Source organism: Salmo trutta, chromosome 26 (assembly GCF_901001165.1).
Source record: "Salmo trutta chromosome 26, fSalTru1.1, whole genome shotgun sequence".
Classification (NCBI taxonomy): Eukaryota; Metazoa; Chordata; class Actinopteri; order Salmoniformes; family Salmonidae; genus Salmo; species Salmo trutta.
The window spans coordinates 24,321,696-24,391,652 of NC_042982.1; the positions used below are offsets into that span (position 1 = coordinate 24,321,696).

General features: G+C 43.1%; 7 protein-coding genes and 1 long non-coding RNA gene across 8 annotated transcripts; 1 reads left to right on the top strand and 7 right to left on the bottom strand.

Moving 5' to 3' along the window:
• Positions 1–3,650: 3,650 nt before the first annotated feature.
• On the bottom strand, positions 3,651–6,803 carry LOC115163481 (diacylglycerol O-acyltransferase 2). The gene is made up of 8 exons (XM_029715398.1): positions 6,508–6,803; positions 6,179–6,304; positions 5,729–5,836; positions 5,553–5,623; positions 5,220–5,424; positions 4,863–5,037; positions 4,514–4,716; positions 3,651–3,980 (listed from the first exon to the last, which is right to left on the bottom strand). Exons 1-8 carry the CDS (start codon positions 6,563–6,565, stop codon positions 3,826–3,828), a joined length of 1,101 nt encoding a protein of 366 aa, XP_029571258.1. The 5' UTR covers positions 6,566–6,803; the 3' UTR covers positions 3,651–3,825.
• A 2,117-nt stretch (positions 6,804–8,920) lies between these two features.
• LOC115163482 (microtubule-associated protein 6 homolog) lies at positions 8,921–14,984 on the top strand. Its single transcript, XM_029715399.1, has 3 exons — positions 8,921–10,349; positions 11,473–11,698; positions 13,072–14,984. The coding sequence occupies exons 1-3, from the start codon at positions 9,598–9,600 to the stop codon at positions 13,276–13,278; spliced, it is 1,185 nt and encodes a 394-aa protein (XP_029571259.1). The 5' UTR covers positions 8,921–9,597; the 3' UTR covers positions 13,279–14,984.
• Positions 14,985–23,161: 8,177 nt separating this feature from the next.
• On the bottom strand, positions 23,162–24,567 carry LOC115163484 (uncharacterized). The gene is made up of 3 exons (XR_003869751.1): positions 24,416–24,567; positions 24,163–24,275; positions 23,162–24,034 (listed from the first exon to the last, which is right to left on the bottom strand). It is a non-coding gene; the product is annotated as an uncharacterized LOC115163484 (long non-coding RNA).
• A 2,977-nt stretch (positions 24,568–27,544) lies between these two features.
• LOC115163483 (serine-rich adhesin for platelets-like) lies at positions 27,545–36,339 on the bottom strand (the record flags this gene model as incomplete). The annotated part of the gene is made up of 1 exon (XM_029715400.1): positions 27,545–36,339. A coding segment is annotated over exon 1 (8,727 nt), but the record flags the coding sequence as incomplete, so codon positions are not given.
• A 941-nt stretch (positions 36,340–37,280) lies between these two features.
• Positions 37,281–38,984, bottom strand: LOC115162836 (uncharacterized protein DDB_G0271670-like). The gene is made up of 2 exons (XM_029714252.1): positions 37,448–38,984; positions 37,281–37,304 (listed from the first exon to the last, which is right to left on the bottom strand). The coding sequence occupies exons 1-2, from the start codon at positions 38,873–38,875 to the stop codon at positions 37,281–37,283; spliced, it is 1,452 nt and encodes a 483-aa protein (XP_029570112.1). The 5' UTR covers positions 38,876–38,984.
• Positions 38,985–40,886: 1,902 nt separating this feature from the next.
• Positions 40,887–44,192, bottom strand: LOC115162837 (serine-rich adhesin for platelets-like). The gene is made up of 2 exons (XM_029714253.1): positions 41,552–44,192; positions 40,887–40,976 (listed from the first exon to the last, which is right to left on the bottom strand). Exons 1-2 carry the CDS (start codon positions 44,081–44,083, stop codon positions 40,887–40,889), a joined length of 2,622 nt encoding a protein of 873 aa, XP_029570113.1. The 5' UTR covers positions 44,084–44,192.
• A 900-nt stretch (positions 44,193–45,092) lies between these two features.
• Positions 45,093–49,528, bottom strand: LOC115162838 (serine-rich adhesin for platelets-like). The gene is made up of 2 exons (XM_029714254.1): positions 45,311–49,528; positions 45,093–45,116 (listed from the first exon to the last, which is right to left on the bottom strand). The coding sequence occupies exons 1-2, from the start codon at positions 48,755–48,757 to the stop codon at positions 45,093–45,095; spliced, it is 3,471 nt and encodes a 1,156-aa protein (XP_029570114.1). The 5' UTR covers positions 48,758–49,528.
• A 2,473-nt stretch (positions 49,529–52,001) lies between these two features.
• On the bottom strand, positions 52,002–63,052 carry LOC115162839 (serine-rich adhesin for platelets-like). Its single transcript, XM_029714255.1, has 4 exons — positions 63,040–63,052; positions 58,456–62,592; positions 52,169–52,758; positions 52,002–52,025 (listed from the first exon to the last, which is right to left on the bottom strand). Exons 1-4 carry the CDS (start codon positions 63,050–63,052, stop codon positions 52,002–52,004), a joined length of 4,764 nt encoding a protein of 1,587 aa, XP_029570115.1.
• Positions 63,053–69,957: the final 6,905 nt, after the last annotated feature.

Sequence of the window (69,957 nt, forward strand, 5' to 3'; positions counted from 1 at the left end):
CATATAATCGATGTGGTGGCTGTTAATTTCTCATCGAATCACAGCCTACTTCGCCAAACGGGTGATGATTTAACAAGCGCATTCGCGAAAAAAGCACTGTCGTTGCACCAATGGGTACCTAACCATAAACATCAATGCCTTTCTTTAAAATCAATACACAAGTATATATTTTTAAACCTGCACATTTAGTTAATATTGCCTGCTAACATGAATTTCTTATAACTAGGGAAACTGTGTCACTTCTCTTGCGTTCCGTGCAAGCAGTCAGGGTATATGCAGTAGTTTGGGCCGCCTGGCTCGTTGCGAACTGTGTGAAGTCCATTTATTCCTAACAAAGACCGTAATTAATTTGCCAGAATTGTACATAATTATGACATAACATTGAAGGTTGTACAATGTAACAGCAATATTTAGACTTAGGGATGCCATCCGTTAGATAAAATACAGAACGGTTCCGTATTTCACTGAAAGAATAAACGTTTTGTTTTCGAAATGATAGTTTCCGGATTCAACCATATTAATGACCAAAGGCTCATATTTCTGTGTGTTATTATGTTATAATTAAGTCTATGATTTGATATTTGATAGAGCAGTCTGACTGAGCGATGGTAGGCAGCAGCAGGCTCGTAAGCATTCATTCAAACAGCACTTTCGTGCGTTTGCCAGCAGCTCTTCGCTGTGCATCATGCATTGAGCTGTTTATGACTTCAAGCCTATCAACTCCCGAGATTAGGCTGGTGTAACCGATGTGAAATGGCTAGCTAGTTAGCGGGGTGCGCGCTAATAGCGTTTCAAACGTCACTCGCTCTGAGACTTGGAGTAGTTGTTCCCCTTGCTCTGCAAGGGCCGCGGCTTTTGTGGAGTGATGGGTAATAATGCTTCGAGGGTGGCTGTTGTCGATGTGTTCCTGGTTCGAGCCCAGGTAGGGGCGAGGAGAGGGACGGAAGCTATACTGTTACACTGGCAATACTAAAGTGCCTATAAGAACATCCAATAGTCAAAGGTATATGAAATACAAATGGCATAGAGAGAAATAGTCCTATAATTCCTATAATAACTACAACCTAAAACTTCTTACCTGGGAATATTGAAGACTCATGTTAAAAGGAACCACCAGCTTTCATATGTTCTCATGTTCTGAGCAAGGAACTTAAACGTTAGCTTTTTTACATGGCACATATTGCACTTTTACTTTCTTCTCCAACACTTTGTTTGGAAAACAACACCTGCTTGACAACTACCACTGTTACACAGACAAAGATATATTTATGTTAAACTTGTCGATTGGACCCATGTCATAATAGAAAAAACATATTTGAGTGCAAATAAATCTCCTGCAATGACCAAATAAAACACCTTAATTTTGGTGAGACGTAAAGGCAAGCGACATAAACATATTTTTTTGAAAACGTACAGTATGTGCTTCTTTTGAAATAACCATACCAATATACATGACATGTTAATGATGTATTCTACAGCTGTTTGTCTAATAAAAATACATTTTGGAATACTCTTTCATTTGTTGGTTCACTTTTAATATTTGGTGTCAAACCAACTTTATGATGCTACTAAAAAGTATTTTGTTTATCCACATTTTCATTGTTTAGCCGTAAAATCCATAACATTAAAACAACAACAATTACAGGGTGAATGGCTCAAAGGCATCAGTCCTTTACAATGAACAAACAAAGATATCAAATGTTTTAAAAGCATACGTTTGAGAAGCAACTGAAAGTCAATACGGTGACCTACTGTATCTTGTTAAGCTGTGGTAACAAACACATTACACCATCAACAGATGCACATGAGGGATGAAGGGCTGGGGACCAGGGCACTGACTGACAGGCGGATTCAGGGCTTCAGTGAGGGCTTAGTGGCTTGACATTTAAAGGCAATGAAAGTGAATATTGCATTTTGAAAAGCAGATACATAGATTGAATGCTATGATATGCTATGATGAATAACATAAAAGGGCACCTCTGACAAATTATGGAATTCATACTTTATTACCATATTTAAGAAGGAATAAGACGTAGTTTGAAGACAGTTTCATGTTTTTCTTGTTCAATGCCCTTCTAAAATAAAGGGGGAATGTTATAGCGTGTTTATGAAGACCTACATTCTTATCATTGTTATGTGAACAGATAGTCTCAGATTATGTTCATGTGGCAGCTACATCTTGAGTGTCTATTGAACTTCACTTGTTATTATGTGGAAAAATTAAGATACATTTGTGAATTTAGATAAATAGTCTCTCTCTGAACAATATTTTCTTGAAATATACACACTGAACCACTGAATAGTAATATTAAAACATACAAGCAACTAATAATACATGATAATGTATGCCTGCTTGATATACAATACTTTACAAAAGGTTTGAATAGCTGGCATACGTTCGTTCGTTCACTGTAGTGAAGAGTCAAGACACACCTATGTGGCCATGAAAGGGACTTGTTAAGACAAATAAAGCAAAGATTTGACATCACAATGTTTTCTTTGCAAATATCTTTGGAAAATGCCTAAAAACAACCCAGTTCTGATTCTAAAACAAAAATATTATGGATTTAAAATACACATTCTGTTTTATTTACTTCAGCAGAACCATGAATTGAGAGATATGCTGCCCCCTGGTGGTTATATTGAAGTGAACGTGATGAGAGCAATAATGCATAAAATGTGTTGCAGCAGGCTTTGCTTCCAGACAGCAAACGAATAACAACCCAGGACACTTCACCTAGGGACTATCTTAGAAAATAACCGGCAGCATTAATGTCTATTGTGTTTCTGTCTGTCTTGACAGACAGAAGCATCCTTCACTCATGCTGCCAAACATACCATCGTAAAACTGACTGTCCTACCGATCCTTGACTTTGGCGATGTAATTTACAAAATATCCTCCAACACTCTACTCAGCAAATTGGATGCAGTCTATCACAGTGCCATCCGTTTTGTCACCAAAGCCCCATATACTACCCACCACTGCGACTTGTATGCTCTCTTTGGCTGGCCCTCGCTTCATATTCGTCGCCAAACCCACTGTCTCCAGGTCATCTATAAGTCTTTGCTAGGTAAAGCCACGCCTTATCTCAGCTCACTGGTCACCATAGCAGCACCCACCCATAGCACGCACTCCAGCAGGTATATTTCACTGGTCACCGCCAAAACCAATTCCCCTTTGGCCACCTTTCATCCAGTTCTCTGCTGCCAATGACTGGAACGAATTGCAAAAATCACTGAAGCTGGAGACTCATATCTCCCTCACTAACTTTAAGCATCAGCTGTCAGAGCAGCTCACAGATCATTGCAGCTGTAAATAGCCCATCTGTAAACATCCCATCCAACTACCTCATCCCCATATAGTTTGTTTTTTTGTTGCTCCATTGCACCCCAGTATCTCGACTTGCACATTCATCTTATGCACACCTATCACTCCAGTGTTAATTGCTAAATTGTAATTACTTCGCCACTACGGCCTATTTATTGCCTTACCTCCCTAATCTTACCTCATTTGCACACACTGCATATAGATTTATTCTATTGTGTTATTGACTGTAAGTTTGTTTATTCCATGTGTAACTCTGTGTTGTTGTTTGTATCGCACTGCTTAGCTTTATCTTGGCCAGGTCGCAGTTGTAAATGAGAACTTGTTCTCAACTGGCCTACCTGGTTAAATAAAGGTTAAGTATATATATATATTTTTTAATAGCCTTTGAACTGTGAGATTTTTCTGTTAGTCACAGCTCAGGTCATTATGTACAAGTGATATCTGGAGCAGCCAAAGAGCAGTACTTTTGTCTGACCCAGCCAGAGTATGACCACACCTCAGTGAATCACCAGTACATCCCCCTCCCTCAGCCCAAAGTGGGTCTTGTGCTTGTCAAATAGCTGTGTAAGGGAGCTTACGTACATGGTGTGGTAATGATTCACTTCTTCTTGGCTGGGTGAACTGATCTTGGGCATCTCCATGGGTTTACCAACTGAAAGACAAAATCATTTTCTAACCAGATGACAGTCTCAGTGTTACTCAACCTAAAATAGATCAAAATGCATTTGAATTCTATACTGAACAAAAATATAAATGCAGCATGCAACAACTTTTTTACTGAGTTACAGTTCATAGAAAGAAATCAGTCAATTGAAATAAATTCATTAGGCCATAATCAATGTATTTCACATGACTGGGCAGGAGTTTTTCCCAACAAAATGGCTTTATTACAGGCATGAATAAATAAGAGAAATAAGCTTTTTGTGTGAATGGAACATTTCTGGGATCTTTTATTTCAGCTCATGAAACATGGGACCAACACTTTACATGTTGCATTATATTTTTGTTAGTATAGATTAGATCCAGTATAAATTAGATCCAAGGCCATTCTCCACATACATAACTTAGTGGCACTTTGTTTTAGGGGAACAGAAATGACTGAGAAATGACATCGTCAAATGGTAATTACATAGCAATAACTTTACAGAAGACCCCTTGTATTTCTAGGGAATATGGTAAGCTTACCAACTGAGTTGATGGGTTTGGAGAAGGGAACCAGGCCCCAGGTGTCAGAGGAGAAGAGGCCCCGGCCCTGAAACACACAGGGGGCAAAGCCAAGGATCTTCTGTAGCCTCCTCTGGATCAGCCTCCACCACGATCCCTCATTCAGTATCAGCTGCTTATACACATCATTCTCCCCAAACGAGTACACAGGCACCAGGTCAGCCCTGGTAGACAATAACACAATAAGACACAACACAACATAGTCAGTCTCACCTCCAGTTGATTAGTTTGACAGTCTGTTTAAAGTGTATCTGCTTGAATCAATGTAGCTTTCTGGTATGGATCATTTGTGTATACCATGGGGACTTACCCTTGTTGCAGAGCCAGTTTCACAAAGCCCTTGCGGTTCTTTAAGGTGACACAATGAACTCCTGGAGTACTGTCCAAAGATTCAGCTGCCCCTCCAACAGTAATAACGACTGCATTCCCTGTCCCATTACACGACAGAATGAACTCCAGTGTGGCGCGATTCACAGGACAAACCCCTGAATAATAACAATGAATCACACTTTTTAGGAGCAATATTTACGGAACTACTCAATCATATCTATAAATGACACCGTTACTGTCCTTGAAGGGAAATTAATCTGCAATGTATGTTCACGTTACAAACAATCACTCATTGTTTTAGTATGGTTTGAGACTAACCAGAGACCAGTGTCCTCACCTGCAGACATCAGGTACTCTCTGGCTAATGGCATGTGGAAGTTCCCAGCCAGGGTAGCCACAAATGGTGTTATTCCAGGGAACTTGGCTGAAAAACCATTGGCTTCTGTCGCAAAGTTACAAAATGCTCCAAAACAAAAGATTCCATGTGGGTGGTAGCCTAGGATATAGTTTCGATTGGGCAACAAGTTGTGAGTCTTGATGAGCTGAAGTCAGAAGATTGTTAAATATGAGACTCGACATTGAAATTATACTAAATATCAAATATTGGCCTTAACCACAGTTAATTTCCCTTTGGAATGTGACAAAGCAGTGTGCAGTTACTGTCACTCACTCGGACAGGGAAGTAGTCTCGGTAGTAGGTCCAAACTGTCCAGTTCCTCACCCACGAGAACCTTCGGCCAGCTAGGAGTCAACACATCATATCATCAACAAAAAGCTACAGTAAGTCTGAAGAACAACCAGTGCCCTACTCCAGCTGTATTCTCTATAATGTAGCTTTTAGCTTGCCTTGTTTGTGTGTGTTCCAGTCATAGACGAGCCAGGTGGTGTATGAGGCTGTGACCCACCAGTAGTCAGTCCAGAGGAGGTACAGCATCACCACAGAGCATATAGGGCCTGGTCCAACACAGAGAGAGGCAAGAGGATGAAACACAGATTAACTTTGAATTGTCAAACATCCTATTGTCTTTTAAAATCTGTGAAAATATTTTTTTTTATACAAAACAGCACACAAGTTTGAGAATCATAATTTACTATTTGTGGTGTGTCATAGCCAGTAAGAGGTTGTTCAACCTATTAACACTGTGGTGCAGTGTTTATGCCCTCTAGTGCGCAACAGTTTTCCAAGAATCCCAATAAAAGGCTGGCCATTTATATACTGTTCATAAATGAAAAACAAAATTCCAGTGCTTTAGCCATTTGACAGTGAATTATATAGAGCTCAGCAGATAATCTCACCTATGATAAGGAAGGAGACAATGAACTGCATGACAGAGAAGATCTGGACCTGGTTCTCCAGCCTGGGACACCAGGCCCAGCGCACAGAGAGCAGGGACTGCAGGGCCGACAGGATGCAGCCAGTGCCTGGAACACATCACATTAGGATTGATAAACTTAAATGTCAACACTTTTCTACTTAAAATGCAATCAGATTATATTTACGGGAACTTGAAAGTACACAAAATATGTAACAATATTCAACACGGTTTGTGAAAGAAATAAACCAAACTTAATTAAGAGTGAAGATACTGGAATGGATTTATTGCACTCCGGAAAAATGATCTTACCTCGCAAGACACAGGTGTATGCCAGAAGAATTGTCTTCTTAACTACAATATTGAACATAGAAAGCCAGAAATGTTAGCTGTCCAAGGCAATAAAACGAGTTATCTCTATTACAACCCACATCAGTGCTCTCTCACACTTGGTTGAACAAGTTTCTACCCCTCAAAGGAGAGGCGACAGTGTGAAGGGTGCTGTGACTGTCACAGAGCACATTGTGTACGCTCTTTATTATTGCAGGGAACATCTGAACATTGTCCTTGAATATTATCTGTTTCATTATGTCAAAATGTTGCCTCACTTTAGTCATATTACATGCCATTTATAAGCTACATAAGCAAGCAATCTGGTCTCATAGACTAGGCGTCAAATAGCATACAAAATAAGATATGTTATGTTTGGTATGGTTACATAAGACAGATGGTTACTTAAGGCATTAAGGCAAAAACAAAAGTAGGGTGGTTGGTCAGGGTGGATGGGTAGGTGTATAATGTGAACATCTAGCAACTCAAAGGTTGCGAGTTTGAATCTCATCATGGACAACTTTAGCATTTTAGCTAATTAGCAACTTTTGAACTACTTACTACTTTTTAACTACTTTGCAACTACTTAGCATGTTAGTTAACCCTAACCTTAACCCTTTTAGCTAACCCTTCCCCTTTCCCTAACCCTAACCTTAACCCTTTAACCTAACTCAGAAATGTAACCCTAACCTTAACCCTAACCCCTAACCTTAACCCCTAGCCTAGCTAACGTTAGCCACCTAGCTAGAATTCGTAATATATTGCACTTTTGCAAATTGCCAACATACTGTACGTTTTGCAAATTCGTAACATATCATACTAAATGGAGAGTCTCGGATTTACATACAGAATAATATGAAATGCTCTGAGACCAGGTTGAAGCAAGGGATGAATTGTGTGTCAATGATGATTGTCAACTAATAAAGGAAATGTTAGCAAAATCAAATAGAAAAGTAAATATAATTTTTCTTTGATTGGACAAATGTGTTTGCTTAAACAATCAATCCATGGACCATGAGGTCAAAATTGAAATGAACAGATACACAAGCAGGGAAAATCCAATGGTAGTCATAGGGTGAGAGATTCCGTTACAGCGCTTTGAGACAATGTGTCTCAGAGACTGTCCTTGGTTCATAACAGCTATTGTAGCTTCACAAAGCATATCTTTGTTTCGCAATGATCCTGTAATCTTAACATTTTTGCATGATAAAAGAAACCTTGACCCCACATTGAAACCAATGAATGAATCATGGTGAAAATAAACTTGAAAATGTATCTTGCATACTGTACATATTTATAAGGAGTCTTCTGTGAATCAAGTATAATAGAATAAATATTGCCACATTTTCCTTATTTAATGAACAGATTTAAACATTCTGACATTGCTCATCCTAATATTTATATTTATATATTTCTTAATTCCATTCTTTTACTTTTAGATGTGTGTGTATTGTTGTGAATTGTTAGATACTACTGCACTGTTGGAGCTAGGAACACAAGCATTTCGCTATACCCGCAATAATATCTGTTAAATATATGTATGTGACCAATAAAATGTGATTTGATTTGATGAGCAATGACACATAGGCCACTTCTAGTCTCATTGATGGAAACAAAATGCCTAAGCGCATTAGAAGCCTCATATTGGCTCATCAGATAACTTTCCCACATGATATGAAACCCAAACAATTGTGCAATTTACCCTTTCCCAAAGCCTATCTAATATGTCCCTCCATTATAATTGGTGTTACTCTCAGCCATGTGTAGATGTTTTGAATAATGTACTGGTTGTTCCAACTATTTGTAGCTTTTTCTATCCCTCTGTGTTTCTGTTTGTTCCCAACAGTGTTTCTGTGACTGATATTTGTGACCTTCACATACTCAATAAAGTAGGACAACACATTGAATCACACCCCACTACCCTCAAGCACCATAGGTCTACTTATAATTATTCAGTATTGATGCTATAACTAAAGTCTACTTACAGAGCTTTAGGCTATACATATACAGGTAACTGCCAAAATAAAGGACAGCCTCAATTCACCTTGGCATAGATTCAACAAGTGTCTGGAACTATATTGGAGGGATGTGACACCATTCGTCCAAGCGAAATTCCATAATTTGGTGTTTTGTTGATGGTGGTGGAAAACGCTGCCTTATAGGCGCAGCTCCAGAATCTCACATTGGTGTTCAATTGGGTTGAGATCTGGTGACTGAGACGACCATGGCATATGGTTTACATAATTGTCATACTCATCAAACCATTCAGTGACCACTCATGCCCTGTGGATGGGGGCAATGTCATCCTATGGGGGCATAGCCATAGTAGCCAAAATAATGGCCATTTTTATACATGACCCTAAGCATGATGGTTTTAATTGCTTAATTAAGTCAGAAACCACACCTGAGTTCGTGATACTTTATATCTCTAACTTATACTCAAGTTTTTCCATTATTTTGGCAGTTAACTGTACATCTCCCGCCATACATTGTAATTTATAGTATGTGAGTGCTGAGGTAGGCTACACTGTACACTAGACCGACGTCTGCCGTGTCTGTACATCATCCACGGGAAAGGGAGGGTTAACGTGGCAGCATCTCCTCCCTCTTTGCGGCCTAGACGGTGACGGACCCAGGTGACAGTTCACCGTGCAGACCCCGGGCATCTTCTGAGGTTTCTGGAACGTAGCGGGGTGGGGCCCCTCTGATGCGCAACCAGAAAGCCGATCCAGACCGCGAATGCAATGGGCTCCTCACTGCAAATTCAGTCTATTTCAGTTTAAATTATATTAGCTGTGTAGAACTAGTAGCCTACAAAGGACTTTGCTCATTTGTATTATAAGGCTCTTCAATTTCTTACCATCCAGCAAGCATCGTAGGATTTCTGAAAAATAGAGACATAGGTAGACACGTACATTTTTCTGACTGGACAGAATTTGAGTGGGCGCAGAGAGCATCATTTTCCCGTCTCTGGTCCGTGAGTAGGACGTTCATTCAGGCCTCTCTCATCAGTAGCCTAACACTTTGATTCAGATTGTAAGTGCATAGGTTATTATATATCCATCGTTGATTATGGCCTGGCCGTGCATCACACGGGCTTGCTGCATTAACCGCTTCTGGAGTGAGTTAGACAAAGCGGACATCGCCGTGCCTTTGGTTTTCACGAAATATTCGGATGTGGCCGAGGTGCAACATCTCCATCCTCAGCCTCCATCTAGACAGACGAGGACCGGCACCATCACCATAGAAACCCAGCCTTCTCACAGTGAACAGGAGGCGGCGGCGGCGGTAAAGGCACCGCCCGCGACTGGTGCCGCATCAGGAAAACATGGCTGTAGTGCGTCTGTGATGCGCCAGGATTTCAGGGAATGGAAAGATATACGCCCGGAGCCCAGCTGCAAACCCAAGAATGAATATCACCCTTCCGCGACACCTTTCCACAACGTAACACAGTATCAGAAGGATTATAAGCCATGGCCTGTCCCGAAAAAGGGAGACCACCCCTGGATCCCCAAACCCAGCCCCACCGCCTCCTCCGATGCCCAAGAACGGGGCGTGGGAACCACATCGAAGCATGCAACTACAGAGCCCGAGAGCGGTGTGGAGAAGAGTGAAATTGAAGAAAAGGTGCAAGAGAAAGAATCCAAAGAGAGGAAAAAGAAACCAGTGAAGAAGGAGAAAACTGTAGAGAAGAAAGTGAGTGCCAAAATGGAGGGACAGCCACCGGCAGATGTCACTGTGGAGGGGAAAGGAAGGGCAGCAGCAGACGCGCTGAACAGACAGATAAAACAGGTCGTCTCAACTGGCACTGGCAGCTCTTATAGGTGAGGATCTGACTACAGTGGGACTATCTATTTCATTGAATGTTTATTATTGAATTACATTATGCACACATGTTCTGCCTCTGAAATATACATTTTTTTCACAGATTAAATATATCAACCCTAAATTAAACATGGAATGTAGGCCACAAATAACTTTATTGTGGAGCCCAAAAGTATTTTAATAAAAAGGCCTAACACAATATTTTGTGTTGCCTAGACAATACACAATGTACAATTTATTACACAACATCTTAATATATCATTACAGTAACTACCTACATGCATCAATTGTTAATCAATTTATTTAAATGTTGTGCACATGTTGGTAAGCTAAGAACATATTGTGCACAACATCTAAATACAATTGATTAACAATTGATGCATGCATTTTTGGTAGTTACTGTACTAGCAGTAGCAAAGCCAAGATGCATGTAGCCTTCTGTCTATTGACAATAAAACACACATCATCCTTACTGGGCTATATAATCTACTCAAGAAAGCCCACTCTACCTCTCCATCATGAACTGTACATTCTATTTTTTTCTAGATTCATCCTAAATTGGGTTTTTTTGTGAGATATTTGATTTAACATACAGTATGTTCTCTAATTTCAGTGTCCTGTGATCTAATATTGTCATAGATAGCTGCTGCAGCATTGATTTCTCCCCGTTTTATCCTCCTCTATGATATTACCAGATCAATACAGTAGCACATCATGTCAGGGCCAAGGCAGTAAAGGAGCTCTGTATATCCCTAAGGCCTCTCTGGAGGGCCTCTCCTTCTCATTTGTTTCCCTCATTTTTGACTGCATGGTCAATTTGTTTTTGTGTAAAATGTGTAGATTGTTTTGCAGTTGTCATCTGTGGGTGAAAGGAACCAGAAGCCCTGTGTTGTAGTTATTGTAATGGGGAGTAAAGTGACTAACGAGTCATGCTACCCTCCCTGTGTAGACTTTGGCTGTAAATCTGATTAATCTGATTAAATCTGAGTCATTTCAGTCCATTTCCTTCCACAGATTTTGGGCAACAACATTGTTTGTCTGGGATTCATAATAAAACTAAGTGATGTGTTTGATGATGAACAGTGGAACTAATGCTGAGTTTGCTGATTCATTGTTTTTCAGAAATGAATTCAAGGCGTACAAAGACGTGAAGCCAGTGAAGTCAACCAAGCCCCAGTCTCAGTACAAACCGCCTGCGGATGACAAGGACAAGTCCAGCCTGGAGACCAGCTACAGCGCCACCTACAAGGGGGAGCAGGCTAAGGTGCAGCCCACTGACAACAAGCTGCTGGAGCGCAGGAGGATACGCAGCCTGTACAATGAGCCGGGCAGCAAGGAGACCACCAAGGTGAGCCCACATCAACATGCATGTGACAATGAACAGTGACTATTTTATGTTAAAATGTGTATCTAATTGCACAAAATACATGAACAATTTCGAGTTTTCAAACCCGTTGCTGTGACGGGCCGATTCATGTTTATATCTCAGTGAAAATTAGGATAAATCCAAATAATTCTAATTAAACTTCAAACTGCATTAGTTACATTGGACATGGTTGTTTTCATGTATATATTCTCCTTCAAGCAATATACTGTTTTGATTTAGGTGCTACAGTAATAACAATTTAGATCATGAAATTTCATTAGGAAATTCTACATATTACAAACATCCCTGTAGCCTGTTTCATGGTCCTAATAACTTTGTAATGTTGTACAGTGTAAAGTCCCAGAATAACTTTCTAAACTACAAAATTAAGATAAGCATTAGCACATCACAAAACTTATGTAATCAATCAGAGTTAATTAAATCTCCACATGCATGTTTGTGAGCGGTAGGAACGTCTCATGTGTCTGCATGCTGCGTTTATATGGCCCCTCCGTCTCTCACTCTTGTAGGATTATTCTGAGACTGAGAGCAGCTCTATTCTAGATCTGCTGTAGTCAGGTGTGTTGTCAATTTATTCTGGAAGGCATGGAGGTTGACCTCAAATTAACTCACACCTTGATTAATGCACCTTAACCAACAGGACTAGGGTCACATTAGCCACCAAACTGCCAGACAATTCAATCCTTCAGCAAAGCTGTCAGCCACATCCTCAGAGTTTGCACTGCCTCTCTCAAGACCACCAAGGGAGCTTGGATTCATTAAATTAATGTATTGTTTTCCATGACATTTCACCTCTCAACCCTTTGGTTTGATTGGTGTCAGGAGAGGCACCTTCTACAAAGGGAAAATAGCACAATTTTCTTTACAACAAATCATAATTCGTTGAATATGACCAAAAATATAGTCTCATCCCAGGGAAAGGGAATAAGATTGTGCATATTATGTTAGCTGTTAATATACTAACCCCAACTTTATACTGTAAGTTTGTATTTTAGACACAACGTTTTTTTCTAAACAGAGATTTTGTTCTAACCACGCATTGCAAATATTACCAACAAGATGGTGACATTTTCTCTTTTATTTTTATTTGATGTTAGTAACAGTATGTAACTGTATCTATTGCATGCTCAGAATAAATATTTACTGTAACATCTCCAGGAATTGAATTGCCAGTGTTCACCTTAGAGATTCATGAGCTCTTTGTTTCATTGTAGCATACAGTATCAGTCCAAAGATGATACTGTAACCTGTACTGATGACATTTTGGCTGCGTAGTTTACCTACAGTTTTAGGAAGATGTCAAGTACAAAATGCCCTCCTCTCTGCCTCTGTAGGTGGACAAGACAAAAACCAAACCAAAAAAGACAACAACAACGAGCAAAATGGTGAAAAAGGCGAAAGAGAAGACCATCGCTGGTGCACTGTCAACCAAGAAGAAAACCTCCACGAGCACCAAGCCAGACGAGTCCAAGCCAGAGGGAGGCGTTATCTCAAAGAAAAGCAAAGAGATAAGCAATAGACTGGCTGAGGCAAAAAAGTAAAAACAAAACATCTCTGCACTACTTTATTTAGGGAATTAAAGGCTGCCTAATGAATTAGAGGACTCTCATCCATTTGGTCTTTCTCTTTCTCTCTGTATTTTCCTTCATGTTCCTCATCTCTATGTATACGCACTAGATGTGGAGCTTTTAAGTTGACATTTTGACGTTTTCACCATGCTGTCGTTTAACTATAATGTCTTGTGCGTGTCTGTGTGATCGCGGGTGTGTGTGTGCGAGTGTGCACTTACTCTCTCTGTTATAAGTTCAGCACATATTTTGCACATTATTTTGTTGCATTTGTCAATCTTTTGTAGAAAGAAAACCATTGTAAAACAGAGAGTCATTGATACACATAGTGTACGTAGAGAACCGTATATGGCTCTTAAATGGCTGTTGAAGGCAGTGAGAGGTTTTGATTGTTTTTCTGACTATCTATCCTCATAGTGATGATGGACTGTCTCTGTTCTTCTTTTCCATATCTTAGACAGCATTGACTATGTGGTCCCTGCAGATATAAAATCTTAATTACTGTAGCGTTTCCTGGTTACAGTGACTCCACTCTTTGGACCTAGATTTCATTTAATTATTTGGGAAGATCTCTGGTTTCATCAATTTGGTTGCTAAGGAACCAGCTGAACTGTAATGTCATTTCTACAGCTTGCATGTAAGGCCCTCTTTCTGGTTGTATAGTAGCATTCTAGTATCCTATTCCCACGGTCACAATCTAGTTTGTAATTGAAATCATTCATGAGAAATCAAAGGGGGCAAACCATTTCCAGAATAACTGCATGTGTAGTGATAGTCTGATCTCATGCCATAAGTGTCTACACAAATAAACAACAAAACTGTCACTGACTTACAGTACAAAAGATGGCACGTAGTATTCTAGTGCCTATTGAAGCTGTTATGTCAACCCACCAGCTTTGTAGTTCTGCCTTCACACAGGTGGTTCTACTGCCTTCTTCAATGTGAGAACCACTTTGTCAACTTTCCAGTTATTTGATACAGTATGAAAACTGATGTATTTCTGATAATACACATCTCTTTAATGACATGTCATTATTTTATCCATTACAAAGCTGTGATGCTATTTGTGTGCAAAACCATGTATAATGTTAAAAATGAGCATATGTATGATATAGGAAATAGGATTTTGTATTTACTCAATCACCTCCACTTTCTTCAATGGGCTCAGTAGTTAGGTGTAAAAAGATAAGGAGTGGGCCAGGATTAGAAGATCAAAATCGCTTTTTGGAACATGCAGCTGCCTGTCTGGAACCATTGATATCAGATCAATTCACAGTGAATGTGAGTGCTACTCTCACCCTGTCTCTCTTATGTCTGTGTACCTGCAGTCCACCAGTGTGTTACAGTATGTGGCAGTCCTCCTCCCAAATGCTGTTGTGCGTCTGCTACTGTCTATTGTATCCCCAGACCAGCCTGCTCTCTGCTGCCTGTCAGGGTTCAGTGTGTTAGACCTCCGCAGCCCACCGGCTCCGAGCGCCTGCCCCCCAGTACAGTAACTAACGTGTTGAGCACACCACACCTCGGTGCTATGACACTCTGAACTATATGGTGTCAGTTTGATGCTAATGTACTCAAACTGTGTGAAATGATGACAATATGATGTCATATACTGCAGATGTGTTGTGATTGTGTGCTTGTATTCTCAGCTTGCTCTGAATGAACTGATTAAAAATGTTGAAGCAGAATCTGAATGTTGTGATTTATTATCATGATACAGTATTAGTTAATGCACCTATCTTGAAGCCTTGAACTGGCCCATAGACACTCTCTCAGACTCCTTCAGAAGATGTACAGTGCCCTCCACTTATTTTGGCACCCTTGGTAAATATGAGCAAATCGGGCTGTAAAAAAAAATCTTTGCTGTTTATCCTCTTGGTCTTTCATTCAAAATATTCACAAACAATCAAACCTTTAATTGAAGTAAATTGATTGAAAAAAAATTATGTGAAGTAAATGAAATAACTATTTTTCTCTAAAACTAGAAATTCTTATGAGTAAAATCTAATTGAAGTATATTCCCATTCATATTTTACGTTTTTATATTCACCTGAGTGATTAGGATTACTTAAATGGTAAGCCATGACTTCCTGTTTCACTGGGGTATAAATATGAGGTGACATACAGGTCAAGTTCCCATAGTCATCCATCACTAAGGGAAAGACCCGAGAATACGGTAATGATGTGCGACAGAAGGTTGTTGAGCTGCACAAATCAGGAAATGGCGATGAGAAAACAGCTCAATGGTTGAAAATGCCCTTTTCCACTATCAGGGCAATAATTAAGTTTAAAGAAAGTGGAGATGTTAACAACCGGCCTGGAAGAGGACATGTCTATATTGAACACAGTGAGGAGGATGGTTAGAGTGGCCAAAAAATCTCCAAGGATCACAGCTGGAGAATTGCGAATGTTAGTTGGGTCTTGGGGTCAGAAAGTCTCCAAAACTACGATCAGACACCACCTACATAACCACAAGTCGTTTTAGAGGATTGCCATATAAAAAACCTTTGCTGTCATCGAATAACAAACTCAAGCGCCTACAGTTTGCCAAACGTTACTGGAACATTCAATGGGACCGGGTTCTATGGTCAGATGAGACCAAAGTATAGCTTTTTAGAAACAAACACCAAAGGTGGGTTTGACGTAGACAGAAAGATATCCATGCAGAAAAGTACCTCATTCCACTGTGAAGTGTGGTGGTGGATCTTTGATGTTGTGGGCCTGTTTTTCTTCCAAAGGCCCTGGACAACATGTTAGGATACATAGTATTATGGACTCCATCAAGTACAAGCAGATATCTCATCAAAACCTGACTGCCTCTGCTAGTAAGCTGAAACTGGGCCTTGGTTGGATCTTCCAGCAGGACAATGAACCAAAGAGCACCTTAAAATCAACACAAAAATGGTTCACTGACCATAGAATCAAGGTTTTGCCATGGCATTCCCAGTCCCCTGGCCTAAACCCCATATAAAACCCATGGGATGAGCTGAAGAGGAGAGTTCACAAGCGTGGACCTCGGAATCTGAAGGATCTGGAGAGATTCTGTATGGAGGAATGGTCTCAGATTCCTTGCCATGTATTCTCCTATAATGCGTAAGGAGGTTGGATAAGACTCAGCTGTTATCTTGGTAAAGGGAGGTTGCACAATGTACTGAATGAAGGGGTGCCAATAATTGTGGCACACATATATAAAAAATATTTGTTTTATGTTAAGAATACATTTTTTCTTTCAATAATTTTACTGTAATTAAAAGTTAGATTTCTGTGAATATTTTGAATGAAAGACCAAGAGGATAAACAATAAATATTTTTTTGAACAGCCTGTTTTGCTCATATTTACCAAGGGTGCCAATATTAGTGGAGGGAACTGTATTTGTGATTTTCATTACGTTACAGAGACTGAGTGAGAGCTTGCCGAACCCATTGGAAAATGAGGGCACCAAACTGCCTTTTTTTATTTTAATGGACATTAAAGATTCAGAGGAATTATGTAAGGTCCACTGAAGATGGTTTGATTGCTTTGTTTTTTCCCATTGGGTGGTAAAAGAAAGAGTTTCCTTATGGCAGTGAAATTTACGTTCTGGCAAATTACAATTATTTAAGCATGTAGGCCTAAAGTACAATATAATTTACATGTCAACTGGAAGAAAAAAATCACAGAAACCCATCATCAGGAATTAGTTCTGAGATACAAACGGTCCCTTAAACAGGAAGTCAACAAATGACTTTGCGTCCCACAAACAAAAGGTGCCCTCAGACAATGGCAGCTATAAAATGGAAACAGTAATTGATTGCCTTCCTAGCCAATCCATTAAAGGACTAAACACATGCAGTGTCTGTTGTTTGTCTGTGATTCAGTCATCCTGATGTAAAACCTCCTGAATAATTCAGTTGTTATGGGCCACTATTTGGAGAGCTGTATGAAATATTGAATGATGGAGCAGATACGGCAGTGGAAATGCCTAATGCAGTGTCCCCTGTTTGGCCAGAAGTGTCTGCAAGCACCTAGCTCGCCACGTTGTACACCTTTGATAAATCAAATTAAATCATCAAATCAAATTCTATTGGTCACATACACATGGTTAACAATTCCACAACAACTACCTAATACACCCAAATCTAAGTAAAGGGATGGAATAAGAATATATACATGTAAATATATGGATGAGCAATGACCGAGCGGCATAGGAAAGATGCAATAGATGGTATAAAATACAGTATATACATATGAGATGAGGAGTGCAAGATATGTAAACATTATTAAAGTGGCATTATTAAAGTGACTAGTGATCCATTTATTAAAGTGGCCGATGATTTCAAGTCCGTATGTAGGCAGCAGCCTCTCTGTGTTAGTTATGGCTGTTTTTCAGTCTCTCGGTCCCAGCTTTGATGCACCTGTACTGACCTCGCCTTCTAGATGGTAGCGGGGAGACCAGGCAGTGGCTCGGGTGGTTGTTGTCCTTGATCTTTTTGGCCTTGCTGTGACATCGAGTGCTGTAGGTGTTCTGGAGGGCAGGTAGTTTGCCCTCGGTGATGCGCTTTGCAGACCGCACCACCCTCTGGAGAATCTTGCGGTTGTGGCCAGTGCAGTTGCCGTACCAGGTGGTGATACAGCCTGACAGGATGCTCTCAATTGTGCACCTGTACAAGTTTGTTAGGGTTTTAGGTGACAAGCCACATTTCTTCAGCCTCCTGAGGTTGAAGAGGTGCTGTTGTGCCTTCTTCACTACACTGTCTGTGTGGGTGGACCATTTCAGTTTGTCCGTGATGTGTACGCCGAGGAACTTAAAACTTTCCACCTTCTCCGCTGTTGTTTCGTCAATGTGGATAGGGGTGTGCTCCCTCTGCTGTTTCCTGAAGTCCACAATCATCTCCTTTGTTTTGTTGACGTTGAGTGAGAGGTTGTTTTCATGACACCAGACTCCGAGTGCACTCACCTCCTCATTGTAGGCTGTCTCGCCGTTGTTGGTAATCAAGCCCACTACTCTTGTGTCGTCTGCAAACTTGATGAGTTGGAGGCGTGCATGGCCACGCAGTCATGGGTGAACAGGGACTACAGGAGGGGGCTGAGCACGCACCCTTGTGGTGCCCCAGTGTTGTGGATCAGCGAAGCAGAGATGTTGTTTCCTACCTTCACCACCTGAGGGTGGCCCGTCAGGAAATCCAGGACCCAATTGCACAGGGCGGGGTTGAGACCCTGGGCCTCAAGCTTAATTATGAGCTTGGAGGGTACTATGGTGTTGAATGCTGAGCTCTAGTCAATGAACAGCATTCTTACATAGGTATTCCTCTTGTTCACATGGGATAGTGCAGTGTGATGGCGATTGCATCGTCTGTGGATCTATTGGGACGGTATGCAAATTGAAGGGGTCTAGGGTGTCAGGTAAGGTGGAGGTGACATGATCCTTGACTAGTCTCTCAAAGCACTTCATGATGACATAGTGAGTGCTAATAGTAATTTAGTTCAGTTACCTTTGCATTCTTGGGTACAGGAACAATGGTGGCCATCTTGAAGCAATTGGGGGACAGCAGACTGGGATAGGGAGAGATTGAATATGTTCGTAAACACACCAGCCAGCTGGTCTGCGCATGCTCTGAGGACGTAGCTAGGAATGCCGTCTGGGCCGGCAGCCTTGCAAGGGTTAACACGTTTAAATGTCTTACACACGTCGGCCACAGAGAAGGGAAGGAAGGGCCCGCAGTCCTTGTTAGCGAGCCGCGTCGGTGGCACTGTATTATCCTCATTGGGGGCAAAGAAGGTGTTTAGTTTGTCTGGAAGCAAGACGTCGGTGTCCGTGACGTGGCTGGCTTCTTTTTGTAGTCTGTGATTGCCTGTAGATTCTGCCTCATACGTCTCATGTCTGAGCCGTTGAATTGCGACTCCACTTTGACCCTATACCGACATTTTGTTTGTTTGATTGCCTTGTGAAGGAAATAACTACACTGTTTGTATTTGACCATATTCCCGGTCATCTTTCCATGGTTAAATGGGGTGGTTCACACTTTCAGTTTTGTGTGAATGCCGCCATCTATCCACGGTTTCTAGTTAGGGTAGGTTTTAATAGTACAGTGGGTACAACATCTCAAATGCACTTCCTTATAAACTCACTCACCGAATCAGCATATAAATCAATATTATTCTCTAAGGCTGCCCGGTACATTTCCCAGTCCTCGTGATCAAAACAATCTTGAAGCGTGGATTCTGATTGGTCAGACCAGTGTTGAATAGTTCTCATCACGGAATAGAGGTGACATTTAATTATTTTAATCTACATTCCCCACGTCCACTTTAAAGAGTTCTAGCTGACTTTGAATCTCCCATTGGGTAAAAAGTTAAACATTAGTGCCACGTCTTCAAACGGATATGATCAGACACTTCTTCTTCCTTTACCTTTTGTATAGAACAAGGTTATTCAGGTAACCAATGGAGATGCTCCCACAGGCTTCAGCTATTTAACTGAGGAGAGACTGGACTCAGTGGTGACATGATGAGACCTATTAATGAATAACTCTGATCTGTGACAGCTTCTCCTGTCTGGGAGTTATTACCCAGGGAACACCAGTCAGTCTGCCCAAGAGAAGTCTAGCCTTCCAAGACTGCCAATGCTGCCATGTGGCCAGTCAAGGCCCCACCATTATAATCATGTAGTCTGGACAAAGGGAAATAGATTGGAGGAGTGAATGAGGAGCTTGTCTGCTAAATATAATCACCATCCTCCAATATGAATACAGGTATGTTTAAAGGCACATTCAAAACACCAAAATACAAAATAAATGTTTATTAATAGTACAAAGCCCTCAATCATGCTGATTAATAATATAACAAATAATAAGACTGCAAACAAACTTCAAATGAGCCCATTATGGGTTCATGGCATTGCACTCACGCTGAAGCGGGTGACTTGATGGTACTACAGTGCCTTCAGAAAGTTTTCAGACCCTTTACTCAGTACTTTGTTGAAGCACCTTTGGCAGTGATTACAGCATTGGGTCATCTTGGGTATGACGTTACAAGCTTGGCATACCTGTAATTGGGGAGTTTCTCCCATTCTTCTCCGCAGATCCTCTCAAGCCCTGTCAGGTTGGATGGGGAGCATCGCTACACAGCTATTTCAGATCTCTCCAGAGATGTTTGAATGGGTTCAAGTCCGGGCTCTGGCTGGGCCACTCGAGGGCATTCAGAGACTTGTCACGAAACCACTCCTGCTTTGTCTTGGCTGTGTGCTTAGGATTGTTGTCCTGTAGGAAGGTGAACCTTCACCCCAGTCTATGGTCCTTAGCGATCTGGAGCAGGTTTTCATCAAGGATCTCCCTATACTTTGCTCCGTTCATCTTTCCCTTGATCCTGACTAGTCTGCCAGTCCCTGCCACCGAAAAACATCCCCACAGCATGATGCTGCCACCACCATGCTTCACCGTAGGGGTGGTGCCAGGTGTCCTCCAGACATGACGCTTGGCATCTTGGTTTCATCCGACCAGAGAATCTTGTTTCTCATGGTCTGAGAGTCTTTATGTGCCTTTTGGCAAACTCCAAGCGGGCTGTCATGTGCCTTGTACTCAGGAGTGGCTTCCATCTGGCCATTCTACCATGCTGCAGAGATGGTTGTCCTTCTGGAAGGTTCTCCCATCTCCACAGAGGAAATCTAGAGCTCTGTCAGAGTGTCCATCGGGTTCTTGGTCACCTCCCTGACCAAGGCCCTTCTCCCTCGATTGCTCAGTTTGGCAGGGTGGCCAGCTCTAGGATGAGTCTTTGTGGTTCCAAACTTCTTACATTTAAGAAGGATGGAGGCCACTGTGTTCTTGGGGACCTTCAATGCTGCAGATTTTTTATTTTATTTCATTCATTTTAGAATAAGGCGTAACAAAATGTTAAAAAGGTCATAGGTTCTGAATACTTTCTGAAGGCACTGTATATTCAATTCTCAGACAACTGTGGCCTCTAGTGGATTGCTTCAGTGCTCTTTTCCACTGCAGTAAGATAGAGGCGATTATGCACTCAGTGAAATTGCATAAGTACACAATAACACTTTAGATCTCATGTCACTTGTATATATATTTAGTTCATATTACAATAGTAAATCAAATCGAATCATATTCATTTATAAAGCTCTTTTTTATATCAGCAGATGTCATAAAGTACTTATGTTTTCTCCAGATCCATACATTATAATCCCTGTTTTTGTCACGACTCCTACCGAGGGTGGCTCCTCTCCCTGTTCGGGTGGCGCTCGGCGGTCGTCGTCACCGGCCTACTAGCTGCCACCGATCCCTTTTCCTTTTCTGTTTGTTTGGTCTAATGAGTTTCACCTGTTTTGTATTAGGCTTGTTAGTTGGGCTATTTTAGCCCGTAAGCCCGCCTGCTCTTTGTGCAGGCTTAATTCTTTCGTCCACTGTGTTCTGTGCGGTGGATATTATTATTGGGCGTTTGTATTTTGGTGCGCCCAGCATTTTTGGGCGAATTACTTTTGTGCGTAATTAAAGCGCTACATTGAACTTTTCTGCCTCCATACACACTACGCCCAGACCGTTCCAGTTTTCATGAGTGATAAATCTTAACTCCGGGATTCTTGAAAGTCGGGACAATCCTTTTTCTACAGGAAACCTGTATTTTTATAGTTTACATTTTTTATTTTGTTGCATTATTTGAGCTTAAAAAATACATTTAGTGAATTTTACAAGGGCAAAGATTTGCTTATGAAATTGTCCAAATATTTTAAATATAGTTAACGTACATGTCAGCTCTATGCTCGGAAATGCTCTTGTCCAGAGCAAAGAATCAAAATTTCAAACTCTACAAAAAAGTGTTTACAATTAAAAAAACTGCCAATAATAAATATTAACTGAAAAACGATTGCATGTAGTTTCTTCCAATGGCCGTCTCTGACTTTAAAGAGGATTTCTTTCAAAACTATGATTTCTAAAAAATGTGTCCGGAGATTTGGTTAACTCTGTCAGATTTGTCTAAAATCCTAAATGAATCAGAAATGAGCTGGGTCAGCTACACCATAAGGACCCCTTCTTCATGTCCTCATTACATGTAATGCAACAAGACAACTCATGATCTGCAAAGTTCTCAGCTTCTGATAGATTTAAACAAACAATATTGAAATCCCCATTGTCACAACCATAAACTGTTGACTCCATCTATCTGATAGATTAAGATAGGACATGATATAATTAGGTTTTAGAGCCTTAAAGCAACTGAGGAAAAACTTGTATATCACTTGACTGAAGAACAAAAACAAAAGTCAACTCCATAAAACATTAACTCTAAAGTCAACTCCATAAAACATTAACTCTAAAGTCAACTCCATAAAACATTAACTCTAAAGTCAACTCCATAAAACATTAACTCTAAAGTCAACTCCATAAAACATTAACTCTAAAGTCAACTCCGTCAGAGTGCTGAATGATCTGATATAACGGTTATATTTTTATTGTTTTCAAATGAATCATTTTCTATATTTTACAAATGTTTGTATTAAACATTTATTTGTAGAGGCACAAATATGCCTGCTTTGAGTATCCGTTGTCAACTCTGTCAGTGCCGTATCAACTCACCGATGACTAACCCTCTTAATAAGATCGATCTTTTAGTCAATATTTAGAAATAATATTTTAACCTTGTTGCAACATATGCTTAAACTACTGATGTATTTGCTGTGGTAGATCCAAGGGATAATGTTTGCTTTCTAAATGTTGTTTTATGTTCTGAATCTAAAAAAAACATGCAAAAAAACGAACCAAAAAACATGCAAACACGAAATTAGCCCTGGTGCATTATATAGCACTATAAAATAAAACAATTAAGAAGTTTGGAGATTTGTATTACATTTTTGAATAATCTAATGTTACAATTAAACAATCGAGGACTTTATTAAACACTTGTTCAACAATAAATGTAAAAATGTAATGCCTTTTATTGTGTCTGACGGAGTTGAATTAGTTGCCTTTTATGAAACACTTGAAGTATTAGGAGGTTGTTCCTTTACATGGTGTGATAGCTGATACTTCTGTTAATATTAACAAATATATTCGTGAAAACAAGTTGAGATTATCTCGTCTTTTTAAGAATCCCTGAACTACACCTGATAAGAATAACGTCCTTGTAAGTAGTCATCGGACACCAGTTGTCTGTTGTGCTTTGTTTGCTCGACGTTATATGAGTTCAGCTTGCTAGCTGCTCTCATCGCTATGGTGATGATCAGAACAACAACCACGACTATCAAAGTGAAGCCCAGCAGAACTCCCAGGACTATTGTCGCCACTTTCCAGCCTGCTCCTGGGGCCATTGATATCTGTGAAACTCCTACAAAGAACAGACAGATGTTTGGTCAATGTCTATCAGTAACTATTGAAAGGACAATATTAGATAAGCAGCATCCCACACAAAATGAAATAGAAGAAATGAGTGAAACCACAACCTGAGTCACATACATACCACAACCAAGTCACATACATGAATTGAACAAAACAAACACCATCATCATGTAATGCCAATTCTTTTTTTTAAATCCTATGTTTTAAACATACTTTTCAAGGTAGCTATGGCGGAGTCGTCCAGGTGTTTGCGGATTGTTTCCTGCAGAGCAGCCTGGAGAGTTCTTTCATCAGCGGTAGTATTCCCATTATAACCACACATCATCCTGACCACCACACTACCCCTCTGGAAGCCCACCACTGTCATGTCAAAGGATGAATCTGACAGAACATACCGCATTCTGGGGACAACCTGGAAATATTTGTTATAGTAAAGTAGACGTCTATTTAAAAAAGTACTTATGGAAGAAACCATAGTGTTTTAAGATGACATTTGTAAGACATCACAATAATTACAAATCAGAGCGTGTATGTGCATACCGTTTTTATGATCTTTGTAGAGGCATATGCCCAAGCATCGCTCAATGGGTCGTGCAGAGAGGAGTTGAAGATCCAAGAGTTGAATTCTGCTGTTAATTTGAAAACATTCCTCACTGTAGGAGGGAAGCAGAGAGAGTTGTTATAATAAGCTGTAGGACAGTCAGAGTCACAAATAGGCCTCGGTATTACAGAATCGTCTTTCTCTGAAGACCGTATGTGAGATCTGAAGAATTGGTATGATTTCAGAACTTACATGAGCAGAGAAACTTGGATGGAAGACATGGATTTTGGGATGAGCAAATGTCCTTTTCTTGATCAAAACAGTCGACAGGATCTATAGTGGGCACATTTTGATGGAATGAAGATATAATGTAACGTATGTGTAAGATACACAAGTAAGGAATTGATACAGATACAATTGAGGCAGAGGACGTTAGTGTACCTTTGCATTGCTTCCCAGGATTAACAGGATTCTGATCTATCAAACCAGGATAGCAGCTACACTCATGGCTGCCTCCAGGACCAACCACACACTGAGCACATGATGAACACAAGCCTTTACATGGATCTGCACCTGGAGAGATATTTCCTACAAAACAGTGAGTGCAATAGTGGTAAATACTGCTTAACTGGATGTACTTACTAGTGTATTACAGGGTAAAAACATACATTCTTCTACTGGTAGTTACTCTTGTATAAGGTACTTATTTAATGGAAAGTGTGGCCCACATTTCAAACAACAAAGTTTTCTTACTCTTGCAGTCAGTACCCGGTACAGTTGGGTTTTCGTCGTAGAATCCTGCCTTACATTCACATGTATGTGAGGGTCCCTCTCTGACACAGCTGGCATTTTTTGAGCATGTGTAATCGCCTCGTTGGCAGATATCTGCCTCTGTAATATAGTAAAAATGAACTTACTAAAGGCCATTAAATACACACAGTGATATGATAACGTCCTTAATTCTGTTAGTCCTTGAATATTTATTTAAAAGAATAATTTGATTGATTAACTAGCATAGAAAAAATAATTGTATGTAGTCGTTGGAATTCAAAAACCTTTGACTGAGGTGGAATTCAGATCTACTCCGAGTGCAGATGATTTCAGTGCATTGATGACACTGTTCTGCACGTCAGAGGTTGACAGTTTGACCTCCAAAGCAGTGATCAGATCAAAGTCAACGATCACACTTCCTCTGTGAACACCTGTCACAACCACCACCATTTCTTTAGCCCTGATAAGGTCCTGGTATGCTTTTGGGAGATTGTTTCCAACCTTTAAAGAAATATGTACATTTAAATCATACAAGGTTATATTATATTACCGAAATTAAAAATCAATTATAAAAAATGCTTCATGAATATTTACCTGCATGGTAAAATTGGCCACAAAGTCTTTGTAAAGTTTGCTGGATTGATTTGAATAATCAGACACAAACTCTGTGCCTGGAATTCGAGTGGAAGATTCATAGACCTTTCCAGCTTTTGGAGAGTAAAGATAAACATTTAACAAAACAAATGTGATGTTTGCACAAAATGTCCTATTGTACTAATTTGATCTATAATTGTTTTAAAAGCAAAAGTATGCTCTTAGTGAATTCAAGGAGATTACTTGAAAAAGAGTTGACATACCAGTGATTATGTCTCTTGAAATGTTTTTCTTGATGTAGCAGCATAAGTACTCAATAATCAGAGTGTATATGGTTCCAGGAGTAAGGTCTGAGAAAACAGCTTTGGTGGCTGAGGTCTCAATCTGAGTTGTGTTGGAATTAGATGCCAGCTTCACCTTGTACTGTATCTGCTGGTCCAGGTTAATACCAGTCCAACTCACACTGATTAACTTACTGGTGACATCCTCCAGCCTGATGACATTCAACAGAGCATCTGACACTGAAAACAAATGACAATAAAAATCAAATAATGCAGTGTATGTACAGCAATATATTCACACATTTCAATAGTCTTTGGTATCGATTTGTAAGTTTAAAAAAACTTTATATCTTTACATCTTTACAATCATATCATCTTATGATGGTTTTTGAGCATTAGTGAAAATAATCTTACTGCATTCTGCAACAGTGGTTTTGATTGTTGTCACCAAAGTAGTGTCTCTGGATGTTAGTCCCGGTGAAGGGGTGGACAGCGTAGGTACTGCTACAACTGCTGAGGTATCTGTACCTGTTAACACTGTAGTAGCACCACTTGTTGATGACATTATTAGTATTAGAGTGGTGACCTCACTTGAGGCAGTTGATGTAGAAGTGGGAGTTGTGGCATCACTTGAAAGTACTGTCGATGTAGTGGTAGCATCATTTGAAGGGACTGTTAATGTAGTGGTGGCATCACTTGAGGTGACTGTTGATGTTGAGGGAGAGGTGGCATCACTTGAAGTTACTGTTGATGTCGAGGGAGTGGTGGCATCACTTGAAGAGACTTTCGATGTAGTGGTGGCACTACTTGAAGTGACTGTTGATATAGAGGGAGAGGTGCCATCACTTGGAATGACTATTGATGTAGTTGAGGAAGCGGTGGCATCACTTGAAGTAACTGTTGATGTCAAGGGAGTGGAGGCATCACTTGAAGATACTGTCGATGTAGTGGTGGCATCACTTGAAGTGACTGTTGATGTCGAGAGAGAGGTGGCATCACTTGAAGTAACTGTTAAAGTCGAGGGAGTGGTGGCATCACTTGAAGAGACTGTCAATGTGTTGGTGGCATCACTTGAAGTGAATGTTGATGTCGAGGGAGAGGTGGCATCACTTGAAGTGACTATTAATGTCGAGGTAGTGGTGGCATCACTTGAAGGGACTGTAGATGTAGTGGTAGCATCACTTGAAGTGGCTGTTGATGTAGTGGTGGCATCACTTGAAGTGACTGTTGAAGTCGACGGAGAGGTGGCATCACTTGAAGATACTGTCGATGTAGTGGTAGCATCACTTGAAGTGACTGTTGATGTCGAGAGAGAGGTGGTATCACTTGAAGTAACTGGTGATGTCGAGGGAGTGGTGGCATGACTTGAAGTGAATGTTGATGTCGAGGGAGAGGTGGCATCACTTGAAGATACTGTCGATGTAGTGGTAGCATCACTTGAAGTGACTGTTGATGTTGACTTAGAGGTGGCATTAATTGGCGTGACTGTCAATGTAGTTAAGGGAGAGGTGGCATCACTTGAAGTGACTGTTGATGTCGAGAGAGAGGTGGTATCACTTGAAGTAACTGTTAATGTCGAGGGAGTGGTGGCATCACTTGAAGTGAATGTTGATGTCGAGGGAGAGGTGGCATCACTTGAAGAGACTGTCAAAATAGTGGTAGCATAACTTGAAGGGACTGTCGATGTAGTGGTGGCATCACTTGAAGTGACTGTTGATGTAGTGGTGGCATCACTTGAAGTGACTGTTGAAGTTGAGGAAGAGGTGGCATCACTTGAAGTGACTGTCGATGTTCTTGAGAGAGTGGTGGTATCACTTGAATTGGGTGTTAATGTAGTATCATCTGAAGTGACGTTTGATATAGTTGAGTGAGATGTGGCATCAGTTGAAGTGAATTTTGATGTTGAGGGAGAGGTGGCATGACTTGATCTAAATGCTGATGGTGATGGAGAAAAGGTGGCACCACTTGATGTGAATGTTGATGGAACAGTGTTATCGCTTGAAGTGACTGCTGATGTTGATTTAGTAGAGATGGCATCACTTGAAGTGAATTTTGAAGGAGCGGTTGCATCGCTTGAAGTTACTGCTGATGTTGATGTAACAGTGGTGTCATGACTTGAAGTGACTGTTGAGGCAGTGGTGGCATCACTTGACCTGACTGTCGACGTAGTTGAGGGAATTCTGTCCACAGTTAATGTTACTGTCGGTGTAGTAGTGGTGGTATCACTTGAAGTTAATGTTGATGTAGTTGAGGAAGAGGTGGCATCACTTGAAGTGACTGTTGACAGAGTGGTGGCAACACTTGAACTGACTGTCAATGTACTTGAGGGAGTGGTGGCATCACTTGAAGTGGGTGTTGATGTAGTATCGTCTGAAGTGACTGTCGATGTTGTTGAGTGAGAGGTGGCATCACTTGAAGTGACTGTTGACAGAGTGGTGGCAACACTTGAACTGACTGTCAATGTACTTGAGGGAGTGGTGGCATCACTTGAAGTGACTGTTGACAGAGTGGTGGCAACACTTGAACTGACTGTCAATGTACTTGAGGGAGTGATGGCATCACTTGAAGTGGGTGTTGATGTAGTATCGTCTGAAGTGACTGTCGATGTTGTTGAGTGAGAGGTGGCATCACTTGAAGTGAATATTGATGTCGAGGGAGAGGTGGCATTACTTGAAGTGATTGTTGACGGAGTGGTGGCATCACTTGAAGAGACTGCTGATGTTGATGTAGTAGCTTTGGCACCACTTGAAGTGAATGTTGAAGGAACAGTGTTATCGCTTGAAGTGACTGCTGATGTAGATGAGGGAGTGGTGGCATCATTTGAAGTTGACCTCGATGCAGTTGAGGGATTGGTGGCATCTCTTGAAGAGACTGCTGATGTTGACGTAGTAGCGGTGGCATCACTTGAAGGGACTGTTGAGGGAGTGGTGCCATCACTGAAAGTGACTGTTGATGTCGAGGGAGAAATGGCATCACTTGAACTGAATGATGATGTTGATGTAGTAGCTGTGGCACCACTTGAAGTAAATGTTGAAGGAACAGTGTTATCACTTGAAGTGACTGCTGATGTTGATGTAGTAGTGGTGGCATCTCTTGAAGTGACTATTGATGTAGATGAGGGAGTGGTTGCATGACTTGAAGTGGTTTTTGAGGGATTGGTGGCATCACTTGAAGTGACTGTCGACGTAGTTGAGGGAATTCTGTCCACAGTTAATGTTACTGTCGGTGTAGTAGTGGTGGTATCACTTGAAGTTAAAGTTGATGTAGTTGAGGAAGAGGTGGCATCACCTGAAGTGACTATTGACAGAGAGGTGGCAAAACTGGAACTGACTGTCGTTGTACTTGAGGGAGTGGTGGCATCACTTGAAGTGGGTGTTGATGTACTATCATCTGAAGTGACTGTCAATGTAGTTGAGTGAGAGGTGGCATCACTTGAAGTGAATATTGATGTCGAGGGAGAGGTGGCATCACTTGAAGTGACTGTTGAGGGAGTGGTGGGATTGCTTGAAGTGACTGCTAATGTTGATGTAGTAGTGGTGGCATCACTTGAAGTGACTGTTGTTGTAGTTGAGGGAATGGTGGCAGCAGTTGAAGATACTGTTGGTGTAGTAGTGGTGGCATCACCTGAAGTGACCATTGATGTAGTTGAGGAAGAGGTGGCATCACTTGAAGTGACTGTTGAGGCAGTGATGGCAACACTTGAACTGACTGGCAATGTACTTGAGGGAGTGGTGGCATCACTTGAAGTGGTTGTTGATGTAGCATCATCTGAAGTGACTGTCGATGTAGTTGAGTGAGAGGTGGCATCACTTGAAGCTGCTGTTGAGGGAGTGGTGGCATCACTTAAAATGACTGTTGATGTCGAGGGAGAGGTGGCATCACTTGAAGTGAATATTGATGTTAAGAGAGAGGAGCCATCACTTGAAGAGACTGTTGAGGGAGTGGTGGCATCTCTTAAAGTGACTGTTGATGTCGAGGGAGAGGTGACATCAATTGAAGTGAACATTGATGTCAAGGGAGAGGTGGCATCACTTGAAGTGAATGCTGATGTTGATGTAGTAGCTGTGGCAACACTTGAAGTGACTATTGATGTAGATGAGGGAGGGGTGGCATCACTTGAAGTGGCTTTTGAGGGAGTGGTGGAATTGCTTGAAATGACTGTCAATGTCAATGTGGTAGTGGTGGCATCATTTGAAGTTGACGACGTTGCAGTTGAGGGATTGGTGGCATCACTTGGAGTGACTGTTGAGGGAGTGGTGGCATCAAATGAAGAGACTGCTGATGTTGATACAGTAGCGGTGGCATCACTTGAAGCTACTGTTGAGCGAGTGGTGGCATCACTTGAAGTGAATATTGATGTTGAGGGAGTGGTGGCATCACTTGAAGTGGGTGTTGATATAGTATCATCTGAAGTTACTGTCAATGTAGTTGAGTGAGAGGTGCCGTCACTTGAAGTGAATATTGTTGCTGATGTCGAGGTGGCATCACTTGAAGTGACTGCTGATGTTGATGTAGTATTAGTGGCATCACTTGAAGTGACTGTCGATGTAGTTGAGGGAATGTTGGCCAATGTTGAAGTTACTGTCGGTGTATTAGTGGTGGTATCACTTGAAGTTAAATTCGATGTAGTTGAGGAAGAGGTGGCATCACTTGAAGTGACTGTCGATGTTCTTGAGAGAGTGGTGGTATCACTTGAATTGGGTGTTAATGTAGTATCATCTGAAGTGACGTTTGATATAGTTGAGTGAGATGTGGCATCAGTTGAAGTGAATTTTGATGTTGAGGGAGAGGTGGCATCACTTGATCTAAATGCTGATGGTGATGGAGAAAAGGTGGCACCACTTGATGTGAATGTTGATGGAACAGTGTTATCGCTTGAAGTGACTGCTGATGTTGATTTAGTAGAGGTGGCATCACTTGAAGTGAATTTTGAAGGAGCGGTTGCATCGCTTGAAGTTACTGCTGATGTTGATGTAACAGTGGTGTCATGACTTGAAGTGACTGTTGAGGCAGTGGTGGCATCACTTGAAGTGACTGTCGACGTAGTTGAGGGAATTCTGTCCACAGTTAATGTTACTGTCGGTGTAGTAGTGGTGGTATCACTTGAAGTTAATGTTGATGTAGTTGAGGAAGAGGTGGCATCACTTGAAGTGACTGTTGACAGAGTGGTGGCAACACTTGAACTGACTGTCAATGTACTTGAGGGAGTGGTGGCATCACTTGAAGTGGGTGTTGATGTAGTATCGTCTGAAGTGACTGTCGATGTTGTTGAGTGAGAGGTGGCATCACTTGAAGTGAATATTGATGTCGAGGGAGAGGTGGCATTACTTGAAGTGATTGTTGACGGAGTGGTGGCATCACTTGAAGAGACTGCTGATGTTGATGTAGTAGCTTTGGCACCACTTGAAGTGAATGTTGAAGGAACAGTGTTATCGCTTGAAGTGACTGCTGATGTAGATGAGGGAGTGGTGGCATCATTTGAAGTTGACCTCGATGCAGTTGAGGGATTGGTGGCATCTCTTGAAGAGACTGCTGATGTTGATGTAGTAGCAGTGGCATCACTTGAAGGGACTGTTGAGGGAGTGGTGCCATCACTGAAAGTGACTGTTGATGTCGAGGGAGAAATGGCATCACTTGAACTGAATGATGATGTTGATGTAGTAGCTGTGGCACCACTTGAAGTAAATGTTGAAGGAACAGTGTTATCGCTTGAAGTGACTGCTGATGTTGATGTAGTAGTGGTGGCATCTCTTGAAGTGACTATTGATGTAGATGAGGGAGTGGTTGCATGACTTGAAGTGGTTTTTGAGGGATTGGTGGCATTACTTGAAGTGACTGTCGACGTAGTTGAGGGAATTCTGTCCACAGTTAATGTTACTGTCGGTGTAGTAGTGGTGGTATCACTTGAAGTTAAAGTTGATGTAGTTGAGGAAGAGGTGGCATCACCTGAAGTGACTATTGACAGAGAGGTGGCAAAACTGGAACTGACTGTCGATGTTCTTGAGAGAGTGGTGGTATCACTTGAATTGGGTGTTAATGTAGTATCATCTGAAGTGACGTTTGATATAGTTGAGTGAGATGTGGCATCAGTTGAAGTGAATTTTGATGTTGAGGGAGAGGTGGCATGACTTGATCTAAATGCTGATGGTGATGGAGAAAAGGTGGCACCACTTGATGTGAATGTTGATGGAACAGTGTTATCGCTTGAAGTGACTGCTGATGTTGATTTAGTAGAGGTGGCATCACTTGAAGTGAATTTTGAAGGAGCGGTTGCATCGCTTGAAGTTACTGCTGATGTTGATGTAACAGTGGTGTCATGACTTGAAGTGACTGTTGAGGCAGTGGTGGCATCACTTGACCTGACTGTCGACGTAGTTGAGGGAATTCTGTCCACAGTTAATGTTACTGTCGGTGTGGTAGTGGTGGTATCACTTGAAGTTAATGTTGATGTAGTTGAGGAAGAGGTGGCATCACTTGAAGTGACTGTTGACAGAGTGGTGGCAACACTTGAACTGACTGTCAATGTACTGGAGGGAGTGGTGGCATCACTTGAAGTGGGTGTTGATGTAGTATCGTCTGAAGTGACTGTCGATGTTGTTGAGTGAGAGGTGGCATCACTTGAAGTGACTGTTGACAGAGTGGTGGCAACACTTGAACTGACTGTCAATGTACTTGAGGGAGTGGTGTCATCACTTGAAGTGACTGTTGACAGAGTGGTGGCAACACTTGAACTGACTGTCAATGTACTTGAGGGAGTGGTGGCATCACTTGAAGTGGGTGTTGATGTAGTATCGTCTGAAGTGACTGTCGATGTTGTTGAGTGAGAGGTGGCATCACTTGAAGTGAATATTGATGTCGAGGGAGAGATGGCATTACTTGAAGTGATTGTTGACGGAGTGGTGGCATCACTTGAAGAGACTGCTGATGTTGATGTAGTAGCTTTGGCACCACTTGAAGTGAATGTTGAAGGAACAGTGTTATCGCTTGAAGTGACTGCTGATGTAGATGAGGGAGTGGTGGCATCATTTGAAGTTGACCTCGATGCAGTTGAGGGATTGGTGGCATCTCTTGAAGAGACTGCTGATGTTGATGTAGTAGCGGTGGCATCACTTGAAGGGACTGTTGAGGGAGTGGTGCCATCACTGAAAGTGACTGTTGATGTCGAGGGAGAAATGGCATCACTTGAACTGAATGATGATGTTGATGTAGTAGCTGTGGCACCACTTGAAGTAAATGTTGAAGGAACAGTGTTATCGCTTGAAGTGACTGCTGATGTTGATGTAGTAGTGGTGGCATCTCTTGAAGTGACTATTGATGTAGATGAGGGAGTGGTTGCATGACTTGAAGTGATTTTTGAGGGATTGGTGGCATCGCTTGAAGTGACTGTCGACGTAGTTGAGGGAATTCTGTCCACAGTTAATGTTACTGTCGGTGTAGTAGTGGTGGTATCACTTGAAGTTAAAGTTGATGTAGTTGAGGAAGAGGTGGCATCACCTGAAGTGACTATTGACAGAGAGCTGGCAAAACTGGAACTGACTGTCGTTGTACTTGAGGGAGTGGTGGCATCACTTGAAGTGGGTGTTGATGTAGTATCATCTGAAGTGACTGTCAATGTAGTTGAGTGAGAGGTGGCATCACTTGAAGTGAATATTGATGTCGAGGGAGAGGTGGCATCACTTGAAGTGACTGTTGAGGGAGTGGTGGGATTGCTTGAAGTGACTGCTAATGTTGATGTAGTAGTGGTGGCATCACTTGAAGTGACTGTTGTTGTAGTTGAGGGAATGGTGGCAGCAGTTGAAGATACTGTTGGTGTAGTAGTGGTGGCATCACCTGAAGTGACCATTGATGTAGTTGAGGAAGAGGTGGCATCACTTGAAGTGACTGTTGAGGCAGTGGTGGCAACACTTGAACTGACTGTCAATGTACTTGAGGGAGTGGTGGCATCACTTGAAGTGGTTGTTGATGTAGCATCATCTGAAGTGACTGTCGATGTAGTTGAGTGAGAGGTGGCATCACTTGAAGCTGCTGTTGAGGGAGTGGTGGCATCACTTAAAATGACTGTTGATGTCGAGGGGGAGGTGGCATCACTTGAAGTGAATATTGATGTTAAGAGAGAGGAGCCATCACTTGAAGAGACTGTTGAGGGAGTGGTGGCATCTCTTAAAGTGACTGTTGATGTCGAGGGAGAGGTGACATCACTTGAAGTGAATGCTGATGTTGATGTAGTAGCTGTGGCAACACTTGAAGTGACTATTGATGTAGATGAGGGAAGGGTGGCATCACTTGAAGTGGCTTTTGAGGGAGTGGTGGAATTGCTTGAAATGACTGTCAATGTCAATGTGGTAGTGGTGGCATCATTTGAAGTTGACGACGTTGCAGTTGAGGGATTGGTGGCATCACTTGGAGTGACTGTTGAGGGAGTGGTGGCATCAAATGAAGAGACTGCTGATGTTGATACAGTAGCGGTGGCATCACTTGAAGCTACTGTTGAGCGAGTGGTGGCATCACTTGAAGTGAATATTGATGTTGAGGGAGTGGTGGCATCACTTGAAGTGGGTGTTGATATAGTATCATCTGAAGTGACTGTCAATGTAGTTGAGTGAGAGGTGCCGTCACTTGAAGTGAATATTGTTGCTGATGTCGAGGTGGCATCACTTGAAGTGACTGCTGATGTTGATGTAGTATTAGTGGCATCACTTGAAGTGACTGTCGATGTAGTTGAGGGAATGTTGGCCAATGTTGAAGTTACTGTCGGTGTATTAGTGGTGGTATCACTTGAAGTTAAATTCGATGTAGTTGAGGAAGAGGTGGCATCACTTGAAGTGACTGTCGATGTTCTTGAGAGAGTGGTGGTATCACTTGAATTGGGTGTTAATGTAGTATCATCTGAAGTGACGTTTGATATAGTTGAGTGAGATGTGGCATCAGTTGAAGTGAATTTTGATGTTGAGGGAGAGGTGGCATCACTTGATCTAAATGCTGATGGTGATGGAGAAAAGGTGGCACCACTTGATGTGAATGTTGATGGAACAGTGTTATCGCTTGAAGTGACTGCTGATGTTGATTTAGTAGAGGTGGCATCACTTGAAGTGAATTTTGAAGGAGCGGTTGCATCGCTTGAAGTTACTGCTGATGTTGATGTAACAGTGGTGTCATGACTTGAAGTGACTGTTGAGGCAGTGGTGGCATCACTTGAAGTGACTGTCGACGTAGTTGAGGGAATTCTGTCCACAGTTAATGTTACTGTCGGTGTAGTAGTGGTGGTATCACTTGAAGTTAATGTTGATGTAGTTGAGGAAGAGGTGGCATCACTTGAAGTGACTGTTGACAGAGTGGTGGCAACACTTGAACTGACTGTCAATGTACTTGAGGGAGTGTTGGCATCACTTGAAGTGGGTGTTGATGTAGTATCGTCTGAAGTGACTGTCGATGTTGTTGAGTGAGAGGTGGCATCACTTGAAGTGAATATTGATGTCGAGGGAGAGGTGGCATTACTTGAAGTGATTGTTGACGGAGTGGTGGCATCACTTGAAGAGACTGCTGATGTTGATGTAGTAGCTTTGGCACCACTTGAAGTGAATGTTGAAGGAACAGTGTTATCGCTTGAAGTGACTGCTGATGTAGATGAGGGAGTGGTGGCATCATTTGAAGTTGACCTCGATGCAGTTGAGGGATTGGTGGCATCTCTTGAAGAGACTGCTGATGTTGATGTAGTAGCAGTGGCATCACTTGAAGGGACTGTTGAGGGAGTGGTGCCATCACTGAAAGTGACTGTTGATGTCGAGGGAGAAATGGCATCACTTGAACTGAATGATGATGTTGATGTAGTAGCTGTGGCACCACTTGAAGTAAATGTTGAAGGAACAGTGTTATCGCTTGAAGTGACTGCTGATGTTGATGTAGTAGTGGTGGCATCTCTTGAAGTGACTATTGATGTAGATGAGGGAGTGGTTGCATGACTTGAAGTGGTTTTTGAGGGATTGGTGGCATTACTTGAAGTGACTGTCGACGTAGTTGAGGGAATTCTGTCCACAGTTAATGTTACTGTCGGTGTAGTAGTGGTGGTATCACTTGAAGTTAAAGTTGATGTAGTTGAGGAAGAGGTGGCATCACCTGAAGTGACTATTGACAGAGAGGTGGCAAAACTGGAACTGACTGTCGTTGTACTTGAGGGAGTGGTGGCATCACTTGAAGTGGGTGTTGATGTAGTATCATCTGAAGTGACTGTCAATGTAGTTGAGTGAGAGGTGGCATCACTTGAAGTGAATATTGATGTCGAGGGAGAGGTGGCATCACTTGAAGTGACTGTTGAGGGAGTGGTGGGATTGCTTGAAGTGACTGCTAATGTTGATGTAGTAGTGGTGGCATCACTTGAAGTGACTGTTGTTGTAGTTGAGGGAATGGTGGCAGCAGTTGAAGATACTGTTGGTGTAGTAGTGGTGGCATCACCTGAAGTGACCATTGATGTAGTTGAGGAAGAGGTGGCATCACTTGAAGTGACTGTTGAGGCAGTGGTGGCAACACTTGAACTGACTGTCAATGTAATTGAGGGAGTGGTGGCATCACTTGAAGTGGTTGTTGATGTAGCATCATCTGAAGTGACTGTCGATGTAGTTGAGTGAGAGGTGGCATCACTTGAAGCTGCTGTTGAGGGAGTGGTGGCATCACTTAAAATGACTGTTGATGTCGAGGGAGAGGTGGCATCACTTGAAGTGAATATTGATGTTAAGAGAGAGGTGCCATCACTTGAAGAGACTGTTGAAGGAGTGGTGGCATCTCTTAAAGTGACTGTTGATGTCGAGGGAGAGGTGACATCAATTGAAGTGAACATTGATGTCAAGGGAGAGGTGGCATCACTTGAAGTGAATGCTGATGTTGATGTAGTAGCTGTGAAAACACTTGAAGTGACTATTGATGTAGATGAGGGAGTGGTGGCATCACTTGAAGTGGCTTTTGAGGGAGTGGTGGAATTGCTTGAAATGACTGTCAATGTCAGTGTGGTAGTAGTGGCATCATTTGAAGTTGACGTCGTTGCAGTTGAGGGATTGGTGGCATCACTTGGAGTGACTGTTGAGGGAGTGGTGGCATCAAATGAAGAGACTGCTGATGTTGATACAGTAGCGGTGGCATCACTTGAAGCTACTGTTGAGCGAGTGGTGGCATCACTTGAAGTGAATATTGATGTTGAGGGAGTGGTGGCATCACTTGAAGTGGGTGTTGATATAGTATCATCTGAAGTGACTGTCAATGTAGTTGAGTGAGAGGTGCCGTCACTTGAAGTGAATATTGTTGCTGATGTCGAGGTGGCATCACTTGAAGTGACTGCTGATGTTGATGTAGTATTAGTGGCATCACTTGAAGTGACTGTCGATGTAGTTGAGGGAATGTTGGCCAATGTTGAAGTTACTGTCGGTGTAGTAGTGGTGGTATCACTTGAAGTTAAATTCGATGTAGTTGAGGAAGAGGTGGCATCACTTGAAGTGACTGTCGATGTTCTTGAGAGAGTGGTGGTATCACTTGAATTGGGTGTTAATGTAGTATCATCTGAAGTGACGTTTGATATAGTTGAGTGAGATGTGGCATCAGTTGAAGTGAATTTTGATGTCGGGGGAGAGGTGGCATCACTTGATCTAAATGCTGATGGTGATGGAGAAAAGGTGGCACCACTTGATGTGAATGTTAATGGAACAGTGTTATCGCTTGAAGTGACTGCTGATGTTGATTTAGTAAAGGTGGCATCACTTGAAGTGAATTTTGAAGGAGCGGTTGCATCGCTTGAAGTTACTGCTGATGTTGATGTAACAGTGGTGTCATGACTTGAAGTGACTGTTGAGGCAGTGGTGGCATCACTTGACCTGACTGTCGACGTAGTTGAGGGAATTCTGTCCACAGTTAATGTTACTGTCGGTGTAGTAGTGGTGGTATCACTTGAAGTCAATGTTGATGTAGTTGAGGAAGAGGTGGCATCACTTGAAGTGACTGTTGACAGAGTGGTGGCAACACTTGAACTGACTGTCAATGTACTTGAGGGAGTGGTGGCATCACTTGAAGTGGGTGTTGATGTAGTATCGTCTGAAGTGACTGTCGATGTTGTTGAGTGAGAGGTGGCATCACTTGAAATGACTGTTGACAGAGTGGTGGCAACACTTGAACTGACTGTCAATGTACTTGAAGGAGTGGTGGCATCACTTGAAGTGACTGTTGACAGAGTGGTGGCAACACTTGAACTGGCTGTCAATGTACTTGAGGGAGTGGTGGCATCACTTGAAGTGGGTGTTGATGTAGTATCGTCTGAAGTGACTGTCGATGTTGTTGAGTGAGAGGTGGCATCACTTGAAGTGAATATTGATGTCGAGGGAGAGGTGGCATTACTTGAAGTGATTGTTGACGGAGTGGTGGCATCACTTGAAGAGACTGCTGATGTTGATGTAGTAGCTTTGGCACCACTTGAAGTGAATGTTGAAGGAACAGTGTTATCGCTTGAAGTGACTGCTGATGTTGATGTAGTAGTGGTGGCATCTCTTGAAGTGACTATTGATGTAGATGAGGGAGTGGTTGCATGACTTGAAGTGGTTTTTGAGGGATTGGTGGCATCACTTGAAGTGACTGTCGACGTAGTTGAGGGAATTCTGTCCACAGTTAATGTTACTGTCGGTGTAGTAGTGGTGGTATCACTTGAAGTTAAAGTTGATGTAGTTGAGGAAGAGGTGGCATCACCTGAAGTGACTATTGACAGAGAGGTGGCAAAACTGGAACTGACTGTCGTTGTACTTGAGGGAGTGGTGGCATCACTTGAAGTGGGTGTTGATGTAGTATCATCTGAAGTGACTGTCAATGTAGTTGAGTGAGAGGTGGCATCACTTGAAGTGAATATTGATGTCGAGGGAGAGGTGGCATCACTTGAAGTGACTGTTGAGGGAGTGGTGGGATTGCTTGAAGTGACTGCTAATGTTGATGTAGTAGTGGTGGCATCACTTGAAGTGACTGTTGTTGTAGTTGAGGGAATGGTGGCAGCAGTTGAAGATACTGTTGGTGTAGTAGTGGTGGCATCACCTGAAGTGACCATTGATGTAGTTGAGGAAGAGGTGGCATCACTTGAAGTGACTGTTGAGGCAGTGGTGGCAACACTTGAACTGACTGTCAATGTACTTGAGGGAGTCGTGGCATTACTTGAAGTGGTTGTTGATGTAGCATCATCTGAAGTGACTGTCGATGTAGTTGAGTGAGAGGTGGCATCACTTGAAGCTGCTGTTGAGGGAGTGGTGGCATCACTTAAAATGACTGTTGATGTCGAGGGAGAGGTGGCATCACTTGAAGTGAATATTGATGTTAAGAGAGAGGTGCCATCACTTGAAGAGACTGTTGAGGGAGTGGTGGCATCTCTTAAAGTGACTGTTGATGTCGAGGGATAGGTGACATCAATTGAAGTGAACATTGATGTCAAGGGAGAGGTGGCATCACTTGAAGTGAATGCTGATGTTGATGTAGTAGCTGTGGCAACACTTGAAGTGACTATTGATGTAGATGAGGGAGTGGTGGCATCACTTGAAGTGGCTTTTGAGGGAGTGGTGGAATTGCTTGAAATGACTGTCAATTTCAGTGTGGTAGTGGTGGCATCATTTGAAGTTGACGTCGTTGCAGTTGAGGGATTGGTGGCATCACTTGGAGTGACTGTTGAGGGAGTGGTGGCATCAAATGAAGAGACTGCTGATGTTGATACAGTAGCGGTGGCATCACTTGAAGCTACTGTTGAGCGAGTGGTGGCATCACTTGAAGTGAATATTGATGTTGAGGGAGTGGTGGCATCACTTGAAGTGGGTGTTGATATAGTATCATCTGAAGTGAATGTCAATGTAGTTGAGTGAGAGGTGCCGTCACTTGAAGTGAGTATATTTGCTGATGTCGAGGTGGCATCACTTGAAGTGACTGCTGATGTTGATGTAGTATTAGTGGCATCACTTGAAGTGACTGTCGATGTAGTTGAGGGAATGTTGGCCAATGTTGAAGTTACTGTCGGTGTAGTAGTGGTGGTATCACTTGAAGTTAAATTCGATGTAGTTGAGGAAGAGGTGGCATCACTTGAAGTGACTGTCGATGTTCTTGAGAGAGTGGTGGTATCACTTGAATTGGGTGTTAATGTAGTATCATCTGAAGTGACGTTTGATATAGTTGAGTGAGATGTGGCATCAGTTGAAGTGAATTTTGATGTTGAGGGAGAGGTGGCATCACTTGATCTAAATGCTGATGGTGATGGAGAAAAGGTGGCACCACTTGATGTGAATGTTGATGGAACAGTGTTATCGCTTGAAGTGACTGCTGATGTTGATTTAGTAGAGGTGGCATCACTTGAAGTGAATTTTGAAGGAGCGGTTGCATCGCTTGAAGTTACTGCTGATGTTGATGTAACAGTGGTGTCATGACTTGAAGTGACTGTTGAGGCAGTGGTGGCATCACTTGACCTGACTGTCGACGTAGTTGAGGGAATTCTGTCCACAGTTAATGTTACTGTCGGTGTAGTAGTGGTGGTATCACTTGAAGTTAATGTTGATGTAGTTGAGGAAGAGGTGGCATCACTTGAAGTGACTGTTGACAGAGTGGTGGCAACACTTGAACTGACTGACAATGTACTTGAGGGAGTGGTGGCATCACTTGAAGTGGGTGTTGATGTAGTATCGTCTGAAGTGACTGTCGATGTTGTTGAGTGAGAGGTGGCATCACTTGAAATGACTGTTGACAGAGTGGTGGCAACACTTGAACTGACTGTCAATGTACTTGAAGGAGTGGTGGCATCACTTGAAGTGACTGTTGACAGAGTGGTGGCAACACTTGAACTGGCTGTCAATGTACTTGAGGGAGTGGTGGCATCACTTGAAGTGGGTGTTGATGTAGTATCGTCTGAAGTGACTGTCGATGTTGTTGAGTGAGAGGTGGCATCACTTGAAGTGAATATTGATGTCGAGGGAGAGGTGGCATTACTTGAAGTGATTGTTGACGGAGTGGTGGCATCACTTGAAGAGACTGCTGATGTTGATGTAGTAGCTTTGGCACCACTTGAAGTGAATGTTGAAGGAACAGTGTTATCGCTTGAAGTGACTGCTGATGTTGATGTAGTAGTGGTGGCATCTCTTGAAGTGACTATTGATGTAGATGAGGGAGTGGTTGCATGACTTGAAGTGGTTTTTGAGGGATTGGTGGCATCACTTGAAGTGACTGTCGACGTAGTTGAGGGAATTCTGTCCACAGTTAATGTTACTGTCGGTGTAGTAGTGGTGGTATCACTTGAAGTTAAAGTTGATGTAGTTGAGGAAGAGGTGGCATCACCTGAAGTGACTATTGACAGAGAGGTGGCAAAACTGGAACTGACTGTCGTTGTACTTGAGGGAGTGGTGGCATCACTTGAAGTGGGTGTTGATGTAGTATCATCTGAAGTGACTGTCAATGTAGTTGAGTGAGAGGTGGCATCACTTGAAGTGAATATTGATGTCGAGGGAGAGGTGGCATCACTTGAAGTGACTGTTGAGGGAGTGGTGGGATTGCTTGAAGTGACTGCTAATGTTGATGTAGTAGTGGTGGCATCACTTGAAGTGACTGTTGTTGTAGTTGAGGGAATGGTGGCAGCAGTTGAAGATACTGTTGGTGTAGTAGTGGTGGCATCACCTGAAGTGACCATTGATGTAGTTGAGGAAGAGGTGGCATCACTTGAAGTGACTGTTGAGGCAGTGGTGGCAACACTTGAACTGACTGTCAATGTACTTGAGGGAGTCGTGGCATTACTTGAAGTGGTTGTTGATGTAGCATCATCTGAAGTGACTGTCGATGTAGTTGAGTGAGAGGTGGCATCACTTGAAGCTGCTGTTGAGGGAGTGGTGGCATCACTTAAAATGACTGTTGATGTCGAGGGAGAGGTGGCATCACTTGAAGTGAATATTGATGTTAAGAGAGAGGTGCCATCACTTGAAGAGACTGTTGAGGGAGTGGTGGCATCTCTTAAAGTGACTGTTGATGTCGAGGGATAGGTGACATCAATTGAAGTGAACATTGATGTCAAGGGAGAGGTGGCATCACTTGAAGTGAATGCTGATGTTGATGTAGTAGCTGTGGCAACACTTGAAGTGACTATTGATGTAGATGAGGGAGTGGTGGCATCACTTGAAGTGGCTTTTGAGGGAGTGGTGGAATTGCTTGAAATGACTGTCAATTTCAGTGTGGTAGTGGTGGCATCATTTGAAGTTGACGTCGTTGCAGTTGAGGGATTGGTGGCATCACTTGGAGTGACTGTTGAGGGAGTGGTGGCATCAAATGAAGAGACTGCTGATGTTGATACAGTAGCGGTGGCATCACTTGAAGCTACTGTTGAGCGAGTGGTGGCATCACTTGAAGTGAATATTGATGTTGAGGGAGTGGTGGCATCACTTGAAGTGGGTGTTGATATAGTATCATCTGAAGTGAATGTCAATGTAGTTGAGTGAGAGGTGCCGTCACTTGAAGTGAGTATATTTGCTGATGTCGAGGTGGCATCACTTGAAGTGACTGCTGATGTTGATGTAGTATTAGTGGCATCACTTGAAGTGACTGTCGATGTAGTTGAGGGAATGTTGGCCAATGTTGAAGTTACTGTCGGTGTAGTAGTGGTGGTATCACTTGAAGTTAAATTCGATGTAGTTGAGGAAGAGGTGGCATCACTTGAAGTGACTGTCGATGTTCTTGAGAGAGTGGTGGTATCACTTGAATTGGGTGTTAATGTAGTATCATCTGAAGTGACGTTTGATATAGTTGAGTGAGATGTGGCATCAGTTGAAGTGAATTTTGATGTTGAGGGAGAGGTGGCATCACTTGATCTAAATGCTGATGGTGATGGAGAAAAGGTGGCACCACTTGATGTGAATGTTGATGGAACAGTGTTATCGCTTGAAGTGACTGCTGATGTTGATTTAGTAGAGGTGGCATCACTTGAAGTGAATTTTGAAGGAGCGGTTGCATCGCTTGAAGTTACTGCTGATGTTGATGTAACAGTGGTGTCATGACTTGAAGTGACTGTTGAGGCAGTGGTGGCATCACTTGACCTGACTGTCGACGTAGTTGAGGGAATTCTGTCCACAGTTAATGTTACTGTCGGTGTAGTAGTGGTGGTATCACTTGAAGTTAATGTTGATGTAGTTGAGGAAGAGGTGGCATCACTTGAAGTGACTGTTGACAGAGTGGTGGCAACACTTGAACTGACTGACAATGTACTTGAGGGAGTGGTGGCATCACTTGAAGTGGGTGTTGATGTAGTATCGTCTGAAGTGACTGTCGATGTTGTTGAGTGAGAGGTGGCATCACTTGAAATGACTGTTGACAGAGTGGTGGCAACACTTGAACTGACTGTCAATGTACTTGAAGGAGTGGTGGCATCACTTGAAGTGACTGTTGACAGAGTGGTGGCAACACTTGAACTGGCTGTCAATGTACTTGAGGGAGTGGTGGCATCACTTGAAGTGGGTGTTGATGTAGTATCGTCTGAAGTGACTGTCGATGTTGTTGAGTGAGAGGTGGCATCACTTGAAGTGAATATTGATGTCGAGGGAGAGGTGGCATTACTTGAAGTGATTGTTGACGGAGTGGTGGCATCACTTGAAGAGACTGCTGATGTTGATGTAGTAGCTTTGGCACCACTTGAAGTGAATGTTGAAGGAACAGTGTTATCGCTTGAAGTGACTGCTGATGTTGATGTAGTAGTGGTGGCATCTCTTGAAGTGACTATTGATGTAGATGAGGGAGTGGTTGCATGACTTGAAGTGGTTTTTGAGGGATTGGTGGCATCACTTGAAGTGACTGTCGACGTAGTTGAGGGAATTCTGTCCACAGTTAATGTTACTGTCGGTGTAGTAGTGGTGGTATCACTTGAAGTTAAAGTTGATGTAGTTGAGGAAGAGGTGGCATCACCTGAAGTGACTATTGACAGAGAGGTGGCAAAACTGGAACTGACTGTCGTTGTACTTGAGGGAGTGGTGGCATCACTTGAAGTGGGTGTTGATGTAGTATCATCTGAAGTGACTGTCAATGTAGTTGAGTGAGAGGTGGCATCACTTGAAGTGAATATTGATGTCGAGGGAGAGGTGGCATCACTTGAAGTGACTGTTGAGGGAGTGGTGGGATTGCTTGAAGTGACTGCTAATGTTGATGTAGTAGTGGTGGCATCACTTGAAGTGACTGTTGTTGTAGTTGAGGGAATGGTGGCAGCAGTTGAAGATACTGTTGGTGTAGTAGTGGTGGCATCACCTGAAGTGACCATTGATGTAGTTGAGGAAGAGGTGGCATCACTTGAAGTGACTGTTGAGGCAGTGGTGGCAACACTTGAACTGACTGTCAATGTACTTGAGGGAGTCGTGGCATTACTTGAAGTGGTTGTTGATGTAGCATCATCTGAAGTGACTGTCGATGTAGTTGAGTGAGAGGTGGCATCACTTGAAGCTGCTGTTGAGGGAGTGGTGGCATCACTTAAAATGACTGTTGATGTCGAGGGAGAGGTGGCATCACTTGAAGTGAATATTGATGTTAAGAGAGAGGTGCCATCACTTGAAGAGACTGTTGAGGGAGTGGTGGCATCTCTTAAAGTGACTGTTGATGTCGAGGGAGAGGTGACATCAATTGAAGTGAACATTGATGTCAAGGGAGAGGTGGCATCACTTGAAGTGAATGCTGATGTTGATGTAGTAGCTGTGGCAACACTTGAAGTGACTATTGATGTAGATGAGGGAGTGGTGGCATCACTTGAAGTGGCTTTTGAGGGAGTGGTGGAATTGCTTGAAATGACTGTCAATTTCAGTGTGGTAGTGGTGGCATCATTTGAAGTTGACGTCGTTGCAGTTGAGGGATTGGTGGCATCACTTGGAGTGACTGTTGAGGGAGTGGTGGCATCAAATGAAGAGACTGCTGATGTTGATACAGTAGCGGTGGCATCACTTGAAGCTACTGTTGAGCGAGTGGTGGCATCACTTGAAGTGAATATTGATGTTGAGGGAGTGGTGGCATCACTTGAAGTGGGTGTTGATATAGTATCATCTGAAGTGAATGTCAATGTAGTTGAGTGAGAGGTGCCGTCACTTGAAGTGAGTATATTTGCTGATGTCGAGGTGGCATCACTTGAAGTGACTGCTGATGTTGATGTAGTATTAGTGGCATCACTTGAAGTGACTGTCGATGTAGTTGAGGGAATGTTGGCCAATGTTGAAGTTACTGTCGGTGTAGTAGTGGTGGTATCACTTGAAGTTAAATTCGATGTAGTTGAGGAAGAGGTGGCATCACTTGAAGTGACTGTCGATGTTCTTGAGAGAGTGGTGGTATCACTTGAATTGGGTGTTAATGTAGTATCATCTGAAGTGACGTTTGATATAGTTGAGTGAGATGTGGCATCACTTGAAGTGAATTTTGATGTTGAGGGAGAGGTGGCATCACTTGATCTAAATGCTGATGGTGATGGAGAAAAGGTGGCACCACTTGATGTGAATGTTGCTGGAACAGTGTTATCGCTTGAAGTGACTGCTGATGTTGATTTAGTAGAGGTGGCATCACTTGAAGTGAATTTTGAAGGAGCGGTTGCATCGCTTGAAGTTACTGCTGATGTTGATGTAACAGTGGTGTCATGACTTGAAGTGACTGTTGAGGCAGTGGTGGCATCACTTGACCTGACTGTCGACGTAGTTGAGGGAATTCTGTCCACAGTTAATGTTACTGTCGGTGTAGTAGTGGTGGTATCACTTGAAGTTAATGTTGATGTAGTTGAGGAAGAGGTGGCATCACTTGAAGTGACTGTTGACAGAGTGGTGGCAACACTTGAACTGACTGACAATGTACTTGAGGGAGTGGTGGCATCACTTGAAGTGGGTGTTGATGTAGTATCATCTGAAGTGACTGTCAATGTAGTTGAGTGAGAGGTGGCATCACTTGAAGTGAATATTGATGTCGAGGGAGAGGTGGCATCACTTGAAGTGACTGTTGAGGGAGTGGTGGGATTGCTTGAAGTGACTGCTAATGTTGATGTAGTAGTGGTGACATCACTTGAAGTGACTGTTGAGGCAGTGGTGGCAACACTTGAACTGACTGTCAATGTACTTGAGGGAGTGGTGGCATCACTTGAAGTGGTTGTTGATGTTCTTGAGAGAGTGGTGGTATCACTTGAATTGGGTGTTAATGTAGTATCATCTGAAGTGACGTTTGATATAGTTGAGTGAGATGTGGCATCAGTTGAAGTGAATTTTGATGTCGAGGGAGAGGTGCCATCACTTGAAGTGACTGTTGATGTTCTTGAGAGAGTGGTGGTATCACTTGAATTGGGTGTTAATGTAGTATCATCTGAAGTGACGTTTGATATAGTTGAGTGAGATGTGGCATCAGTTGAAGTGAATTTTGATGTTGAGGGAGAGGTGGCATCACTTGATCTAAATGCTGATGGTGATGGAGAAAAGGTGGCACCACTTGATGTGAATGTTGATGGAACAGTGTTATCGCTTGAAGTGACTGCTGATGTTGATTTAGTAGAGGTGGCATCACTTGAAGTGAATTTTGAAGGAGCGGTTGCATCGCTTGAAGTTACTGCTGATGTTGATGTAACAGTGGTGTCATGACTTGAAGTGACTGTTGAGGCAGTGGTGGCATCACTTGACCTGACTGTCGACGTAGTTGAGGGAATTCTGTCCACAGTTAATGTTACTGTCGGTGTAGTAGTGGTGGTATCACTTGAAGTTAATGTTGATGTAGTTGAGGAAGAGGTGGCATCACTTGAAGTGACTGTTGACAGAGTGGTGGCAACACTTGAACTGACTGACAATGTACTTGAGGGAGTGGTGGCATCACTTGAAGTGGGTGTTGATGTAGTATCATCTGAAGTGACTGTCAATGTAGTTGAGTGAGAGGTGGCATCACTTGAAGTGAATATTGATGTCGAGGGAGAGGTGGCATCACTTGAAGTGACTGTTGAGGGAGTGGTGGGATTGCTTGAAGTGACTGCTAATGTTGATGTAGTAGTGGTGACATCACTTGAAGTGACTGTTGAGGCAGTGGTGGCAACACTTGAACTGACTGTCAATGTACTTGAGGGAGTGGTGGCATCACTTGAAGTGGTTGTTGATGTTCTTGAGAGAGTGGTGGTATCACTTGAATTGGGTGTTAATGTAGTATCATCTGAAGTGACGTTTGATATAGTTGAGTGAGATGTGGCATCAGTTGAAGTGAATTTTGATGTCGAGGGAGAGGTGCCATCACTTGAAGTGACTGTTGATGTTCTTGAGAGAGTGGTGGTATCACTTGAAGTGGGTGTTGATGTAGTATCGTCTGAAGTGACTGTCGATGTTGTTGAGTGAGAGGTGGCATCACTTGAAGTGACTGTTGACAGAGTGGTGGCAACACTTGAACTGACTGTCAATGTACTTGAGGGAGTGGTGTCATCACTTGAAGTGACTGTTGACAGAGTGGTGGCAACACTTGAACTGACTGTCAATGTACTTGAGGGAGTGGTGGCATCACTTGAAGTGGGTGTTGATGTAGTATCGTCTGAAGTGACTGTCGATGTTGTTGAGTGAGAGGTGGCATCACTTGAAGTGAATATTGATGTCGAGGGAGAGATGGCATTACTTGAAGTGATTGTTGACGGAGTGGTGGCATCACTTGAAGAGACTGCTGATGTTGATGTAGTAGCTTTGGCACCACTTGAAGTGAATGTTGAAGGAACAGTGTTATCGCTTGAAGTGACTGCTGATGTAGATGAGGGAGTGGTGGCATCATTTGAAGTTGACCTCGATGCAGTTGAGGGATTGGTGGCATCTCTTGAAGAGACTGCTGATGTTGATGTAGTAGCGGTGGCATCACTTGAAGGGACTGTTGAGGGAGTGGTGCCATCACTGAAAGTGACTGTTGATGTCGAGGGAGAAATGGCATCACTTGAACTGAATGATGATGTTGATGTAGTAGCTGTGGCACCACTTGAAGTAAATGTTGAAGGAACAGTGTTATCGCTTGAAGTGACTGCTGATGTTGATGTAGTAGTGGTGGCATCTCTTGAAGTGACTATTGATGTAGATGAGGGAGTGGTTGCATGACTTGAAGTGATTTTTGAGGGATTGGTGGCATCGCTTGAAGTGACTGTCGACGTAGTTGAGGGAATTCTGTCCACAGTTAATGTTACTGTCGGTGTAGTAGTGGTGGTATCACTTGAAGTTAAAGTTGATGTAGTTGAGGAAGAGGTGGCATCACCTGAAGTGACTATTGACAGAGAGCTGGCAAAACTGGAACTGACTGTCGTTGTACTTGAGGGAGTGGTGGCATCACTTGAAGTGGGTGTTGATGTAGTATCATCTGAAGTGACTGTCAATGTAGTTGAGTGAGAGGTGGCATCACTTGAAGTGAATATTGATGTCGAGGGAGAGGTGGCATCACTTGAAGTGACTGTTGAGGGAGTGGTGGGATTGCTTGAAGTGACTGCTAATGTTGATGTAGTAGTGGTGGCATCACTTGAAGTGACTGTTGTTGTAGTTGAGGGAATGGTGGCAGCAGTTGAAGATACTGTTGGTGTAGTAGTGGTGGCATCACCTGAAGTGACCATTGATGTAGTTGAGGAAGAGGTGGCATCACTTGAAGTGACTGTTGAGGCAGTGGTGGCAACACTTGAACTGACTGTCAATGTACTTGAGGGAGTGGTGGCATCACTTGAAGTGGTTGTTGATGTAGCATCATCTGAAGTGACTGTCGATGTAGTTGAGTGAGAGGTGGCATCACTTGAAGCTGCTGTTGAGGGAGTGGTGGCATCACTTAAAATGACTGTTGATGTCGAGGGAGAGGTGGCATCACTTGAAGTGAATATTGATGTTAAGAGAGAGGTGCCATCACTTGAAGAGACTGTTGAAGGAGTGGTGGCATCTCTTAAAGTGACTGTTGATGTCGAGGGAGAGGTGACATCAATTGAAGTGAACATTGATGTCAAGGGAGAGGTGGCATCACTTGAAGTGAATGCTGATGTTGATGTAGTAGCTGTGAAAACACTTGAAGTGACTATTGATGTAGATGAGGGAGTGGTGGCATCACTTGAAGTGGCTTTTGAGGGAGTGGTGGAATTGCTTGAAATGACTGTCAATGTCAGTGTGGTAGTAGTGGCATCATTTGAAGTTGACGTCGTTGCAGTTGAGGGATTGGTGGCATCACTTGGAGTGACTGTTGAGGGAGTGGTGGCATCAAATGAAGAGACTGCTGATGTTGATACAGTAGCGGTGGCATCACTTGAAGCTACTGTTGAGCGAGTGGTGGCATCACTTGAAGTGAATATTGATGTTGAGGGAGTGGTGGCATCACTTGAAGTGGGTGTTGATATAGTATCATCTGAAGTGACTGTCAATGTAGTTGAGTGAGAGGTGCCGTCACTTGAAGTGAATATTGTTGCTGATGTCGAGGTGGCATCACTTGAAGTGACTGCTGATGTTGATGTAGTATTAGTGGCATCACTTGAAGTGACTGTCGATGTAGTTGAGGGAATGTTGGCCAATGTTGAAGTTACTGTCGGTGTAGTAGTGGTGGTATCACTTGAAGTTAAATTCGATGTAGTTGAGGAAGAGGTGGCATCACTTGAAGTGACTGTCGATGTTCTTGAGAGAGTGGTGGTATCACTTGAATTGGGTGTTAATGTAGTATCATCTGAAGTGACGTTTGATATAGTTGAGTGAGATGTGGCATCAGTTGAAGTGAATTTTGATGTCGGGGGAGAGGTGGCATCACTTGATCTAAATGCTGATGGTGATGGAGAAAAGGTGGCACCACTTGATGTGAATGTTAATGGAACAGTGTTATCGCTTGAAGTGACTGCTGATGTTGATTTAGTAAAGGTGGCATCACTTGAAGTGAATTTTGAAGGAGCTGTTGCATCGCTTGAAGTTACTGCTGATGTTGATGTAACAGTGGTGTCATGACTTGAAGTGACTGTTGAGGCAGTGGTGGCATCACTTGACCTGACTGTCGACGTAGTTGAGGGAATTCTGTCCACAGTTAATGTTACTGTCGGTGTAGTAGTGGTGGTATCACTTGAAGTTAATGTTGATGTAGTTGAGGAAGAGGTGGCATCACTTGAAGTGACTGTTGACAGAGTGGTGGCAACACTTGAACTGACTGTCAATGTACTTGAGGGAGTGGTGGCATCACTTGAAGTGGGTGTTGATGTAGTATCGTCTGAAGTGACTGTCGATGTTGTTGAGTGAGAGGTGGCATCACTTGAAATGACTGTTGACAGAGTGGTGGCAACACTTGAACTGACTGTCAATGTACTTGAAGGAGTGGTGGCATCACTTGAAGTGACTGTTGACAGAGTGGTGGCAACACTTGAACTGGCTGTCAATGTACTTGAGGGAGTGGTGGCATCACTTGAAGTGGGTGTTGATGTAGTATCGTCTGAAGTGACTGTTGATGTTGTTGAGTGAGAGGTGGCATCACTTGAAGTGAATATTGATGTCGAGGGAGAGGTGGCATTACTTGAAGTGATTGTTGACGGAGTGGTGGCATCACTTGAAGAGACTGCTGATGTTGATGTAGTAGCTTTGGCACCACTTGAAGTGAATGTTGAAGGAACAGTGTTATCGCTTGAAGTGACTGCTGATGTTGATGTAGTAGTGGTGGCATCTCTTGAAGTGACTATTGATGTAGATGAGGGAGTGGTTGCATGACTTGAAGTGGTTTTTGAGGGATTGGTGGCATCACTTGAAGTGACTGTCGACGTAGTTGAGGGAATTCTGTCCACAGTTAATGTTACTGTCGGTGTAGTAGTGGTGGTATCACTTGAAGTTAAAGTTGATGTAGTTGAGGAAGAGGTGGCATCACCTGAAGTGACTATTGACAGAGAGGTGGCAAAACTGGAACTGACTGTCGTTGTACTTGAGGGAGTGGTGGCATCACTTGAAGTGGGTGTTGATGTAGTATCATCTGAAGTGACTGTCAATGTAGTTGAGTGAGAGGTGGCATCACTTGAAGTGAATATTGATGTCGAGGGAGAGGTGGCATCACTTGAAGTGACTGTTGAGGGAGTGGTGGGATTGCTTGAAGTGACTGCTAATGTTGATGTAGTAGTGGTGGCATCACTTGAAGTGACTGTTGTTGTAGTTGAGGGAATGGTGGCAGCAGTTGAAGATACTGTTGGTGTAGTAGTGGTGGCATCACCTGAAGTGACCATTGATGTAGTTGAGGAAGAGGTGGCATCACTTGAAGTGACTGTTGAGGCAGTGGTGGCAACACTTGAACTGACTGTCAATGTACTTGAGGGAGTGGTGGCATCACTTGAAGTGGTTGTTGATGTAGCATCATCTGAAGTGACTGTCGATGTAGTTGAGTGAGAGGTGGCATCACTTGAAGCTGCTGTTGAGGGAGTGGTGGCATCACTTAAAATGACTGTTGATGTCGAGGGAGAGGTGGCATCACTTGAAGTGAATATTGATGTTAAGAGAGAGGTGCCATCACTTGAAGAGACTGTTGAGGGAATGGTGGCATCTCTTAAAGTGACTGTTGATGTCGAGGGAGAGGTGACATCAATTGAAGTGAACATTGATGTCAAGGGAGAGGTGGCATCACTTGAAGTGAATGCTGATGTTGATGTAGTAGCTGTGGCAACACTTGAAGTGACTATTGATGTAGATGAGGGAGTGGTGGCATCACTTGAAGTGGCTTTTGAGGGAGTGGTGGAATTGCTTGAAATGACTGTCAATTTCAGTGTGGTAGTGGTGGCATCATTTGAAGTTGACGTCGTTGCAGTTGAGGGATTGGTGGCTTCACTTGGAGTGACTGTTGAGGGAGTGGTGGCATCAAATGAAGAGACTGCTGATGTTGATACAGTAGCGGTGGCATCACTTGAAGCTACTGTTGAGCGAGTGGTGGCATCACTTGAAGTGAATATTGATGTTGAGGGAGTGGTGGCATCACTTGAAGTGGGTGTTGATATAGTATCATCTGAAGTGAATGTCAATGTAGTTGAGTGAGAGGTGCCGTCACTTGAAGTGAATATATTTGCTGATGTCGAGGTGGCATCACTTGAAGTGACTGCTGATGTTGATGTAGTATTAGTGGCATCACTTGAAGTGACTGTCGATGTAGTTGAGGGAATGTTGGCCAATGTTGAAGTTACTGTCGGTGTAGTAGTGGTGGTATCACTTGAAGTTAAATTCGATGTAGTTGAGGAAGAGGTGGCATCACTTGAAGTGACTGTCGATGTTCTTGAGAGAGTGGTGGTATCACTTGAATTGGGTGTTAATGTAGTATCATCTGAAGTGACGTTTGATATAGTTGAGTGAGATGTGGCATCAGTTGAAGTGAATTTTGATGTTGAGGGAGAGGTGGCATCACTTGAACTAAATGCTGATGGTGATGGAGAAAAGGTGGCACCACTTGAGGTGAATGTTGATGGAACAGTGTTATCGCTTGAAGTGACTGCTGATGTTGATTTAGTAGAGGTGGCATCACTTGAAGTGAATTTTGAAGGAGCGGTTGCATCGCTTGAAGTTACTGCTGATGTTGATGTAACAGTGGTGTCATGACTTGAAGTGACTGTTGAGGCAGTGGTGGCATCACTTGACCTGACTGTCGACGTAGTTGAGGGAATTCTGTCCACAGTTAATGTTACTGTCGGTGTAGTAGTGGTGGTATCACTTGAAGTTAATGTTGATGTAGTTGAGGAAGAGGTGGCATCACTTGAAGTGACTGTTGACAGAGTGGTGGCAACACTTGAACTGACTGACAATGTACTTGAGGGAGTGGTGGCATCACTTGAAGTGGGTGTTGATGTAGTATCATCTGAAGTGACTGTCAATGTAGTTGAGTGAGAGGTGGCATCACTTGAAGTGAATATTGATGTCGAGGGAGAGGTGGCATCACTTGAAGTGACTGTTGAGGGAGTGGTGGGATTGCTTGAAGTGACTGCTAATGTTGATGTAGTAGTGGTGGCATCACTTGAAGTGACTGTTGAGGCAGTGGTGGCAACACTTGAACTGACTGTCAATGTACTTGAGGGAGTGGTGGCATCACTTGAAGTGGTTGTTGATGTTCTTGAGAGAGTGGTGGTATCACTTGAATTGGGTGTTAATGTAGTATCATCTGAAGTGACGTTTGATATAGTTGAGTGAGATGTGGCATCAGTTGAAGTGAATTTTGATGTCGAGGGAGAGGTGCCATCACTTGAAGTGACTGTTGATGTTCTTGAGAGAGTGGTGGTATCACTTGAATTGGGTGTTAATGTAGTATCATCTGAAGTGACGTTTGATATAGTTGAGTGAGATGTGGCATCAGTTGAAGTGACGTTTGATGTCGAGGGAGAGGTGCCATCACTTGTAGTGACTGTTGATGTTGAGGGAGAGGTGGCATCACTTGATCTAAATGCTGATGGTGATGGAGAAAAGGTGGCACCACTTGATGTGAATGTTGATGGAACAGTGTTATCGCTTGAAGTGACTGCTGATGTTGATTTAGTAGAGGTGGCATCACTTGAAGTGAATTTTGAAGGAGCGGTTGCATCGCTTGAAGTTACTGCTGATGTTGATGTAACAGTGGTGTCATGACTTGAAGTGACTGTTGAGGCAGTGGTGGCATCACTTGACCTGACAGTCGACGTAGTTGAGGGAATTCTGTCCACAGTTAATGTTACTCTCGGTGTAGTAGTGGTGGTATCACTTGAAGTTAAAGTTGATGTAGTTGAGGAAGAGGTGGCATCACTTGAAGTGACTGTTGACAGAGTGGTGGCAACACTTGAACTGACTGTCAATGTACTTGAGGGAGTGTTGGCATCACTTGAAGTGGGTGTTGATGTAGTATCGTCTGAAGTGACTGTCGATGTTGTTGAGTGAGAGGTGGCATCACTTGAAGTCAATATTGATGTCGAGGGAGAGGTGGCATTACTTGAAGTGATTGTTGACGGAGTGGTGGCATCACTTGAAGAGACTGCTGATGTTGATGTAGTAGCTTTGGCACCACTTGAAGTGAATGTTGAAGGAACAGTGTTATCGCTTGAAGTGACTGCTGATGTAGATGAGGGAGTGGTGGCATCATTTGAAGTTGACCTCGATGCAGTTGAGGGATTGGTGGCATCTCTTGAAGAGACTGTTGACGTCGAGGGAGAAATGGCATCACTTGAACTGAATGATGATGTTGATGTAGTAGCTGTGGCACCACTTGAAGTAAATGTTGAAGGAACAGTGTTATCGCTTGAAGTGACTGATGATGTTGATGTAGTAGTGGTGGCATCTCTTGAAGTGACCATTGATGTAGATGAGGGAGTGGTTGCATGACTTGAAGTGGTTTTTGAGGGAGTGGTGGAATCGCTTGAAGTGACTGTTAATGTCGATGTAGTAGTGGTGACATCTCTTGAAGTTGATGTCGATGCAGTTGAGGGATTGGTGGCATCACTTGGAGTGACTGTTGAGGCAGTGGTGGCATCACTTGACCTGACTGTCGACGTAGTTGAGGGAATTCTGTCCACAGTTAATGTTACTGTCGGTGTAGTAGTGGTGGTATCACTTGAAGTTAATTTTGATGTAGTTGAGGAAGAGGTGGCATCACCGGAAGTGACTATTGACAGAGAGCTGGCAAAACTGGAACTGACTGTCGATGTACTTGAGGGAGTGGTGGCATCACTTGAAGTGGGTGTTGATGTAGTATCATCTGAAGTGACTGTCAATGTAGTTGAGTGAGAGGTGGCATCACTTGAAGTGAATATTGATGTCGAGGGAGAGGTGGCATCACTTGAAGTGACTGTTGAGGGAGTGGTGGGATTGCTTGAAGTGACTGCTAATGTTGATGTAGTAGTGGTGGCATCACTTGAAGTGACTGTTGTTGTAGTTGAGGGAATGGTGGCAGCAGTTGAAGATACTGTTGGTGTAGTAGTGGTGCCATCACCTGAAGTGACCATTGATGTAGTTGAGGAAGAGGTGGCATCAATTGAAGTGACTGTTGAGGCAGTGGTGGCAACACTTGAACTGACTGGCAATGTACTTGAGGGAGTGGTGGCATCACTTGAAGTGGTTGTTGATGTAGCATCATCTGAAGTGACTGTCGATGTAGTTGAGTGAGAGGTGGCATCACTTGAAGCTGCTGTTGAGGGAGTGGTGGCATCACTTAAAATGACTGTTGATGTCGAGGGAGAGGTGGCATCACTTGAAGTGAATATTGATGTTAAGAGAGAGGAGCCATCACTTGAAGAGACTGTTGAGGGAGTGGTGGCATCTCTTAAAGTGACTGTTGATGTCGAGGGAGAGGTGACATCAATTGAAGTGAACATTGATGTCAAGGGAGAGGTGGCATCACTTGAAGTGAATGCTGATGTTGATGTAGTAGCTGTGGCAACACTTGAAGTGACTATTGATGTAGATGAGGGAGTGGTGGCATCACTTGAAGTGGCTTTTGAGGGAGTGGTGGAATTGCTTGAAATGACTGTCAATTTCAGTGTGGTAGTGGTGGCATCATTTGAAGTTGACGTCGTTGCAGTTGAGGGATTGGTGGCATCACTTGGAGTGACTGTTGAGGGAGTGGTGGCATCAAATGAAGAGACTGCTGATGTTGATACAGTAGCGGTGGCATCACTTGAAGCTACTGTTGAGCGAGTGGTGGCATCACTTGAAGTGAATATTGATGTTGAGGGAGTGGTGGCATCACTTGAAGTGGGTGTTGATATAGTATCATCTGAAGTGAATGTCAATGTAGTTGAGTGAGAGGTGCCGTCACTTGAAGTGAATATATTTGCTGATGTCGAGGTGGCATCACTTGAAGTGACTGCTGATGTTGATGTAGTATTAGTGGCATCACTTGAAGTGACTGTCGATGTAGTTGAGGGAATGTTGGCCAATGTTGAAGTTACTGTCGGTGTAGTAGTGGTGGTATCACTTGAAGTTAAATTCGATGTAGTTGAGGAAGAGGTGGCATCACTTGAAGTGACTGTCGATGTTCTTGAGAGAGTGGTGGTATCACTTGAATTGGGTGTTAATGTAGTATCATCTGAAGTGACGTTTGATATAGTTGAGTGAGATGTGGCATCAGTTGAAGTGAATTTTGATGTTGAGGGAGAGGTGGCATCACTTGATCTAAATGCTGATGGTGATGGAGAAAAGGTGGCACCACTTGATGTGAATGTTGATGGAACAGTGTTATCGCTTGAAGTGACTGCTGATGTTGATTTAGTAGAGGTGGCATCACTTGAAGTGAATTTTGAAGGAGCGGTTGCATCGCTTGAAGTTACTGCTGATGTTGATGTAACAGTGGTGTCATGACTTGAAGTGACTGTTGAGGCAGTGGTGGCATCACTTGACCTGACTGTCGACGTAGTTGAGGGAATTCTGTCCACAGTTAATGTTACTGTCGGTGTAGTAGTGGTGGTATCACTTGAAGTTAATGTTGATGTAGTTGAGGAAGAGGTGGCATCACTTGAAGTGACTGTTGACAGAGTGGTGGCAACACTTGAACTGACTGACAATGTACTTGAGGGAGTGGTGGCATCACTTGAAGTGGGTGTTGATGTAGTATCATCTGAAGTGACTGTCAATGTAGTTGAGTGAGAGGTGGCATCACTTGAAGTGAATATTGATGTCGAGGGAGAGGTGGCATCACTTGAAGTGACTGTTGAGGGAGTGGTGGGATTGCTTGAAGTGACTGCTAATGTTGATGTAGTAGTGGTGGCATCACTTGAAGTGACTGTTGTTGTAGTTGAGGGAATGGTGGCAGCAGTTGAAGATACTGTTGGTGTAGTAGTGGTGGCATCACCTGAAGTGACCATTGATGTAGTTGAGGAAGAGGTGGCATCACTTGAAGTGACTGTTGAGGCAGTGGTGGCAACACTTGAACTGACTGTCAATGTACTTGAGGGAGTGGTGGCATCACTTGAAGTGGTTGTTGATGTTCTTGAGAGAGTGGTGGTATCACTTGAATTGGGTGTTAATGTAGTATCATCTGAAGTGACGTTTGATATAGTTGAGTGAGATGTGGCATCAGTTGAAGTGAATTTTGATGTCGAGGGAGAGGTGCCATCACTTGAAGTGACTGTTGATGTTCTTGAGAGAGTGGTGGTATCACTTGAATTGGGTGTTAATGTAGTATCATCTGAAGTGACGTTTGATATAGTTGAGTGAGATGTGGCATCAGTTGAAGTGAATTTTGATGTCGAGGGAGAGGTGCCATCACTTGTAGTGACTGTTGATGTTGAGGGAGAGGTGGCATCACTTGATCTAAATGCTGATGGTGATGGAGAAAAGGTGGCACCACTTGATGTGAATGTTGATGGAACAGTGTTATCGCTTGAAGTGACTGCTGATGTTGATTTAGTAGAGGTGGCATCACTTGAAGTGAATTTTGAAGGAGCGGTTGCATCGCTTGAAGTTACTGCTGATGTTGATGTAACAGTGGTGTCATGACTTGAAGTGACTGTTGAGGCAGTGGTGGCATCACTTGACCTGACAGTCGACGTAGTTGAGGGAATTCTGTCCACAGTTAATGTTACTCTCGGTGTAGTAGTGGTGGTATCACTTGAAGTTAAAGTTGATGTAGTTGAGGAAGAGGTGGCATCACTTGAAGTGACTGTTGACAGAGTGGTGGCAACACTTGAACTGACTGTCAATGTACTTGAGGGAGTGTTGGCATCACTTGAAGTGGGTGTTGATGTAGTATCGTCTGAAGTGACTGTCGATGTTGTTGAGTGAGAGGTGGCATCACTTGAAGTCAATATTGATGTCGAGGGAGAGGTGGCATTACTTGAAGTGATTGTTGACGGAGTGGTGGCATCACTTGAAGAGACTGCTGATGTTGATGTAGTAGCTTTGGCACCACTTGAAGTGAATGTTGAAGGAACAGTGTTATCGCTTGAAGTGACTGCTGATGTAGATGAGGGAGTGGTGGCATCATTTGAAGTTGACCTCGATGCAGTTGAGGGATTGGTGGCATCTCTTGAAGAGACTGTTGACGTCGAGGGAGAAATGGCATCACTTGAACTGAATGATGATGTTGATGTAGTAGCTGTGGCACCACTTGAAGTAAATGTTGAAGGAACAGTGTTATCGCTTGAAGTGACTGCTGATGTTGATGTAGTAGTGGTGGCATCTCTTGAAGTGACTATTGATGTAGATGAGGGAGTGGTTGCATGACTTGAAGTGGTTTTTGAGGGAGTGGTGGAATCGCTTGAAGTGACTGTTAATGTCGATGTAGTAGTGGTGACATCTCTTGAAGTTGATGTCGATGCAGTTGAGGGATTGGTGGCATCACTTGGAGTGACTGTTGAGGCAGTGGTGGCATCACTTGACCTGACTGTCGACGTAGTTGAGGGAATTCTGTCCACAGTTAATGTTACTGTCGGTGTAGTAGTGGTGGTATCACTTGAAGTTAATTTTGATGTAGTTGAGGAAGAGGTGGCATCACCGGAAGTGACTATTGACAGAGAGCTGGCAAAACTGGAACTGACTGTCGATGTACTTGAGGGAGTGGTGGCATCACTTGAAGTGGGTGTTGATGTAGTATCATCTGAAGTGACTGTCAATGTAGTTGAGTGAGAGGTGGCATCACTTGAAGTGAATATTGATGTCGAGGGAGAGGTGGCATCACTTGAAGTGACTGTTGAGGGAGTGGTGGGATTGCTTGAAGTGACTGCTAATGTTGATGTAGTAGTGGTGGCATCACTTGAAGTGACTGTTGTTGTAGTTGAGGGAATGGTGGCAGCAGTTGAAGATACTGTTGGTGTAGTAGTGGTGCCATCACCTGAAGTGACCATTGATGTAGTTGAGGAAGAGGTGGCATCAATTGAAGTGACTGTTGAGGCAGTGGTGGCAACACTTGAACTGACTGGCAATGTACTTGAGGGAGTGGTGGCATCACTTGAAGTGGTTGTTGATGTAGCATCATCTGAAGTGACTGTCGATGTAGTTGAGTGAGAGGTGGCATCACTTGAAGCTGCTGTTGAGGGAGTGGTGGCATCACTTAAAATGACTGTTGATGTCGAGGGAGAGGTGGCATCACTTGAAGTGAAAATTGATGTTAAGAGAGAGGTGCCATCACTTGAAAAGACTGTTGAGGGAGTGGTGGCATCTCTTAAAGTGACTGTTGATGTCGAGGGAGAGGTGACATCAATTGAAGTGAACATTGATGTCAAGGGAGAGGTGGCATCACTTGAAGTGAATGCTGATGTTGATGTAGTAGCTGTGGCAACACTTGAAGTGACTATTGATGTAGATGAGGGAGTGGTGGCATCACTTGAAGTGGCTTTTGAGGGAGTGGTGGAATTGCTTGAAATGACTGTCAATGTCAGTGTGGTAGTGGTGGCATCATTTGAAGTTGACGTCGTTGCAGTTGAGGGATTGGTGGCATCACTTGGAGTGACTGTTGAGGGAGTGGTGGCATCAAATGAAGAGACTGCTGATGTTGATACAGTAGCGGTGGCATCACTTGAAGCTACTGTTGAGCGAGTGGTGGCATCACTTGAAGTGAATATTGATGTTGACGGAGTGGTGGCATCACTTGAAGTGGGTGTTGATATAGTATCATCTGAAGTGACTGTCAATGTAGTTGAGTGAGAGGTGCCGTCACTTGAAGTGAATATTGATGCTGATGTCGAGGTGGCATCACTTGAAGTGAATTCTGATGTTGATGTAGTAGCGGTGGCACCACTTGAAGTGAATGTTGAGGGAGTGGTGGGATCGCTTGAAGTGACTGCTGATGTTGATGTAGTATTAGTGGCATCACTTGAAGTGACTGTCGATGTAGTTGAGGGAATGTTGGCCAATGTTGAAGTTACTGTCGGTGTAGTAGTGGTGGTATCACTTGAAGTTAAATTCGATGTAGTTGAGGAAGAGGTGGCATCACTTGAAGTGACTGTCGATGTTCTTGAGAGAGTGGTGGTATCACTTGAATTGGGTGTTAATGTAGTATCATCTGAAGTGACGTTTGATATAGTTGAGTGAGATGTGGCATCAGTTGAAGTGAATTTTGATGTCGAGGGAGAGGTGCCATCACTTGTAGTGACTGTTGATGTTGAGGGAGAGGTGGCATCACTTGATCTAAATGCTGATGGTGATGGAGAAAAGGTGGCACCACTTGATGTGAATGTTGATGGAACAGTGTTATCGCTTGAAGTGACTGCTGATGTTGGTTTAGTAGGGGTGGCATCACTTGAAGTGAATGTTGAAGGAGCGGTTGCATCGCTTGAAGTTACTGCTGATGTTGATGTAACAGTGGTGTCATGACTTGAAGTGACTGTTGAGGCAGTGGTGGCATCACTTGACCTGACAGTCGACGTAGTTGAGGGAATTCTGTCCACAGTTAATGTTACTGTCGGTGTAGTAGTGGTGGTATCACTTGAAGTTAAAGTTGATGTAGTTGAGGAAGAGGTGGCATCACTTGAAGTGACTGTTGACAGAGTGGTGGCAACACTTGAACTGACTGTCAATGTACTTGAGGGAGTGGTGGCATCACTTGAAGTGGGTGTTGATATCGTATCGTCTGATGTGACTGTCGATGTTGTTGAGTGAGAGATGGCATCACTTGAAGTGAATATTGATGTCGAGGGAGAGGTGGCATTACTTGAAGTGATTGTTGAGGGAGTGGTGGCATCACTTAAAATGACTGTTGATGTCGAGGGAGAGGTGGCATCACTTGAAGTGAATATTGATGTTAAGAGAGAGGTGCCATCACTTGAAGAGACTGTTGAGGGAGTGGTGGCATCTCTTAAAGTGACTGTTGATGTCGAGGGAGAGGTGACATCAATTGAAGTGAACATTGATGTCAAGGGAGAGGTGGCATCACTTGAAGTGAATGCTGATGTTGATGTAGTAGCTGTGGCAACACTTGAAGTGACTATTGATGGAGCGGTGGCATCACTCGAAGTGGCTTTTGAGGGAGTGGTGGAATTGCTTGAAATGACTGTCAATGTCAGTGTGGTAGTGGTGGCATCATTTGAAGTTGACGTCGTTGCAGTTGAGGGATTTGTGGCATCACTTGGAGTGACTGTTGAGGGAGCGGTGGCATCAAATGAAGACACTGCTGATGTTGATACAGTAGCGGTGGCATCACTTGAAGCTGGTGTTGAGCGAGTGGTGGCATCACTTGAAGTGAATATTGATGTTGAGGGAGTGGTGGCATCACTTGAAGTGTGTGTTGATATAGGATCATCTGAAGTGACTGTCAATGTATTTGAGTGAGAGGTGCCGTCACTTGAAGTGAATATTGATGCTGATGTCGAGGTGGCATCACTTGAAGTGAATGCTGATGTTGATGTAGTAGCGGTGGCACCACTTGAAGTGACTGTCGATGTAGTTGAGGGAATGTTGGCCAATGTTGAAGTTACTGTCGGTGTAGTAGTGGTGGTATCACTTGAAGTTAAATTCGATGTAGTTGAGGAAGAGGTGGCATCACTTGAAGTGACTGTCGATGTTCTTGAGAGAGTGGGGGTATCACTTGAATTGGGTGTTAATGTAGTATCATCTGAAGTGACGTTTGATGTAGTTGAGTGAGATGTGGCATCAGTTGAAGTGAATTTTGATGTCGAGGGAGAGGTGCCATCACTTGAAGTGACTGTTGATGTTGAGGGAGAGGTGGCATCACTTGATCTAAATGCTGATGGTGATGTTGAAAAGGTAGGACCACTTGATGTGAATGTTGATGGAACAGTGTTATCGCTTGAAGTGACTGCTGATGTTGATTTAGTAGAGGTGGCATCACTTGAAGTGAATTTTGAAGGAGCGGTTGCATCGCTTGAAGTTACTGCTGATGTTGATGTAACAGTGGTGTCATGACTTGAAGTGACTGTTGAGGCAGTGGTTGCATCACTTGACCTGACTGTCGACGTAGTTGAGGGAATTCTGTCCACAGTTAATGTTACTGTCGGTGTAGTAGTGGTGGTATCACTTGAAGTTAATGTTGATGTAGTTGAGGAAGAGGTGGCATCACTTGAAGTGACTGTTGAGGGAGTGGTGGCATCACTTGAAGAGACTGCTGATGTTGTTGTAGTAGCTTTGGCATCACTTGAAGTGAATGTTGAAGGAAAAGTGTTATCGCTTGAAGTGATTGTTGAGGGAGTGGTGGCATCACTTGAAGAGACTGCTGATGTTGATGTAGTAGCTTTGGCATCACTTGAAGTGAATGTTGAAGGAAAAGTGTTTTCCCCTGAAGTGGGTGTCTTTGTGGCTTCATCTGAAGTGACTGTCGATAAAGTTGAGGGAGTGATGGCATCACTTGAAGTGACTGTTGAGGCAGTGGTGGCAACACTTGAACTGACTATCGATGTACTTGAGGGAGTGGTGGCATCACTTGAAGTGGTTGTTGATGTAGCATCGTCTGAAGTGACTGTCGATGTAGTTGAGTGAGAGGTGGCATCACATGAAGCTACTGTTGAGGGAGTGGTGGCATCACTTAAAATTACTGTTGATGTTGAGGGAGAGTTGGCATCACTTGAAGTGAATATTGATGTTCTGAGAGAGGTGCCATCACTTGAAGAGACTGTTGAGGGAGTGGTGGCATCACTTAAAGTGACTGTTGATGTCGAGGGAGAGGTGGCATCAATTGAAGTGAATATTGATGTTGAGGGAGTGGTGGCATCACTTGAAGTGGGTGTTGATGTAGTATCATCTGAAGTGACTGTCAATGCTGATGTCGAGGTGCCATTACTTGAAGTGAATGCTGATGTTGATGTAGTAGTGGTGGCACCACTTGAAGTGAATGTTGAGGGAGTGGTGGGATCGCTTGAAGTGACTGCTGATATTGATGTAGTATTAGTGGCATCACTTGAAGTGACTGTTGAGGCACTGGTGGCATCACTTGACCTGACTGTTGACGTAGTTGAGGGAATTCTGTCCACAGTTAATGTTACTGTCGGTGTAGTAGTGGTGGTATCACTTGAAGCTAAAGTTGATGTAGTTGAGGAAGAGCTGGCATCACCTGAATTGACTATTGACAGAGAGTTGGCAAAACTGGAACTGACTGTCGATGTACTTGAGGGAGTGGTGGCATCACTTGAAGTGGGTGTTGATGTAGTATAATCTGAAGTGACTGTCAATGTAGTTGAGTGAGAGGTGGCATCACTTGAAGTGAATATTGATGTCGAGGGAGAGGTGGCATCACTTGAAGTGACTGTTGAGGGAGTGGTAGGATCGCTTGAAGTGACTGCTAATGTTGATGTAGTAGTGGTGGCATCACTTGAAGTGACTGTTGTTGTAGTTGAAGGAATGGTGGCAGCAGTTGAAGATACTGTTGGTGTAGTAGTGGTGGCATCACCTGAAGTGACCATTGATGTAGTTGAGGAAGAGGTGGCATCACTTGAAGTGACTGTTGAGGCAGTGGTGGCAACACTTGAACTGACTGTCAATGTACTTGAGGGAGTGGTGGCATCACTTGAAGTGGGTGTTGATGTAGTATCATCTGAAGTGACTGTCGATGTTGTTGAGTGAGAGGTGGCATCACTTGAAGTGAATATTGATGTCGAGGAAGAGGTGGCATAACTAAAAGTGATTGTTGAGGGAGTGGTGGCATCACTTGAAGAGACTGCTGATGTTGATGTAGTAGCTTTGGCATCACTTGAAGTGAATGTTGAAGGAACAGTGTTATCGCTTGAAGTGACTGCTGATGTAGATGAGGGAGTGGTGTTATCATTTGAAGTGAATGTTGATGTAGTTGAGGAAGCTGTTGCATCCCCTGAAGTGGGTGTCTTTGTGGCTTCATCTGGAGTGACTGTCGATAAAGTTGAGGGAGTGATGGCATCACTTGAAGTGACTGTTGAGGCAGTGGTGGCAACACTTGAACTGACTATCGATGTACTTGAGGGAGTGGTGGCATCACTTGAAGTGGTTGTTGATGTAGCATCGTCTGAAGTGACTGTCGATGTAGTTGAGTGAGAGGTGGCATCTCTTGAAGCTACTGTTGAGGGAGTGGTGGAATCACTTAAAATTACTGTTGATGTTGAGGGAGAGGTGGCATCACTTGAAGTGAATATTGATGTTCTGAGAGAGGTGCCATCACTTGAAGAGACTGTTGAGGGAGTGGTGGCATCACTTAAAGTGACTGTTGATGTCGAGGGAGAGGTGGCATCAATTGAAGTGAATATTGATGTTGAGGGAGTGGTGGCATCACTTGAAGTGGGTGTTGATGTAGTATCATCTGAAGTGACTGTCAATGTAGTTGAGTGAGAGGTGCCGTCACTTGAAGTGAATATTGATGCTGATGTCGAGGTGGCATCACTTGAAGTGAATGCTGATGTTGATGTAGTAGCGGTGGCACCACTTGAAGTGAATGTTGAGGGAGTGGTGGGATCGCTTGAAGTGACTGCTGATATTAATGTAGTATTAGTGGCATCACTTGAAGTGACTGTTGACAGAGTGGTGGCAACACTTGAACTGACTGTCAATGTACTTGAGGGAGTGGTGGCATCACTTGAAGTGGGTGTTGATGTAGCATCATCTGAAGTGACGGTTGATGTAGTTGAGTGAGAGGTGTCATCACTTGAAGTGACTGTCGATGTAGTTGAGGGAATTGTGGCCACAGTTAATATTACTGTCGGTGTAGTAGTGGTGATAACACTTGAAGTGAAAGTCAATGTAGTTGAGGGAGAGGTGGCATCACTTGAAGTGACTGTTGAGGGAGTGGTGGGAGCACTTGAAGTGAATGTTGATGTAGTTGAGGAAGAGGTTGCATCACCTGAAGTGTCTGTTAAAGTAGTTGAGGGAGGGACGGCATCATTTGAAGTGAATGTTGATGTAGTTGAGGAAGAGGTTGCATCACCTGAAGTGGGTGTCGATGTGGGATTTTCTGAAGTTACTGTCGATAAAGTTGAGGGAGTGATGGCTTCACTTGAAGTGACTGTTGAGGCAGTGGTGGCAACACTTGAACTCACTGTCGATGTACTTAAGGGAGTGGTGGCATCACTTGAAGTGGTTGTTGATGTAGTGTCGTCTGAAGTGACTGTCGATGTAGTTGAGTGAGAGGTGGCATCACTTGAAGTGGCTTTTGAGGGAGTGATGGAATCGCTTAAAATTACTGTTAATGTCGGTGTTGTAGTGGTGGCATCATTTGAAGTTGATGTCGATGCAGTTGAGGGATTGGTGGCATCACTTGGAGTGACTGTTGAGGGAGTGGTGGCATCACTTGAAGAGACTGCTGATGTTGATGTAGTAGCGGTGGCATCATTTGAAGTGAATGTTGAAGGAACAGTGTTTTTGCTTGAAGTGACTGCTGATGTAGATGAGGGAGTGGTGGCATCATGTGAAGTTGATGTCAATGCAGTTGAGGGATTGGTGGCATCACTTGAAGTGAATGCTGATGTTGATGTAGTAGTGGTGGCACCACTTGAAGTGAATGTTGAGGGAGTGGAGGGATCGCTTGAAGTGACTGCTGATGTTGATGTAGTATTAGTGGCATCACTTGAAGTGACTGTCGATGTAGTTGAGGGAATGTAGGCCAAAGTTGAAGTTACTGTCGATGTTGTAGTGGTGGCATCACTTGAAGTTAAAGTTGATGTAGTTGAGGAAGAGGTGGCATCACTTGAAGTGACTGTCGATGTTCTTGAGGGAGTGGTGGTATCACCTGAAGTGGGTGTTAATGTAGTATCATCTGAAGTGACTTTTGATGTAGTTGAGTGAGATGTGGCATCAGTTGAAGTGAATTTTGATGTTGAGGGAGAGGTGGCATCACTTGATCTAAATGCTGATGGTGATGGAGAAAAGGTGGCACCACTTGATGTGAATGTTGATGGAACAGTGTTATCGCTTGAAGTGACTGCTGATGTTGACTTAGTAGAGGTGGCATCACTTGAAGCGAATTTTGAAGGTGCGGTGGCCTCGCTTGAAGTTACTGCTGATGTTGATGTAACAGTGGTGTCATGACTTGAAGTGACTGTTGAGGCAGTGGAAGCATCACTTGACCTGACTGTCGACGTAGTTGAGGGAAGTCTGTCCACAGTTAATGTTACTGTCGGTGTAGTAGTGGTGGTATCACTTGAAGTTAATGTTGATGTAGTTGAGGAAGAGGTGGCATCACTTGAAGTGACTGTTGACAGAGTGGTGGCAAAACTGGAACTGACTGTCGATGTACTTGAGGGAGTGGTGGCATCACTTGAAGTGGGTGTTGATATAGTATCTTCTGAAGTGACTGTCAATGTAGTTGAGTGAGAGGTGGCATCACTTGAAGTGAATATTGATGTCGAGGGAGAGGTGGCATTACTTGAAGTGACTGTTGAGGGAGTGGTGGGATCGCTTGAAGTGATTGCTGATGTTGATGTAGTATTAGTGGCATCACTTGAAGTGACTGTCGATGTAGTTGAGGGAATGGTGGCTGCAGTTGAAGATACTGTTGGTGTAGTAGTGGTGGCATTGCTTGAAGTGGCTGTTGATCTAGTTGAGTGAGTGGTGGCATCAATTGAAGCGACTGTAGACATAGTTGAGGGAGTGGTGGCATCACTTGAAGTGGGTGTTGATGTAGTAGTGGTGCTATCACGTGAAATGACTGTATAAAATTCTGAGGGAATGGTGGCATCACTTGAAGTGACTCTAGAGAGAGTGGTGCCGACACTTGAATGTATTGTCAAAATCAATGTAGTAGAGCGAGTGATTGCATCACTTGTGACTGTTGATGTAGTTGAGGGAGTTGTGGCGTCACTTGAAGAGAATGTAGACATAGTTGAGGGATTGTTTGCATAACTTGAGATGACTTTTGAAGTAGTAGAGGGAATGGTGGCCACAGATGAATTTACTGTGTGTGTCGAGGCAGTTGTGTCGGCACTTGAGGTGACTGTTGAGGCAGTGGAGGGATCGCTTGAAGTGACTGCTGATGTTGATGCAGTGGTGGTATCACTTGAAGTGACTGTCGATGTAATGGTAGATTCACTTGAAGTGACTTTCGATGTAGTGGGAAAGGTGCCATGACTTGAATTGACTGTTGTTGTCCAGGAAGAGGTGGTATCACTTGAAGTGACTGTCAATGTAGCAGATTGAGTGGTGGTATCACTTGAAGTGATTCTTGAGGGAGTGGTGGCATCACTTGAAGTGACTGTTGAGGCAGTAAAGGCATCAGTTGAAGTGACTGTGAAGGGAGTGGTGGCAGCACTTGAAGTGACTGTTGATGTAGTTGTAGTAGTGGTGGCATCACTTGAAGTTGCTGTTGAGGGAGTGCTGGAATCGCTTGAAAAGACTGCTAATTTCGGTGTGGAAGTGGTGGCATCACTTGAAGCTGATGTCGATGCAGTTGAGGGATTGGTGTTATCACTTGAAGAGACTGCTGATGTTGATGTAGTAGTGGTGGCATCCCTTGAAGTGACTGTCGATGTTTTTGAGGGAATGGTAGCCACAGTTGATGTTACTGTCGGTGTAGTGGTGGTATGACTTGAAGTGAATGTCGATGTAGTTGAGGGAGTGATGGTATTATTTTGAGTGACTGGGGATGCTGTTGAGGGAGTGGTGGCATCAATTGAAGTGGGTGTTGATGTACTATCACTTGAAGTGACTGTTGATGTCATAGTGGTGGCATTACTTGAAGTGATTGTTGAGGGAGTGATGGCATCACTTGAAGGGACTGTCAATGTCGATTTAGTAGAATGAGTGATGGCATCACTTGTGACTGTTGACGTAGTTGAGGGATTGGTGGAATCACTTGAAGACACTGTTGATTTGGGTGAGGGAGTGGTGGCATTATTTGAAGTGCGTGTTGATGTAGCATCACTTGACGTGACTGTTGAAGGAGTGGTGGCATCCTTTGAAGAGACTGTCAATGTCGATGTAGTAGTGGGAGTTGAGGGATCACTTGAAGTGACTGTTGAGGGAGTGGTGGCATCACTTGAAGTGACTGTCAACATAGTTGAGGAAGTGGTGTTATCACTTGAAGTGACTGTCGACATCGTTGAGGGACTGCTGGCATCATTTGAAGTGACTATTGATAGAGTGATGGCATCACTTGCAGTGGGTGTTGATGTAGTATCACTTGAAGTGACTGTCAATGTAGTAGTGGTGGTATCAATTGAAGTGACTGTAGACATAGTTGAGGGAGAAGTTACATTAGTTGAAGTGACTGTTGAGGGAGGGGTGGCATCACTTGAAGTAGGTGTTGATGTGTTGCCACTTAAAGTAACTGTATACATAGTAGAGGGAGAGGTGGCATCACTTATTGAAGGGACTGTCAATGTCGATGTAGTAGAGTGAATGATGGCATCACTACTGACTGTCAATGTAGTAGTGGAAGTTGTGGGATCACTTGAAATGACTGTAGACATAGTAGACAGAGTGGTGGCATCACTTTTGATTGTCAATGTAGAAGTCAGAGTTTTGGGATCACTTGAAGTGACTATTGATGTAGTTGAGGGAGTTGTGACATCACTTGAGGTGACTTTCGAAGTAGTAGAAGGAATGTTGGCCACAGTTGAATTTACTGCTGATGTAGTTGAGGGGAAAGTGACTGTTGAGGGAGTGGTGGCATCAGTTGAAGGGACTGTCAATGTTGATGTATTAGAGCAAGTGATGGAATCACTTGTGACTGCCGATGTAGTTGAGGGAGTGGTGGCATCACTTGAAGTGACTGTTGATGGAGTGGTGGCATCATTTGAAGAGTCTGTCAATGTCGATGTAGTAGAGCGAGTGATGACATCACTTGTGACTGTCAATGTAGTAGTAAGAGTTGTGGAATCACTTGAAGTGACCGTAGACATAGTAGAGGGAGTGTAGGCATTACTTTGAGTGACTGTTGAGGGAGTGGGGGCATCACTTGTGACTGTTGGTGTAGAGGGAGTGGTGGTCACAGTTGAAGTTACTGCTGATGTAGTTGAGGGAGAAATGACATCACTTGAAGTGACTGTTGAGGGAGTGGTGGCATTGCTTGTAGTGGTTGCTGACGTTGATGTAGTTGTGGTGGCATCACTTGAATAAACTTTTGATGTAGTGGAAGCTATACTTTCTATGGATTGATTGGTATTTGCTGTTGGAGTTGGTGAAACAGTGGTACCCATTGACATCTGACTGGTTACAGGCGCTGATGTTTCACTTGGGATTTTTAAAACATACTTGGTAATTTCATTCATCACTGAGGTAGATATTGAATTATGTGATGTTGATGTATTTACCTGTGCTGTGTTTTCTACTTGTCCTGTGGTTGTGCTCTTCTCAGCATTAAACATTGATCTGGATGTTATGTTTGTGAAAACTGTGAATCAGAAGAAAAAAAAAGAAAAGAAATATTCATTGATTTGATGTGACGACGTCATGTTTATGTCACAGTTTCTGTTATTTGATTGTTGTTTCCTTAGGTTACCGCTGGAGGGCACCCTTACTCTGTTTTCTTGTTTTGAATTGCACCCAAAAAGTCTCATTGCAAAGGTATTTGTAAATAAGGTATTTGTGTTTTTTATCTTTAATTCATTTGCTAAAATTTCTAAAAGCCTGTTTCGCTTTGTCATTATGGGGTATTGTTTGTAGATTGATGAGGGAATATTTTATTTAATCCATTTTAGAATAAGGCTGTAAAGTAACAAAATGTGACAAAAGTCAAAGGGGTCTGAATAGTTTCCGAATGCACTGTACATACAAAGAGCACAATACAATCAGGGGTGAAAGTAAGGGGGTACAGTCCGGTACGACATCCCAGTCAAATAAATAGTGGTGGTATTCCATACCGGTAAAATGTGAGCCTATCACAATTAATACAATGTGCCCAAAAACCTTTGGCAATTGCACCATTATTTAACATTACTACATGTCAGCCACATGAAAAATGTGCAAATTGACTGGAAACCAGGTGGTAGAGTACTAGGGGGTAAGTAGCCACTCCAAAGAACAATATATATATATATATATATATATATATATATATATATATATATATATATATATATATATATATATATATATATATATATACACTGTACAGTACCAGCCAGTCAAAAGTGTGGACACAGCTCATTCAAGGGTTTTTCTTTATTTTTACTATTTTCTACATTGTAGAATAATAGTGAAGACATCAAAACTATTAAATAATACATATGGAATCATGTAGTAACCAAAACAGTGTTAAACAAATCAAAGTATATTTTATATTGGAGATTCTTCAAAGTAACCATACTTTGCCTTGATGACAGCTTTGCACACGCTTGGCATTCTCTCAACCATCTTCATGAGGTAGTCACCTGGAATGCTTTTCCAACAGTCTTGAACATGTTCCTAC

Coding starts and splice junctions, on each gene's coding strand:
- LOC115163481 (XM_029715398.1), bottom strand. CDS start 6,565: ATGTTCAATATTGTAGTTAAGAAGACAATTCTTCTGGCATACACCTGT. Junction 5,837..6,178: donor TGTCTCCTTCCTTATCATAG/GTGAGATTATCT, acceptor GTGTTGGACCAG/GCCCTATATGCTCTGTGGTG. Junction 3,981..4,513: donor CAAACCCATCAACTCAGTTG/GTAAGCTTACCA, acceptor TTTGTCTTTCAG/TTGGTAAACCCATGGAGATG.
- LOC115163482 (XM_029715399.1), top strand. CDS start 9,598: ATGGCCTGGCCGTGCATCACACGGGCTTGCTGCATTAACCGCTTCTGG. Junction 10,350..11,472: donor GGCACTGGCAGCTCTTATAG/GTGAGGATCTGA, acceptor ATTGTTTTTCAG/AAATGAATTCAAGGCGTACA. Junction 11,699..13,071: donor GCAGCAAGGAGACCACCAAG/GTGAGCCCACAT, acceptor CTGCCTCTGTAG/GTGGACAAGACAAAAACCAA.
- LOC115162836 (XM_029714252.1), bottom strand. CDS start 38,875: ATGGTCACTTCAGGTGATGCCACCACTACTACACCAACAGTATCTTCA. Junction 37,305..37,447: donor CCTTTTCTCCATCACCATCA/GCATTTAGATCA, acceptor CACTCTCTCAAG/AACATCGACAGTCACTTCAA.
- LOC115162837 (XM_029714253.1), bottom strand. CDS start 44,083: ATGGTCACTTCAGGTGATGCCACCACTACTACACCAACAGTATCTTCA. Junction 40,977..41,551: donor CTCCCTCAAGTACATTGACA/GTCAGTTCAAGT, acceptor AACCACTTCAAG/TCATGCAACCACTCCCTCAT.
- LOC115162838 (XM_029714254.1), bottom strand. CDS start 48,757: ATGTTCACTTCAATTGATGTCACCTCTCCCTCGACATCAACAGTCACT. Junction 45,117..45,310: donor TCACTTCAAGCGATAACACT/GTTCCAGCAACA, acceptor CACTCTCTCAAG/AACATCGACAGTCACTTCAA.
- LOC115162839 (XM_029714255.1), bottom strand. Junction 52,759..58,455: donor TACAACAACAGTCACTTCAA/GTGATGCCACCA, acceptor CAGTCACTTCAA/GTGATGCCACCACTACTACA. Junction 52,026..52,168: donor CCTTTTCTCCATCACCATCA/GCATTTAGTTCA, acceptor CACTCTCTCAAG/AACATCGACAGTCACTTCAA.